Here is a 70,691-nt window from a genome sequence, read left to right on the forward strand (position 1 = left end):
GCCGTGCAATAGCGCTGTCTGCAGTGTCCTGAGAGAGTGGCGCCAACCTCAGGGCAGACTGCTGGGAACCAGGGCACAAATCCAAACTGGCTGAGAATTCTAGACCTAGATTTCACCAACCAAACATGCAGGGTAACCTCCCCCGGCATCCTAACAGCCTAGCCATGCAGTCCCCTTGGGTTCTCCGATCTGTCTCGCAACCCAGGTGAGCCTGCCTTTGAGAGACAGATGGTCTCTCCCACTCAGAATCACAACAGTATTCAGGTTACTCCCAAGTCCCACAGGTCCAGGCACCCCAGGTGAACTGCACCTTAGACATCACACCAAAGACCGCGCACGTAGCCAGTCTTATTATATGACAATTTATTAAAAAGGAAATAAGATTTATTTACAAGGCTAAAGAGGGTAAACATACATACACAACGAAGCTACAAAGTTTCAAAAGGTAACAGAAGCATCTATAGCAGACATGGGGACTTTGGCATGACCTGCCACCTGGTCTGTCTGTGTCACACCTACCCCCTCCCTGCCCTTTTCAAACCCACTGGGCTCCAGGAAGGGAGAGAACAGACATTTCTCCTCTTACTCCTACGTTCCAGGCCCAAGGTGTCCCACGAGGAGTGTAACAGGGGTCCTACTCCCTTGGCAGGTGCAGTGCTCTTAAAAAATGGAAAATTAAAACTAGTTTAAAATGTTCATTCTTTCATCCAAAGCAATATCTGGCAACAAAAACCAGGAACTGGTGTGTAAACCTGCAAACTTCAAAATCAATTGGGTTTTCAAAACACCCCAAAAACTGACCCATAAAAAAATCTTGTTAAAGAGTTTCTTGGGGCGGGAAGGGAATGGAGAACATCCCCCCTCAGCTCTATTCCAGACCATAAAATGGGAATGATGAATATTTTTAAAAGATTCCATAGATAATTTTCTAGAATAAAAAGCTTTTGTGGGGGAATGTCAGGGCAGCGAAAGCTGAGGCTGGTGCCTTGGCTCAGTTCGGCAGAGCTCCTGGTCCAGCTGAGGTAGGTTGGAAAGGCTGGATTTGAGCCGTTCCACTGGCGGAAAAAGAGACGGCGCGGGGGGGGGGGGGGGACAAGATGTGCAAATAGCATCTCTGGGTTTCACCTGAGTCCACAGTGCTCTGCCCAGTGATGCGCAGAGCATTGCCCGATATCCCGGAATTGCTCAGATGTGATCTTGTCAAGAGATCAGTCCAGCATTTCCAGGACTAATTCCACAGTACTCTCCTTACGAGCCCCCTTCCACAGCAGCCTCCTGTGCCTGTGTAAATGCATCGGGTTTGGTGCAGATCCAGGGTCTCTCACTGGTGCATCGCCAGCTGCTGACCCCATTCACATCGTTCAGATACGCGCAGTCTCCTCCTCCTCCTATTGGAAACCTGCAAGAGAGAAGCCAGGGAGCTGGTGTCAGGTAGGAGTTGGACATTTCCCATCAGTCACAGGCAGGGAAAGACGCTCTTGCACAGTGCAGGGAGCTGCTGCACTCCCAGCACCTCAGGATTCCCCTTCCTGCACCTGCCACAGGCCCCAGCTAGAAAGGGGGCAGTGGGGCAGCAAGGCCAGGAAAGGCTCTAAGATAACAGACCTCCATGGAGCATTTATGCCGGGTGGGTATTAACCCAGATCCTACTCTCCTCCCCCGCACACCCAGCTGGGTCTGGATGGGCCCCTGCAGGCCCAACCCACCCAAACTGCCCTGGGTGCAGGTTCCAGGTGACTCTCAGCGTGGCGAGGAGCAGGAGTAATGCTGCACAGAAGAGCTGGGTCCAGGGCTCCCTGGACAGTTTACATCAGCTCTCAGGCCAGAGGCCTGCCAGGACAGGCTGTATTGCAGGGGGCGGCTGGAGTGAAATGCCAGCAGCACAAACCCAGCGGCCATGGGGTGACCCCAGCCACTCACACAGAGCTTCCCATGAGAGCTGGAGGCCAGCGCTTCCCACCTGGGAACAGGGTGGGATCCAGGTCCACAGGCAAATCCTTCCCCATGGTCCCATCCTGGCTACTCACAGTAGACATATGCTAGGCTAGGAGAAGGCCCAGCACTATTCTTTGGGCAGGCCGGGATCTCCCTGCCCTCAGGCCACCAGCCTCTGGCTCGGGGTGAGATCTGTCCCAGAGAAGGGAGAACCCAGCTCACAGCCACCTGAGCAGATGGCTGTGGGTGGCTCCCCCACCAGCATCACCCCAGACGAGCTCTGAGGAGATGGCAATGATGCACCCAGAGCCTTCTGCTGGGGCGGGCGCCCACAGGGTGGCAGATTTCAGGGTTAACGCCCCACTGAGATGCCTGTTTACCCAGTTCCGGTAAATTGGCATCACATTAGCCATCACTGATGGTGTCTAAAAATCGCATCTCTGCATCCCATCCAGAGGGGACATGTTCCCAGACAATATGGGGATAATTAAACCCCCCATTATTATTCGGTTTTCTGCTTTTGTAGCCTCTCTAATCTCTGAATTTCACAGTCCCCGTCCTGGTCAGTCGTATATTCCTGCTGCTAGATTCTTATTCTTCAAGTGTGGAATTTCTATTCTTAGAGATGCTAGGATACAGTTGCATTTGTTTAAGATTTTTACTCTACTTTACTCTATGCTTTCCTGGACATGTAGTGCCATTCCCCCGCCAGCGTGACCTACTCTGCCGTTCTTTCAGTGCTGATGCTCCAGGGTCAAACCCTGCTATCGGCTCAGCTGGGGTTTGGTTATTTGATCCCACCCACATCCCACTGAAATCCCTCTTGGGATGTCGTCTGGGCCATCTCTACTGTACCCCACTTCTCATGGCAGCCCCAGGCACTCAGCATTTGTGACTATAAGGCATCTTTAACGCAGATGGCCCCACTAAAGCCAGACAGATCTGAAAGCTTTGGCCAGTCTCCCAGCAGACAACACTTGCTTCCACCCATCACTAATATGCAGAGTACATAGCACTGACTGGTGAGTCGGCTGAACTCGGTATCTCAGACACCAGGGACCCAAAGCCCAGGCATTTCACAGAGGACTTACAGGTTGTTGAATTTGGTGCCATTGGCCCATTTCCAGAGCTGCCCAGGGTCCCTCCGGAGGCCAATGCAGTGGTCAAATCTGCCTTTATAGCGCAGCAGGAAAGCCTAAAAACAGCAGAGGGAGAAGTGGGGTCAGAGCACAGGCTCTGTGCACCAGAGACTCACAGGGATACACTGACGGGCTCTGTTTTCAGGGAACGGCTGAGGATTTTCACCTCCCTCTTGCCCAGCTCTGGGTAATTCAGTATTAACTTTCCCATCCCAAACCCAGCTCCCCTCACACCAATCCGCCCAGGGCTGGAGCAGCTCTTGGGTGCTGCTGGGTCTAAGCTGCCCCCACACCTCTCTATAGAAGGCCACATTCTGTGTCAAAGCCTCGCCTTACAGAACAGCTGAGCTCCCCTCCCCATCACAGGGGAAGGGGAAGGAAAGAGCCCAGCTGAGCTCAATAAGGGATGCTGGGAAGGGCCAGGGATGAGAGAAGAGCCACCAAATCCTCAGCCAGAAGGGGCCAGGGCTAAGAGGAGCCCCCCCCCCATCCTCATCTGGCTACCCAAGAGCACTGGCTCTTCAAGTCAATCTGGGATCTCAGTACCCCTTTGGCCCCATGCCACCCAGAAGACACTCAAGCCAGCCTAGCCCGAGAGAGGGGCGGTCTCCTTTTGAGAGGGCTGACAGTGAGTGATCCCTGCAGTCAGACACGGACACTAGAGGTGCCCTGGGACAGCCAGCCAGGCCTGGCATTCAGCAACTGGAAGCTCATTTACTCAGAGCTGCTCTTCGAGCCCAGGTTCTCCTGCAGCAGCTGCTGAGCCAAGACCAGAACGTTGCAATTCGAGCATCTCGCACCATTTCCTGCTCACTGTTGATCTCAGCCAGGGAGGCGCTGAGCGCAGAGCAGTGGGTCAGGCTGCAGGTCCAGTTCCTTTCGGCCTCAGAGAAATAGTAGCATTTCCCTCGGTATCCGATTCAGCCGTCTGGGCATGTGGGGCCAGCAGGGAGGCCCAGATCAGCTGACAGAAGCTGAGGTCTCCACACTGAGAATGAGACAGTGACACGTGGTGTGAGCGAGACCCGCCACCCGCCAACGAGGAGAACAGGGGGAGATCAGCCCCTGCGCCCCAGGCTTCTGAGACACCTCGAACCAGGGTGGGTACTGAAAGGCCGTGAGGGAGCCAGGAGGACGCTGGGAATCCAGCCCCAGAGGGGGGTTATCTGACTCTGCTCTCACTCTCTTGGGTTCACATTCAACAGGGATGCAGCTGACAAACTGCTCATGCCATAAAGCCCAGGACAGAGAGCTGGGCCCAAGCTCAGCGTTACAACACGGGGTGGGCAGAGAGCTGCAGAGGGAGGGGACAGTTACCAGGGGGCCAGCAGGGGGGCAATAATTAATGGGTAGGAGATTAACTTCAACATGATTTGCCAGGTCTAGTACCCCAAGGAGTTCTGCTAGCCTGGACTGCTGCCCCCTGCCCTGCTCTGCGCTTTGCTTCCCTGGAGAGGCAGGTTGAGATGAAGACGGGAACAAACTCCCTTCCCTTCAGGAGACCGAACGCCCGCTGCCCGGCCTGTCCAGCGCAGCCAGCCAGGTTCACAGTCACCATAAGCAGCTGCCATCTGCGCTTGCACACGCTGTCTGTGCAGGCGGGGACGTCAATAGCGTGACGAGACCCTGCCCTGCCGAGGTCACCAATGGGTGGGTTTCACGCTGCGTTAAGGGAGGTGTCCGTACTGCGTTCCACGGCTCCTTTCAGTGACACGCCAGCACCTGCCCAGCACTGGGAAGACCCGGGGATGCAGGAAGGCCAGGCTGGCACCTCAGGGCGACACGCTGCAGGCAGAGGGCCCAGCTCATTGCTGCCCTGCACCGTCAATCACCCCCACTCTGCACAGGTATCAGTGACCGTGCCTGGGGCCCGGCAACAGTGACTTGGACCCAGAGTGCTCAGAGATGGGCTGCGGGGAGCTAATGTCAGTCCCGACACAGAGAGTGCCCAGGTGCAGGGGTCTGGGAGGGAGCAGGAGGAGGGTCTTGGAGGAACACCCCCCAGGAATCCTCTGTCCCAGGGGCAGAAGCCAGACAGGCCAGGAGGAGAGACTGAGTGTGGTGGCTCCAGGGGGAATGGGATGTGCAGAGAGGGGGAAGGGAAGGGCGAGAACTCACCTGCCAGGAGAATGATAAGAACTAAGAACATAATTGCGAGGGCGACTGCGAGCACAATTGTACATGTCTTGTAGTTACATTTCCTGCAGTTAGGATGAGGATCTGAAACAGAAAGACTTGTCAGGCAGGGCTGCGAGGACACGTCTCCCCGACAGCCCCAGGGCTGGAGCTGCCTTAGAACAGTGGTTCTCACCCACCAGTTCATGTACCCTTGGGGGTAAGCAGAGGTCTTCCACGGGGCACATCAACTCATTGAGAGATTTGCCTCGGGTTACAACAAGCTACATAAAAAGCACTAAGTCAGTACAAGCTAAAATTTCCTACAGACAATGACTCGTTTATACTGCTCGATAGACTATACACAGAAAGGTACAGCGTTTATAGTCCAATTGATCTATTTCATAATTAAATACGCAACAATGAGAGAGTCAGCAATTTTTCAGGAATAGTGGCTGTGACATTGTTTGTATTTTTATGTCCCATTTTGGAAGCAAGTTGTTTTTAAGTGAGATGAAACTTAGGAGAGTGCAAGACAAATCAGCCTCCTGACAGGGGGACAGTCCTCTGGAAAGGCTGAGAGCCACTGGACTCGAACATGCACCTTTCTGTTGATTGCTCCTTCCCTCAGATGCTGAACAGCCCCTCCTTCCCCTCAGCCCAGTGCCCTCCCCTGGGCACTCCCAGCCAGGCTGCCAGGAGGCCTGGTGAGCTCAGGGGCACAGAGATAAGGACCCGCATGTCCTGGTGGCAGTTGCTCCAACTGCCCCCCCCACCATCCCCACCCCCATTCTGCCCCCTGCCGAGCGCTGGCTGGGCCCACACTGCCGAGTGCCCCTGTCCCCGCACACTGGGGTCTCACACTGGCCAGACACAGCAGAAGGAGGGAGAACGAACCAGGCAGAGATGGGCCAGGGCTGTCACAGGGGGTCTGACACACCCAGCCGAGGAGGGCCCTGCACAGCCCCACGACCTCTGCTGTGTGCGCCAGACAGCAGCTGTGAGCCAGGGATCGGTGCCCTGAGAGCCCCTGGGGGTGATCCAGTCCCTGCTACCCACAGACGGGGCGTTGCTGGGCACTGGCTGCTGCCACTGAGAGCCTGGCCCCATGTGGGGAAGCCTCAGTCTCTCTCCAGCCTGTTCCCAGGCAGCGATACCACATTACCTGGCTCTCCTCCAGTCTCCAGGTCTCCATTGCCCTCAGCAGGCCACTCCTGCAGTGGCTCTTCGCTCCCAGCAGGTCCAGCTGCTGGCCCCATCGTCTCTCTCAGTGACACTCGGGCTGCACACGCTGCTGGAGGCGCTGGGCTGGGGTTGGCTCCTCTCTATGACTGTGTCCAATTCAGCAGCAACGAAGCGGAGCTGGGGCGGGGGTCCTGGCCCTGCTTCCCCCCACACCCTGCTCTGGACTCTCCAGCCGATCTGAAAGTCGAGACGGACCCAGCAGGACAGGTCAGTGGGGCGGGGGGGGAGGGGCGCGATTTGTGGTTTCTCGTTCCCTGCCCAGCAGCCCAACCCCCAGCCAGAGGCTGTGCCATGATGATTGAACCCCCTTAAACGCCATGGCCCCTCCATCCCCCAGGGCTTCAGAGACCTGATCTGCTGAGGACCCCACCCGCCAGGCACCACCCACGCGTGACAGGCACCCAGCTGGGGTTGACAGGAGGGAAAAACCCTCCCTCCCCACACATACCTCCCGCAATCGAGAGCAAGTCGAGAATCCTAACAGGAGTGGGGAGTTGGCGGGCGGGGGGAGAGAACCAGGATGTAATGAGTAAAATCAAGGCAATTAAATCACCAAGTCCAACGCCTCAATTTAAATAATCAATTTTAATCAACTTATTGATTCACACTTCAGTAATTTTCTAAGGCCAAGTGCCCACTCAGTGGGTGACAGAACCATTAAAACTTCATGTCCAAAACTTCCCCCACAGGGGGGGAGGAGGGGCGGGGAAATTGTGTGAGTGGCCCTTTCCTTCCCCCTTTTTCATTGGGAACGCAGGGAAGGGGAGGATGCCCGTGGGAAGCCCAGCCTGGGGCCCCCAAGTTTGGGGGTACAGGGAGCAACAGTGCGCTGATGCCCCCCCTCCGGCTTGGGGCCATGGGAGGGGAAGGGCCCAGGTAGCTCCATGCTGCACACAGGTGCCCCATCCCCAGCGAGCAGACCGAGGCGTGGGGAGAGCCACCAGACACCTAAGAGAGGCCCTGCCACCAGAGGAGAAGGAAGGGGGAAAAAAGAGAGCCCCCCCCCCACCAGCCCAGAGAGGAGAAGAAGGGAAGGGAGAGGAGGCACCTCCCCCCCCCCCGAGCACGGACAGGGGGAGGGGATGGGGGGGTGCGCCCTGTCACGGAGTGTGGGGGAGTCCAGGCCCTGCACCCCTCTTCATGGGATTCACTGAGACTCTCAGCCAGCCAGTAAAACAGAAGGTTTATTGGACAACAGGAACACAGTCCAAAACAGAGCTTGTGGGGACACCCAGGACCCCTCTGTCAAGTCCTTCTGGGGGAGCAGGGAGCTTGGACCCCAGCCCCAGGGTTCCCTGTGTTCCTCCACCCAGCCCCAAACTGAACTAAACCCCCCCAGCCGGCTCCCTCCTGCAGCCTCTGTCCACATTCCCCAGCAGAGGTGTCACCTCCCCCTCCCCCTCCTGGCTGAGGGGACAGGCTCTCAGGTCTCCCATCCCCAGGGCACATTCCCAGGTCAACACTCCCCCCTCCCTGCTGCCTCACATCCTCACAGGCCTCCCCCCGGAGCCCAGATGGGGGGGGGGGTGCACCGCCTCCCCCCCCCGGAGCCCAGACAGGGGGAAACTTCCCCAGAGTCCTGCCTGGCTTCATGGGGAGCAGTTCCAGAGCATCGCCCAGGGACTCCGGGACACCCCCCCAGCCCGGAGAGACGGGGGGGTTCCAGCCCCTGCCCCCCCTGTGTCCGGGCGCTCCCCCCACGAGCCCGGCGCGGGTGGCATGTTTCTCACCGGCTCAGCAGCGACCGTCACCGTCCGGAGCCTCCCCAGCCTCTGCGACTGCCCCCCCCCGGCCCCCCCCGGCTGCGCTTTAAACCTCGCACTGACTCCGCCCCCGCCCCGCCCAGTCCTGCCATAAAACATTTGAACATTTTGACCCCTGACTTCACTTGCTGACCCGCTTCCGCCCTCAGCAAAGGCTCGAGGGGGAGGGTCCTCCGGCCTGTCCGGAACCCAGCGCCCCGCCCGCCGGCTGGCTCGGACAGTCCAAAATGACGTGCCTGGTTCTCAGCCCTGGTCTACACTAGGACTTTAGATCGAATTTAGCAGCGTTAAATCGATTTAAACCTGCACCCGTCCACACAATGAAGCCCTTTATTTCGACTTAAAGGGCTCTTAAAATCGATTTCCTTACTCCACCCCTGACAAGTGGATTAGCGCTTAAATCGACGTTGCCGGCTCGAATTTGGGGTACTGTGGACACAATTCGATGGTATTGGCCTCCGGGAGCTATCCCAGAGTGCTCCATTCTGACCGCTCTGGACAGCGCTCTCAACTCAGATGCACTGGCCAGGTAGACAGGAAAAGAACCGCGAACTTTTGAATCTCATTTCCTGTTTGGCCAGCGTGGCAAGCTGCAGGTGACCATGCAGAGCTCATCAGCAGAGGTGACCATGATGGAGTCCCAGAATCGCAAAAGAGCTCCAGCATGGACTGAACGGGAGGTACGGGATCTGATCGCTGTTTGGGGAGAGGAATCCGTGCTATCAGAACTCCGTTCCAGTTTTCGAAATGCCAAAACCTTTCTGAAAATCTCCCAGGGCATGAAGGACAGAGGCCATAACAGGGACCCGAAGCAGTGCCGCGTGAAACTGAAGGAGCTGAGGCAAGCCTACCAGAAAACCAGAGAGGCGAACGGCCGCTCTGGGTCAGAGCCCCAAACATGCCGCTTCTATGATGAGCTGCATGCCATTTTAGGGGGTTCAGCCACCACTACCCCAGCCGTGTTGTTTGACTCCTTCAATGGAGATGGAGGCAATACAGAAGTAGGTTTTGGGGACGAAGAAGATGATGATGAGGAGGTTGTAGATAGCTCACAGCAAGCAAGCGGAGAAACCGGTTTTCCCGACAGCCAGGAACTGTTTCTCACCCTAGACCTGGAGCCAGTACCCCCCGAACCCACCCAAGGCTGCCTCCTGGACTCAGCAGGCGGAGAAGGGACCTCTGGTGAGTGTACCTTTTAAAATGCTATACATGGTTTAAAAGCAAGCATGTGAAAGGATTACTTTGCCCTGGCATTTGCGGTTCTGCCTTTGCAAAAGGTTTCTGGGGAGGGCAGCCTTATTTCGTCCTTCATGGTAGGACACTTTACCACTCCAGGCCAGCAACACGTACTGGGGAATCACTGTAGAACAAAGCATTGCAGTGTATGTTTGCTGGCATTCAACCAAAATCCGTTCACGCGGTGGGAGGAGGCAAAATGCGACCTTGTAACGAAAGCACATGTGCTATGTATGTAATGTTAACTTTCAAGGTTTACCCTGAAAGAGTGTAGCCACTGTTTTATAAAATGTGTCTTTTTAAATACCGCTGTCCCTTTTTTTTTCTCCACCAGCTGCATGTGTTTCAATGATCACAGGATCTTCTCCTTCCCAGAGGCTAGTGAAGCTTAGAAAGAAAAAAAAACGCACTCGCGATGAAATGTTCTCCGAGCTCATGCTGTCCTCCCACACTGACAGAGCACAGACGAATGTGTGGAGGCAAATAATGTCAGAGTGCAGGAAAGCACAAAATGACCGGGAGGAGAGGTGGAGGGCTGAAGAGAGTAAGTGGCGGGCTGAAGAGAGTAAGTGGCGGGCTGAAGACAGGGCTGAAGCTCAAATGTGGCGGCAGCGTGATGAGAGGAGGCAGGATTCAATGCTGAGGCTGCTGCAGGACCAAACCAGTATGCTCCAGTGTATGGTTGAGCTGCAGCAAAGGCAGCTGGAGCACAGACTGCCACTGCAGCCCCTCTGTAACCAACCGCCCTCCTCCCCAAGTTCCATAGCCTCCACACCCAGACGCCCAAGAACACGGTGGGGAGGCCTCCGGCCAACCAGCCATTCCCCCACAGAGGATTGCCCAAAAAAAAGAAGGCTGTCATTCAATAAATTTTAAAGTTGTAAACTTTTAAAGTGCTGTGCTTAAAGTGCTGTGTGGCATTTTCCTTCCCTCCTCCACCACCCCTCCTGGGATACCTTGGTAGTCATCCCCCTATTTGTGTGATGAATGAATAACGAATGCATGACTGTGAAGCAGCAATGACTTTATTGGCTCTGCAAGCAATGATTAAAGGGAGGAGGGGAGGGTGGTTAGCTTACAGGGAAGTAGAGTGAACCAAGGGGCGGGGGGGTTCATCAAGGAGAAACAAACAGAACTTTCACACTGTAGCCTGGCCAGTCATGAAACTGTTTTTCAAAGCTTCTCTGATGCGTACCGCGCCCTCCTGTGCTCTTCTAACCGCCCTGGTGTCTGGCTGCGCGTAACCAGCAGCCAGGCGATTTGCCTCAACCTCCCACCCCGCCATAAACGTCTCCCCCTTACTCTCACAGATATTGTGGAGCACACAGCAAGCAGTAATAACAGTGGGAATATTGGTTTCGCTGAGGTCTAAGCGAGTCAATAAACTGCGCCAGCGCGCCTTTAAACGTCCAAATGCACATTCTACCACCATTCTGCACTTGCTCAGCCTGTAGTTGAACAGCTCCTGACCACTGTCCAGGCTGCCTGTGTACGGCTTCATGAGCCATGGCATTAAGGGGTAGGCTGGGTCCCCAAGGATACATATAGGCATTTCAACATCCCCAACAGTTATTTTCTGGTCTGGGAATAAAGTCCCTTCCTGCAGCTTTTGAAACAGACCAGAGTTCCTGAAGATGCGAGCATCATGCACCTTTCCCGGCCATCCCACGTTGATGTTGGTGAAACGTCCCTTGTGATCCACCAGAGCTTGCAGCACTATTGAAAAGTACCCCTTGCGGTTTATGTACTCGGCGGCTTGGTGCTCCGGTGCCAAGATAGGGATATGGGTTCCATCTATGGCCCCACCACAGTTAGGGAATCCCATTGCAGCAAAGCCATCCACTATGACCTGCACATTTGATATCAGCAGATCTTTGATTGCGTGGGCAACTTGCATCACAGCAACCCCAACAGTAGATTTGCCCACTCCAAATTGATTCCCAACTAACCGGTAGCTGTCTGGCTCTGGTGCTGCATATACTGCTGGATAACGCGTGTGGTGTTTAATGTGCTCCTAATTGCCAAAGTGAGCTGAGCGGCCTCCATGCTTGCCTTGGTATGGTGTCTGCACAGAAAAAAGGCGCGGAACGATTGTCTGCCGTTGTTCTGACGGAGGGAGGGGCGACTGACAACATGGCTTACAGGGTTGGCTTCAGGGAGCTAAAATCAACAAAGAGGGTGGCTTTACATCAAGGAGTATTTCAGGCAGGACTGCACGGAGGGTTCCAATAAGAAATGGTGCACCTAAGTTATCGTTGTTATTGGAACAAGGAGGTTAGCCTGGCCTCTGATTGATACATGGCTAGATTTACCTCGCTGCACCTTCTCTGTGAGTGACTGCAGTGTGACCTAGAGGAATGAGTCCCCTAGACAGGGGAGGAGGCAAATGAGTACAAAACAAATCTGGTCTATTTCTTGTTTTGACCCACTCCATCTATCTTTTACATCTTTGGCTGGCAGCAGACGGTGCAGAAGGACTGCATGCCATCCACATCTCATGGCTGCTCGGCAGAAGATGGTACAGTACGCCTGCTAGCCATCCCCATCTCTTGCCTGCCTGGCAGAAGATGGTGCAATACGACTGCTAGCAATCCTCATCTCTTGCCTGCCTGGCAGAAGATGGTACAGTACGACTGCTAGCAGTCCGTATCGCCTGCCTGCTCACCATAAGACGGTTCAATAGGACTGACTGCAGGACTAAAGAGAATGACCTGGTCAAGTCACTCCAAATTTAGTCCCTGCGCCCATGTCTGCCCAGGCGCTCCCAGCCGACGCGGCCAGGAGCACCTCGGACACGATGAGGACGACTACCAGTCGTATTGCACCGTCTGCTGCCAGAAGGCAAGGGGTTACTGCTACTGTGCAGCAAAGCCGTACCGCGTCTGCCAGCACCCAGGAGACATAGGGTGACGGTTACCTGAGCGGGCTCCATGCTTGCTGTGGTATGGCGTCTGCACAGGTAACTCAGGAAAAAAGGCGCGAAATGATTGTCTGCCCTTGCTTTCACGGGGGGAGGGAGGGAACGGGAGGCTGACGATATGTACCCAGAACCACCCGCGACAATGTTTTAGCCCCATCAGGCATTGGGATCTCAACCCAGAATTCCAATGGGCAGCGGAGACTGCGGGAACTGTGGGATAGCTACCCACAGTGCAACGCTCCGGAAGTCGACGCTTGCCTCGGTACTGTGGAAGCGCTCCGCCGAGTTAATGCACTTAATGCACTTAGAGCATTTTCTGTGGGGACACACACACTCGAATTTATAAAACCGATTTCTAAAAAACCGACTTCTATAAATTCGACCTTATTCCGTAGTGTAGACATACCCTCAGACTTGTCCCTGCTGCTGGGGATCAGCTCTCACAGCGGGGCGGCCCCCCGGCTTTCTACGGGAGAAGCCCCCCCGGCCCCCCCCCAGCTGCCTGCTGCCAGGTTCCCGGTCCCTTCCCTCCAAGCAGCTGGGAGTGGCCGCTCCCGGAGGCAGAAGACCCCGGGCTGGCCGGACCGAGTCAGACGCGGGACGGTTGTGCCCGAGGGGAGAGCGATAGTAATCCTGAACTTCAGCGAGGAGGAGCCAAGATGGCAATAAACAGGGTCCCACGTCATCGGGGTTGTAGTTGGGTTTGTAACCCCCCCCCCCCCGCGCCTGCTCCTCCACCCCCAGACAGATTTATTCCCTCTCCCTGGGGGCAGAACTTTATCTCCATGTGCCCAGCTCTTCTCTCCTGCCCACAGACCCCCCATCTCCACTGGTCTCACTGCAGAGCAGGTCGGTTCCTTGCTGGTTTGCCTCCCCCTCCGACTGTGGGCTGCTAAAGTGATCTCGGTTGGGCTGACAGCAAAGGGGGGGGGCTCAGGCAGTGTGGGGGGGGGTTGGATCTTAGTCCCAAGAGCTCCAATTTCCAGCTAGGGAAAGTTCCGCCGGGCAGGTGGGTGCTGACCCCCCTCTGCCCGCGCCCCGCTCCACCCCCGCCCCCTTTCCAACCCCTTCCCCAAAGTCCCCGCCTCAACTCCGCCCCCTCCCTGCCCCTATTCCGACTCCTTCCCCAAATCCCTGCCCTGGCACCTGAGCGCCCCATAATCCCGCTCCTCCCCCTCCCTCCCAGCGCTTGCTACAGCGGTTTGGGGAGGGCAGAAAAGGGGCCGCTGGGAGGGGGAGGAGTGGAGGCGGTTGGGTGAGGGGGCGGGGCGCTTGGCTGCGGGTGGGTGCAGAGCACCCACTAATTTTTCCCCAACGGTGCTCCAGCCACGGAGCACCCATGGGTGGGCCCAAACCTGCCCCCCCAAATCAAGAGATTAGCTTAAAAATCAGCAAGGTATTAAACAAGGATGCAGCCTGTTTCTCCCCTGCCTGGTTTTACAGCCTGTGGGCACATTTTCAGGCCTTTCTCCATGACGCTGAGGGCTACAAACTTCCTTTAATTTTTAAACCAAAGCTGAGATTCTCCCCCACTCACTTGTCTCTAGGAGCTGGGACTCCACATAAAACATCAAATATCCTCCGAGTTAGTGCTCTGGTCTGCAGGTCACCTGAGGATCAGCCCCCCCCAGCACCTCCCCTCTGCCTGTGATCAGCTGTTCAGCGGTGTGCAGAAGGTGCTGAGGGGGGAGGACGGGGCAAGCCTGGGGAGGGCGGGGTTGGGAAGAGGCGGGGCCTGGGGCAGAGCAGGGGTCAAGCCCCCCCCGGAAATCAGTGCCTCGGTTAAAGAGACATTCACGTCCAGCTCTGGCAGAAGCAGGGTGGCTTTGGGGGCATGACCATATGACTCAAAGGGTTGCCAGCTATTATCTCTGGCACCAATAGCCCAAAGTTACTAGCCCAATCTATTGATGGAAACAGGGTGTTTTTTAAGCAACACTTTGGTCTATTTAACTGCACCCAGGCTGTTCTGGTTGCCAGCGCTTGTCCCTCGCTCATTTCCAGCAGGGAGCAAGGGGACTGGACTAGGAACTGTGCTACAGAGAAAGGAGAGGGGAGTGTAATTGTTTGAATTAAGCGTCAAAGCCCAAGCAGATGGTGGAGAGACAGGTGGGCAAAGGACAGAGCCGAATAAATAAGGTGACAGAACAAATAAAAGTGTATTTTTACACCTCAAAATAAAGAAATACATTCGTCTTAAAAGCATCTGGTTCAAAACCCTGGGTTTTCTACAACACAATCCCTTGCTTTCCAGTGTCATAAATCATCAGAAGAATAGAAACATCTGATATGTAGCAATACTGCACAGACGTACAAATCACAGTGCATTCAGATCCCTATGCCAGGTTTTAATGCCCCTGCTAGGATATATCTTTTAAAACAACGAAGACTGTTACCAGTGTGGCCTCTAGTAGAGCTGGTCAAAATACAAAAAGCCATTTTCATGCACAGTGGCAAAGTTGTTTTCATTTCAATGTGTTTGAAACAAACCCATTTTTCTTCATTTTTGTTCGAATGTTTAATCCAAAACAGTTATTTATTTTGTTTGCCAAAATCCACTTTTTCAGCAAACCAGTATTTTTGCTCTGCGTTTTGGAAATTATCAAAAAGTATTAAAATATTTATTTTTGGCAAACAAACTAAAAGGTCGACAACTGTGCATGAAAAATCTCACTGTTGGAAAAAAAAGCTTTTTATTGAAAAAACCATTGAAACATTTCGACCAGCTCTCATCTCCAGTGTTTCAAGAACAAGAATCCACCATTCAAACAGCTTTGCACAGTCAGGAGTGTTTACAGAGATATGCCCACTGTTGCACCCCCATTCCAGCTATTGTAACACCCTCCCTCTAGGGTTCAGCTGGGTAAGCAGATGGCACGGGCAGTGCTGGTTGGAAAAAGTGGGTCCCCCCACCATGGCAAACTGATAAAAATGTGTGTGGGGGGGAAAATAATTTTCACTGAAATTTTCTACAGAAAGTTACACTTTTAGGCAAAAAGTTGAAAACCAAAATATTTCAGTTCAATGTAATGCTGCCATGAGGCCACATGGTACCCTGGTAGGATTACATTGAACTGAAATATTTCATGACATGAAACAACATATAACATGGTGCATTTTTCTCAGGAGGCTTGGTGGTTTCTTGATCTGACTGCATCTCCTACAGTGCACCACAGTCTCTCCTCAAGGTGAGGGGAGCCAGCTGTATCGTGGGTGTCTCTGACTATGGTGCATCATGGGAGATGTAGTCCAGCCAACCAGAATGAGGAGAGTCCCCCCCCAGAGCAGAATGGGGACATGAGACACCTGGACCACAGCTCCCTTGCAGCATCCCAGCAGGCTCTACAGATTGAAATGTTTTTGGTTTTGTGCAAATATTTTGTTTTTCAGACATTGGGGGTGGTGGTAAAAAAAACAACAAAAAGAACTTTCCGCAGAAAACAGCCAATTTGTGAAAAATCTGAAGTCAGTCACATTCTGCCCCATTAAGTAACTCTGGGAGGCAAAGGGGATTTAAAATGGGTGTAAACAGCCCTTGAAAATTCCGCTGCACAAGGCATCTCCCTGGCTGTTGTGAAGGCTCGGCATGTGCTCTGCTCCTGGGCCTATGGGGAGCAGAATGTTACAGCAGCCTCAAGGCTGCTCTGACTCACACCAGGTCAGCACAAAGCCTGCCGGTCGTTCGTCTGCTCTCGGATCACGCTGTCTGGATTGAAGAGATTTGATGCACCTTACCCTACTGTACCCGTATCGTGTCCGAATCCCAGAGCTGTCGACACAGTGACATCACTGGAAACGGAACATTCATTAATCCCCAAATCTGCTCAAAGCTTGTAAGTGCAAAGGAGAACGTAATAATAAAATATATTTTAAAAAATCCCTGAGAGGTTTAGGTCTGTAAACAGTGCCCCTCCTATAGGGGCACATCCTATGGTCCATATGCACATCCAGCACTATACAGATCAGATTCAGAGCGATGTTCTAATCCACGTCCATCTCCTCGTCCTCTTGTTCTCCCATCTCTTCCTCTTCCATCTCCCCCACATCGCTGCTCTTGGGGTCATCCTGGGGCTCTGTCGGGAGCAGGGGACTGGCTCTTTGGCCATCCGCTGCTCTGTAGTGACCCCTAACAGCATCTCCCAATGGCAGCTGCAATGTGATGTTCACAGCAAGGCACGAAGCATGGTTGAAATCTACAATCCAAGCAGAGAGCCCCATGGCTGGGTTAAAGGGCCGAGTGCAGGGAAGTTTGTGCTGCCCATGCAGGCAGACGGATGAAGGCAAAAAGATTGAACAAGGAACCAAATTGGACAACCATGTCAGGCTATGAGCTGTCTCAGTGTAGACAAACACCTCATTGCCCCTCAAGCCCAACCTGCAGCTCCCGGCTATCCCAGGCCTTGGCTCCCTCCACCATAGATTTGTCAATACTCCTCAATCCCACCTCACCCCCCTGCGGTTATGGCCCTAGGTTACCCCGGACAACTCTTGATTCTCGTCACTCCTTCTGTGGCAGATACAGGATACACAGTGGGGCGGTAAGCGGGTTCCTTTGACACTCACTTGGAGTGATCTCTATGGAGATGGAGTTCATCTGTGAGGCTCCATCACAGCCATTATGCCAATTTTATAGAAATTGCACCCGTCCTAAAGTCTCATAAATGCTTATCAAATTTCTTGCACTGCACAGGCCACAGGGGAAGTATTTTACTCAATATTTTAAGCCATCAAAAAAGTGGGGGAGGTGTGGGGTTTGGGGTTTTTGTTTTTTTTTTTTCTGCCCCACTAGCCAGGTATCTCCATTCCCCAGGCAGCGATTTTCAGAGCTACCTAAGGGATCTGCATGCCCAGTTCATCATGAGCCATGAAATCCTCTTGAAAATGAACTTCCCAGTGCCCCCTGGCTGGGGGTCGTCTGCTGGGGCTGATCAGTGACCTCTGGAACTGGAAAGCAGGTGCCTCTAACAGAACTGATTAAGGGAGAGATACCCAGTTGGTCCCAGCAAAGGATTTGCCCCCCGCACTGCAGAGGAAGGCTAAACACCCCCTAGCTCCCTGCCAATCTGATTTGGAGGAAAATTCCTTCCCAACCCCACATATGGCAATAACTGAGACCCTGAGCATGTGACCCAGCATTAGACCCAGCCACCCAAGCTCCTGAGAGAACGAAAGCTTGGTTCCACTCCAGAGAACTGGCCCACCCCATCCAGTGTCCCACCTCCAGCCAGGGCTAACTCTGATGCTTCAGAGGATGGAAACAAACAACAAACACCGCCCCCAACCCAGAATACATGGGGCGGGGGGGGGAGAGAAGTCCCTTCCTGACCCCTGCAGGTGACCAGCTGAAGCCCTGAAGCATGAGACTTGGGACTATAAGACATATGCCAGAAAAGACCCCAGAGTTGGCCAGTCCAACCCCCACCATCACAAGCAACCCTGTCATGCAAATCACACTCAAATGTGTCCAAAGCTATCTTAAAACTAATAAAGTTGTTTGCTCCACAACTCCTTTTGGAAGCTGATCCAGAACCTCCCTCCTTGGATGGTTAGAAACCTTCTAATCTCCAGCCTAAACTTCTTCTTGGCCACTTGATCCTCATTTGTTCTTGTGCCTACATTGTCCTTTATGTAGAACAGCTCTTCACCCTCCCTGGTGTCTACCCCCTGAAGTATTTATGGAGAGCCATCAGATCCCCTCTCAGCCTTCCTTTTGCTAGACTAAACCAGCCCAGCTCTCCCTTTCTCCTCTCATAGGACAGACCCTCCATTCCGGATGAGGGCCCCCCAGTGCCATATACAATGTCATTAATGCTTCTCTATCTCTACTGGAAAGGCCTCAGCTGATACATCCTAGAGTCACATTTGCCTTCTTCATGGGTCACATCACATTGGTGGCTCCATCATCCTGTAATCGACCAACTCATGAAGGTCTCGCCCTTCCTCTGTCTCCTCCAACTGATGAGCCCCCAGCATACAACAGAAATTCTTATGATTAGACCCTAAGTGCAGGATCTTGCACCCGGTACTATTAAATTTCATCTTTTTTCTGTTACTCCAGTCTACAAGGTCATCCAGATCTTCCTGTGTAAGATTCCGACCCTCCTCTGTACTGACCACGTTTCCCAGCTTTTTATTAAGTTTTAAGTAAGTTTAAGTAAGTTTTGTTATCACTCTCCTACTTTTCGTGTTAACACCATTAGTAAAGAGATTAATGAAGATGGATCCCAAAACCGATCCTTGAAGAACTCCATTAGGAACCTCCCTCTGGTCCCATAGTTCATCTTTCAGCCTTCTCCCCTTCAGTTGGTTCCTCACCCACCTTACAATTCTTGTGCTGATCCCCACCTTCCTTAATTTAGCTTATTTCCCATGTGGTACCATACCAAATGCTTTACTGAAGTCCAAATATATTAGATCTGCTGCATTTCCCTTGTCTAAACAATCAGTTCTCGTCTCAAAGACGGAACTCGGGTTAGTCTGGCCCCATCTACCTTTGGTTACATCCCCCTTGCCATTTACCTCCATGAATTTCATCATCCTTCCCTCACAGCGTGTTCTACAGCCCCTTGCCTACTACTCAGCTAGGCTTCGATGAATGGGTCTGGAGTTGCTTGGATCACTTTTTCCCTCTTGCTTTACTAGCATCGGACACTAGATGGGGAGGAAGAGCCTCACCAGCTCTATAAAACCAGCTGGGGGAAGGCTGGGAGCAACAGGTATCAGAATAAGCCAGACCCGGGCTTCTCAAACTTTTGTTTTTGCTGGCCCCACTTTGAAAGTATTTCAGGCTATGACAACCCCCGACCCCCAAACAGTCATAGCAAGTTACTGTACGGACTCATAGAAACATACGCATGGTATTGCCACCCTCACTTCTGGGCTGCTACGGGCGGGGCACTGCCCTCAGAGCTGGGCAGCTGGAGAGGGGCAGCTGTTGTAGCCCTCTTCCCCTCCTGCCCCCCTCCCCTGAGAATATCTTTGTGATCTCTTGACCCCCCCCTCCCCCCACCATAGCCTTGCAACCCCCTTTTGGGTCAGGACTCCCAGTTGGACAAATGCCGAGCTAGACAATCTCAAACCATGAACTAGTTCCCAGGCAACCCCTGCGAGATGCTCGCTCTACCTTCGGTTCCTGACCCCTCCAGGGGCCGAGTGCATCTCCCCCATCCTCAGGCAGAGCTCAGAGCAGAGTCAGCAGCAGCAGCCCCTCCCCGGCAAGAGCTCCAAGCGAAGGCAGGGGCCTGGCAGAGAGAGGAGAGGGGCACAGGCAGGTCAGCGGAGGGGTGGAAGGTGAATCCCACCCCAGGAGATTTAACAGAGAGAGGAAAGCGGGGCTGTGAGAGCGCAGAACAGAGACACCCCCCAGCAAATCCCCTCACCCCAGACACCGAGATCCCGACCTGGGAGAGGGGTTCACTCCCCAACACTTACTCACGACAGCTGCAGCAAGGGGTCCCTGTGGGGCGGGAGGAGCTTCCACCCCGCTCCGGCTGGCTGGATCTGGAGAGAGAGAGAGAACAGGGAGAGGAGAGTGCGGTGAGGAGTTGGTGCCCAGGGGTCCCCCTGCTCCGCTCCTAGCTCTGGACCCCCCTTGCAGGGGTATATGTGGGTGTGTTCAGGGAAGGGCCGGGGGCTCTGCTCCACCAGGGCTGAGAGCGTCAGAGCAAAGCGACTGTAAAACCGCTGAGTATTTTCAATGTTGCCTCATCCTGAATGTCACTGATCCCCCAGTTTATAATGTGTCTCCCCGGCCACTTCTCTTGCTAATTTGAACTTCAGGGAACACATCAAATCTCTCTCCTGTCCCCCACAGCTGATGGGTATGGGCCACTGCCAGGGCCCTCTACACTGGGGTTAACATCTGGATCCTGGCCAAGCTGGTTCTAGTCCATGTGGCCAACCCCCAGTGACCAAAAATCACAAGTCAGAGCCCCCAAAACCATCAGATTGGTTTAAACAAGAGGAGATTTTGAAAACAATTTTGGGTTCTGTTCTTGATCTCCTGGTGGTGCAGCCTTTAGGGCTTACCTTTTCAAGCTTTTCTCCCCATCCAGGAGGGCTAGAACAAGAAAAACTTCTGACAAAAATGGCCAACCCTGCCAAAATCTTCAGAAAAAAATTAGTTCAGAATAATTGAAAACAGAACAATTTTTGGTTTTTGAATTTTCCAAGAAGACCATGAATGTTTTCTATTAAAGCCGACACTTTCCACAAAAACTTGCCTTTAATCAAACACCCAATTTTTCCTAAAAAAAAAAATAAAAAAAAAGTCAATGGAACCATTTCAGTCAACTTGTTACAGCTGCTCTGAAATCCCCCATCCCTCCCACCCCAGTTCCCACAACCTCCCCCCCAACTCCAGACCCTGCACCCATTGCACACACAGCTGCGCCCCCTGCCTGGCCATAAGGCCCCTTCCCTGTCCCCCAAAGAGCAGCTGCAGAAGATCCCAATGGGGGGATCCACACAGGGACCAGCCAGCTGCACCTGCTGCTGCTCAGCCCTGCAGGGTCCGTGTTTAGCCTCTCCCCGTCCCCGTCCCGGGCAGAGAAGTGCGGTACCTGGGGCTGTGCCAGGCCCATCCTGCCATGAAGATGCCCTGTGGGCTGCGGTGCCCCGGCAGAGGGAGAAGCTGCTGGATCCATCTGGGCTCCAGGTGAGCGCAGGGTTGGGATCAGGCCCCTCTGGGGTGGCTGGGCAGCTGGTTTGCAGGGCTGGTCACCTCCTGGCCCCATGCAGATTGTCTGAACGTGGCAAGCTTCTCTCTAAGGGGAGCTCGGACAGTTCCTCCCAGACCTGTCAGTCACGACATTGCCTCCATTGTTTAGAACCGGTTGTGGGGTCCCCGTATCAGGATTCCCCCCTTATATCCCCTCACCACGCCCTGGAGGGACCAGATGGAGGGATCTCACTTCAGTCCTTGGCCCTGGCCTGCTGGGATCCCTCAGGCACGTGGTGACATTCACTCGTGTTCATCCACTCCCCACTTACAGGATTGTGACCAGTGGTGTCTCTCCCAAGCACCCCTGTCCCAATGCCACCCCAATGGGCTCCGGAGCTGTTGCCCCTCCATTCCCCACCCAGTTCTCTGGCTTCATACCCTCGCCCATGCTCCTGGTGTCACGCCCCACAATCTGATTGGCTGAGAATTCATTCCCAGTGCTTCCAGCCCAGGGTCCTTGTCCCTCCCTTCCCCCTAGCCAGCCTGGGACAGGGGCAGCAGCTACCCCTGCAGCCCCACCAGCCGGAGCAAAACGGAGAACACGAGAGGCAAAAGCGCGTGCGTCTCCTTTTAGGGTTGTGCCTCCAGCCCAAGAACCAAATGGATTATCCAGTGGTTCTCCAACTTTTGTCCTGGTGACCCCTTCCACACTGCAAGCCTCTGAGTGCGACCCCCCCCCGTTATACATTAAAAACCACTTTAATATATTTAACACCGTTATAATGGCTGGGGATGAAGCAGGGTTTGGGGGTGGAGGCTGACAGCTCGTGACCCCCACATAATAACCTCACGACCCCCAGTTTGAGGACCCCTGGACTACACTGAGCATGCACAGAAAGAGAGCCAGAGGGTTGAAAGGCCGCTGGGATGGACAAGACTTGTGGGGCTCCGAGAGACTGTCCCCCCCGCCACCCCGCAGCAGTGTGAATTCAGCTCCAACCAGGGGCAGGAATCTGAAATCAGTGAAACAGCAGAGACTTCATGCAGGCAGAGGTCCGGCTTGCCAGGCAGGGACAGCTCCTTCCCTTCCAGAACGTGGGCATCAGCAAAACTCAAGCATCAGAAACCTGGGAATTACAGAGTTACGGTCCATGCCCAGGCAACCTCAACTCTGCTCCCTGGAGCAGGCAATAGGCACTGGGATTATCGGCATGTACAGCAGCTGCACTCTCTGTGGGACCTGTAGCTGTACTGAAGGGTGGGGCAGGTCGAGAGAGGTGATAGGCGTTAGTTTGAGGAGTGTCCGAGCTGTGACTGGGCTACGAGGAAACCAGGGGTTGCCCCCACCCCATCAAAGCGCAGGAAGCTTTGTACCTTGAGGATCCAGTCTGCCTCATTTTGTTGCAAACTTGTGTATGTTGTCTCAGTAGTAAGGCACTGGGGGGTCTTGCCACGGGGATTGGCAGCAGTGAGGTGGGATGCCAGAGCAGGCTGTGGGTTGAATGGTGGGTAAGGGAAAGTCTACGGTTAGATGGTATCCAGTGAGTGAGTGGGAAGTGGTTGGTACATTTCACATGTGCAGTATTGTGCAGGGATTGTGCTTAGTGTTTGAGCACTGGGCAAGCGGAGGCAGCTCCTGCCCATGACAGTGAAAAGGCCGAGTGTGAGCGTATGATGGACCTGTTGGGACATCACTCAGAGGGCGGAGTTACGGCTACCTGGGCACGTACCTGTATTTCCTGGCTTTTAGGTGGCTGAGATTTGCTGAACTCGATATTCTGGAACTGCTCCATTCATGGCCGTGGATATTCTCATCCCCACTGCTGGAGAGCCTGGGATATGCACCAAGCGTGCCCGGACTCAGCTCCTCACCCTGGTGTCAGCGGTGTGTTCTTGGTGCATGCTCCCAGTATGCCTGTTCTCCGCTCCACACCCACAGTGGTAGGGCTTCCCCACATACTGGCTCACAGGGGGTGCAGGAAGAGGTGCTCAGACACCCCCAGAGGGGCAGGGACCCACAGAGCCCAGCTCACATGAGGGGGTCGAGGATCATTGGGAGGGAGGGGGCACACGACCCTCCCTCAAAAGCAATGGCCCCCCAGAACCATGCTCACATGAGGATGGAGGGCACAGAGGGTGGGGTCAGAACTACAGAGTTGGCCAGGGCCCTCCCCCCTCCCCCAGATCCTGCCACTCGCACAAGGGACAGGCACACATGGGAAGTTTTAGGGAAACAGGCTCAGACTCCTCAAGGACAGGCCAAGGCCTTCCAGCTCCCAGATCCCATGGGGGTGTCAGCCATATATGGGCTGGGAGGTGCCAGATCATGGCCCACACACCCCTGCTCCTATTCTCCCCCAGTCCCCATCCCTCTCCCCCACTCCTCCCTTCTCAGTGCCCCACCCCACCTAGCCCCCAACCTCAACCCCTCTCTGCCCCTATTCCCAGCCACTCTTCCGTCCTTCTCACCCTCCGCTCCCAGCAAGCATTTGCATGTGGAATTCATTGTCATTTCAAAGACAGGGTTAGCACCTTCTGAGTATTCTGCTGTATTTGGATTAAGTTTCCCCAAAATAAATTATAATAATAATAAAAACCCTTGGAGAGAGGCAGATTAGAGCAAGATGCCTCCTTTTTGTAAGATACAGATTTCCTACCAAGGCTTGGATTTGAACTCCTAAGAGCATAAGACCTCCCACACTGGGTCAGCCCAAAGGTCCATCCAGCCCGGTGTCCTGTCTTCCGACAGTGGCCAGGGCCAGGTGCCCCAGAGGGAATGAATAGAACAGGGAATCATCAAGTGATCCATCCCCTCTTGCCCATTCCCAGCGTCTGGCAGAGGCTAGGGACACCATCCCTGCCCATCTTGGCTCATAGCCATGGATGGACCTGTTCTGCATGAATTCATGGTGCCCGCTGCGGTTCAATGGCTGGACCATTCCCCCTGGGGTCATAACTAGCTTTCAAGCTCCTTCCCCTCTCTCCCTGCACGGGCACAGCGTGATCTGCTTGGCGTGTGAGTCTCACACCGGCTCAGCAGCCGGCCAACCTAGAATCAAAGTGGTTCATAACGTGGTCATTTGATCTCCCCGAAAGGGCTGGGGGATGCCCTGCACTCTGCTGGGAGAACTCTCAGCCGCCTAAAAACAGAACAGGAGGACTTGTGGCACCTTAGAGACGAACACATTTATCTGAGCATAAGCTTTCAGGAGCTACAGCTCACTGCATCGGATGCATTTAAAACCCTGGTGCAGTGATCTCAGCCCTGGCTGTAAGGAAAGCAGGTCAACTTTAGCTTGTTGGGGGCTTTGTTTGGGGGAGGAGGGGATCTCAGAAATCCCTTGTCCAAATGGCCCTGTGGGCCCCCCCCCCGAGGCACACAAACTGTCAAGGCTCCAAGTCAGCGGGTGGATTTCAGAGCAGGCAGGAGATCGGTGCTTCAGGCAGAGAGCTGGCACTTTGCTAGAATAAAATCTCTTTAGCTGCCCTCCACTAAGATCCCGTCCTTCAGCGCCTCGTCCCCAGGGCTCGCTTGGGACCCCAAGTGAGGGTCAGCCCCAGACCCCCCACATGGCGGGCTGAGACACACGACGCTGCCGGGATGGCAGTTCAGAGAGGGTGTTAGGACACTTTGGCCCATCAGTTAAAAGACAAAGAAACAAAGTCTGTCCTGGGGACCAACAGAGACGTCTTCCCTCACGACAAGGAAAAACCACTTCCCCTTCCACCCCAAAACAATCCGCGCTCGTGATTTGCTGCCCAGCAGCGGAGTTCTTGTCTCGGGAGGCAACTTCAGCTCCTGCAGGTTACCCGCCTATTTTGCCCCCCTTAACCCTCCTTCCATCTGGTCAGTGCACAGCCCCCTCCCCCATAGACCCCGCCCAACCCCCTCCCCAATACCCCCACCCGATCAGAGCACAGCCCCCTCCCCAATAGACCCCGCCCGCCCCCTCCGCCATCTGGTCAGCGCACAGCCCCCTCCCCAATAGACCCCGGGTTCCCCAGTGTGATCGATGCACCCACCCAGCTCTTCTCTTCCCCCCCAACCCGGCACCTCCCTGCTCGCCCCCTCCCCGTTCCATGCACAACACCAGCCCCTCCTCACCTGCTGGCAGAGACCCCCAGCCCCTGATCGCTCCGCGGGCAGTCGGAGCCCGGCTCGCAGCTCGCCCAGGCTCGTGTCCCCTGGAGCCAGAGCCCCCCCGGGGAGCGGGCTCAGAGCGACCCCGGCGGGCAGGCAGAGGGAGCAGCGAAGGGACGGGCTGCCCCGCCGGGAGCCGCCAGGCTCGGGGAGAGGGTCCCACGGCTGCAGCCCCGCTCAGCTGGGCAGGTCAGCAACACCGAAGGGAAACGCACCCAGCTGTCTGCCCCCGGGGAGCGGGCGAAGAGCAGAGGCTCCAGCCGGTCAGGATCCCGCAGCGCTCCCCGCTCTTGTGTCACCGCCTCCCGGGCTTATGGCTATCCCTACCCCCCCAAAGCAGGTCCGCGTCCCTGGGTGGGCTCGAACCACCAACCTTTCGGTTAACAGCCGAATGTGCCACAGAGACTGGGCAGCCAGGCCCCAGGCAGGGAGCAAGCGGCCATAGCCAGCTCCTGGGGAGAGCCTGGCTGGGGAGGGGTGGCAGCCCAGTCCCCCCCACACTCGGCTTTCCGGGGCAGTGGAAGTACCTAAAAGTGTGTGTGTTGGGGGGGGAACCACTGGTGCCCGAACCTTGGGCCCCGCCCCCTGCACCACCCTTTCCCCTGAGGCCCCGCCCCCTCGCTCCTCCCCCCCACCTTACAATGTGGAAGTGGGAAGACAGGCGCTGGGAGGGGTGTGTGTCTGTCTGTCTGTCTCCTTCTCTCCCCAGCTTGCGGAGAGGCTCTGACCCGCCCCATCCCTTCCTCTCCCTCCCCCCAAGTTGCCTTTTGCCCCCTCCCCCAATACTAAAACAGACAAGTTCTTATAATAAAAAAAGGGACTAGGGGCCCCCCCTTGAGCTGCTGGGGGCCCCAAGTAATTGCTTAGGCTGAGTCTCTCTGTTTATACCCAGGGCTCTGAGTGTAGGTAGCCCAGCCTGGCACATGTGCCTCAGTCTCCCCGTACCCTGCACCACCACCTCCAGCTGTCAAAACTGAACTCACCTGGGCCCGGGCCCCCCTGCCGCCCTGCCCCGGAACGGTACACCCTTCTCTGCCCCGGCCCTGCTGGCTCCCCCTGGGGACGACACTACTCTTCCTGGTTCCACGCTGGCTGGGCCATGGAGCTGCCCCCACAAGAGTACCCCCACCCCAAGATCAGGAAAGACTGTGACCAGTGAGGATCTCTGGGTGCTGACCCCGCTGAGCTGAGCCCTGGCCGGTGCAGCTTGCCCGGCACTGTGCGGATCCCCCGATGGGTCTCCGGGGGCACAAAGGAGCCAGGCAGGGGGCACAGCAGTGTGTGCAACGGGGGTGGGCTGAGGCTGCAGCTGGACTTGGGGAGAAATGTGGGGAGGGGGGTTCCCTGGTACATTTAACAAGAGGTTAACATGTGTCCAACTTTTTTTGAGGGAAAATTTTGCTCTGGGCGAAGGATTTGGGCTGTAGTTACGTAACCCCTCTTCCAGGTGGTGTCGGCAGCAACAAGGGCGCGGTTTAGTTTCCAGGGGTTCCCCTTAACAACTCAAAACAGAACTGGCTCAAGCCCCCAGCCAGTAATCTGAGAAAACTAAACACCCCCGGGGGCACATCTACGAGGCAACACTTTCCCCCTCACCAGCACGGAGTCTGTGTAGTAGAACAAAAATACCCTGACTTCTATTAAAAGTTCTCACCTCTGCCTGAAGGGGAGAGTTAACCACAAAGGAAAGGAGCACAGGAGACGTGCACGGCAAAGCAGAGCACGGAGAGGAGCAAAGGAATCCTTTGCAAAGGGATTTCCTGTCTTGCACCCACCCAACCATCACAAAAGTTCTCTTGCTCGACCCTGTTCCATTGGGGTTGGGCTTCCCTCCCCTCCAGGTTAGGTGACCCAGAGCTGGGAGGCAGAAGCAGAGTTTAATCCACATTACACCAGGAGGCCGCGGGACTCAGATACACCTCCAACACACAGTTCCTCGTCTGCTTCCTTCTGACTTCTAGGGAGTTGCACTTTCTCTAAACCAGCTGAACCGGGGTTCTCACAAATTTTTGGCAGCCTCAGCATGCGGCTCTGACAATACTTAACTAACTGTAGGAAAAACAAACAAATAAATTACATGTGCATATTTACATAGGGATTTTTTGCAGACTCAATAATAAATATAAGGTACAGTTGTGTCCTATCTTTACTGGACCTAAACACAGAACAAACCAGTGCTTTGCGCAGTCTTGTCTTTTTTGTTGTTCTTTTGCTTTTTTGGTCAAAGGTGATAATAGTAACAACAAAATCTGAGCCGTTGCTGTTGTCTTTTCAGCTTGGTTTTTGCATCATTTAACAGCTTGCGCCTCTGAAACTCACCGTGGTAATTTGGTTCAACTTCCCTTGCATGAGTGCTGTAGGGACGTTGCACGACATACATTTCAATTTGATGAATTTCTCTCGCACACTGCAACTTGCTCAGAAACGGAATCGGGTGGCTTCAGAAACACAGGAAACTGCCTTTCCCCCTGGTGCTGAAGTGTTCCTTTTTCTTTCTATGTTTTGTTTTTCTTCGCAGAAGGTCCCAGAGGACCGACCTGCTGTCACATTCAAGGTCATGTTCTGGCACTAGATTATTTGAAATATTTTCTGATACCAAGTCACATTTTTAACTCTTTCACCTCCCCCGCCCCCATGAACAATCGCAACCTACCCAAACACCACGCAGTGAGATGGCCCATAGCCACTTACAGAGCTACAGTAACATGAGATGTAAACACAGTGCTTAGAGGTCTATAAAATCATGAGTGGTGCGGAGAAAGTGACTAAGGAAAAGCTATTTACTTGTTCCCATAACACAAGAACTAGGGGCCATGAAACGAAATTAATGGGCACCAGATTTAAAACAAATAAAAGGAAGTTCTTCTTTACACAGGGCACAGTCAACCTGTGGAACTCCTTGCCTGAGGAGGTTGTGAAGGCTAGGACTATAACAGGGTTTAAAAGAGAACTGGATAAATTCATGGAGGTTAAGTCCATGAATGGCTATTAGCCAGGATGGGTAAGGAATGGTGCCCCTAGCCTCTGTTTGTCAGAGGGTGGAGATGGATGGCAGGAGAGAGATCACTTGATCATTGCCTGTTAGGTTCACTCCCTCTGGGGCACCTGGTGTTGGCCGCTGTCGGCAGACAGGATACTGGGCTGGATGGACCTTTGCTCTGACCCAGTCTGGCCCTTCTTATGTTCTTAGCCAAAGAATACACTTTGCAACTTCAAAGAAAACCACACCGATGTAGCTCAGCTCTGCCGGCATGGTACTATGTAAAAGGGAGCGCGCATTAGGATTTATAGCATTTAGAAGGCACCTTTAATACCTAACATCTCAGCGATTGTTGGGGCACTTTGGAGGCTCTTGTGGCTGCAAAACAATCAGCTGGTGGCTGCATTTGAGAAATGCTGTTCTGGAGTCTAAACGAACAAGGCCTTCCCTTCTCTCATTTCCCCAGCGTGTGGCTGAGACTCCTTCTCATGAGATCACTCCCTCTCAGCTGCAGAGAAAAGCTTGACAATGTGACCCTGAGTTTAAAGGTTCAAAAGCAGAAGGCACATATGAAGAATCCATAGTTTAAACGAGACACACTTATTGCTTGAGGGCCCTGCTGCCTGATTTTGAGATCCTGGCCAGGCTGACGAATGGGGACTTGGCTCGTTCAAGTAGGTGTGAGTTGGATCAGTGTCACTTCTAGGAGTCTCATTTCGAGCCCCCTTCCAGTGCAGTCTCTTTTCCCATCACATACACCTCAGGTTTGCGACAGATCCACCGTCTTTCCATGTAGCACCGTGAGCTGCTGACCCCTTTCTCCTCGTTCAGATACGCGCAGTCACCTCCTCCTCTTATCTGAAACCTGCAACACAGAAGCCAGGGAGCTGCAGTCAGGCAGAGGCCGGGCATTTCACACCAGTCCCAGCCAGGGGAGCCGTTCTCCACAGTGCAGGCCTGAGTGCGGAGCAGCTACTCTCCCAGCCCCTCAGGAGCAGAGCTCAGGACAGCGGGGGCTTTGCAGAACCACTGACTGTTCGTGACCCTCTATGCTGAGCAGCCCACAGGGGTGCTGGAGAATGGAAAGTCCCCAGCAGGATGGAGAGAATTTGTTAGACTGATTGTCAAAAGGGACCGGTCCTCTAACAAGAGGGGCAGACCATCACCAGAATCAGACGACCGAGCAGGAAAAGCGGGGGGCAGGAGGAATCTCGCCTCCTTGAAAAACAGGGAGCAGAACCAAGATGAACCTGAAAGAGGAAATTGCATTCAGGGGTTTCCTTTTCCATTGATCTATAACTCTTGAGCTTTCCATTGGGAATGGGGGAAAAAGAGAGTGTTGAAGAAGTTCCTTTGTGAAAGCATGTGTGCCTTGTTTGTAACCCTCCCGTGACCCTCCCAGAGTTCATCTGGAGTGGAGGGTGGAGCTCTAGGGACAACATGCCTCTCGGGAGGTTTGGGAGGGTTCAGACCTGGTTTTGGGTCCTACAGCAGCTGATCTGCAGGGTCCCACATCCTAAGGAGGGAACCAGACAGGGAGTCTGTACCCCAGGAGAGGGCCACAGAGGCCCGAACTCGGGACAGTGTCTGGTGGCTATTCAGACCCAGTGAGGCTGGAAGCAGGTGGGATCCAAAGGTTGGGTCCAATACAGCAGAATGGGGACTGTCCATTGGGGAGCCCTGACCCAGCGCCATAACAGCCTGAGTTTTCAAAGTACTGAAGTAACCCAGACCAGGGAAGTGGGGGGTCTCCACCCCCCTCTAATGGCTGGCCTGCATAAGAGCTTTATCAATCGGGGGGGGGGGGGGGGTTCAGTTAAAGAAGTGGATTCTTTCGCTCCTATGGCAGAGGCTCATGCTTCTAGTGCTGAATTCCGGGGTTCAAACCCTGCTCCGGGCTCAAGGTTTTGTGATCACACTTGGAGCCCACTGAAACCCATCGCGGGGTGTTGGCTGGGCAGCCATCACTACTGTACCCCGTTCCAGTGGGAGCCCCAGGCGTCCAGCACCTGTGAACCGCAGGCTCCTTTAACATCGGTGCCTTGCTGCGGATTCAGAGGCCTCACCAGCCAAGTCACTCAAACCTGCCGGCTGAAATCCCCAGCGGGACCTGCACCTGCCATGCACTGCTCGGCATGCTGCCCTCTCTAGCAGCCACTGTTAACCTGAGCTCCCTGCTGCCTCCTTTCCACAGGGGGGGTCAGACACCCCAGGGACCTTGCTGAAGAGGGCTGGGGGAGAACAGCGAGTGTCCCAGCTGAAATCCCAGCGCGCTGCGAGGGCACCTCTGGCTATGGCGGGCTCTGTCTCCGGCCCAGCTCCGTGCTGCGGGGAGGAGCCGAGAGTTCAGGGACACGCCGGCTCCCATCGGTCTCCGATACACGCAGGACGCGAACGGACCAGGGTCGTGTCTGGTTGTTTCACCAGCACTGAGTGGTGGATCTACCTGAGCTCAAACAGCTCAGACACCAGAATCCCAAGCCCAGGGGATTAGTCCAGAGGGGCGAGAGAGACTCACAGGTGGTTGAATTCGGTGCCGTTGGCCCATGTCCAGGGCTGACCCGGCTCCCTCCAGAGGCCGATCCAGTCATAGACACCCTTATGGCGCAGCAGGAACGCCTTAAAGAAAGCTGAGGGACAGGAGGTATCAGACCCAGCTCCCGTGCTTCCCCACCCCCACCCCCCAGGGCTCTGTGCTGCAGAGAATCCCAGTCGCATATTGAAGGGCGCTCAGTTTATTTTCGGGGGGGGGGGGGATTTTCCCCTCCCTCTTGCAAAGCACAAGATCACCCGGGCAGTCTTAACCCTCCCACCGCACACAGCAGCCCCGCCCCAGTGCTCCCAGTCACCCACACCCCAAGTCCCCCTGGGCTGGGGGCAGCTGCTGGGTCTGAACTCTCTGCAGAGACGTCTCTTCTCACAGAGCAGCCCCCACTCACCACAACAGGGTAGGAGGAGGGAGCGAGTCAAGCTGAAGTGGGAGGGGTCAATGTGACAGGTTCCCACCCCCACCCCACCCCCCACATCCTCACCTGGCTGCTCCTTTCCCTTCCCCCAAACAGGAGCACTGGCTGGGTTCTCAGTCCCACTCCCGCAGCCAGTAGATGCCTGAGCCAGCCCTGCCCTAGAGAGGGGCTGTCTCCCTATTTGGGGAGGGGGAAGCTGAGAATGGCCAATCCTCGTGATCACACACAGACAGTAGGGCCCTGGGCCCAGCCAGGGCTGGCGTTCAGCCGCTGGAAGTTCATTCACTCTGGCCTCCCAGCACGGGAGGGGGCAGAGCCCAGGTCCTACTGTAGCAGCCGCCGCTGAGCCAAGGCCAGTGTCTGGCAATTCGAGAGTCTCTCACCATTTCCTGCTCACTGTCGATCCCAGCCAGGGAGGCACCCGGTGCAGAGCAGGGCTCTGGCTGTCGGTCCAGCTCCCTTCCCTCTCTGAGAAATAGTAGCATTTCCCTCGGTATCCCATCCAGCCGTCTGGGCAAGCAGGGCCAGCAGGGGGACACAGATCAGCTGATGAAAGCTTAGACGCCAGCACTGAGAATGAGAAAGTCACATGGAGGGTAAGAGTTGCACCTAGAATTGGGCATTTGACTGGAACCTCAAATGTGTCATAAAAAAAACCAATGGTCAAATATTTTAAAATACCAATTTATCAGAACAGTAACAAAAAAAGAGCAAGACGTCATTTTTCAGAGGAACAGCCATGTTAGTCTGTATTCGCAAAAAGAAAAGGAGTACTTGTGGCACCTTAGAGACTAACCAATTTATTTGAGCATGAGCTTTCGTGAGCCACAGCTCACTTCATCAGATGTGTACCGTGGAAACTGCAGCAGACTTTATATACACACAGAGAATATGAAACAATACCTCCTCCCACCCCACTGTCCTGCTGGTAATAGCTTATCTAAAGTGATCAGCAGGTGGGCCATTTCCAGCACAAATCCAGGTTTACGTCATTGTCTCCAGTAGGTTTAGCTTAAGGTAGATACTTATGCCTAATTTTAAAAAAAATATTGAACTGAGTTATTTTAACTCAGATTAAAAAGTGAAACACTGAAACCAAGTTCTGAAAAACACAAGTGAGGCTCCAAGACGCAATCAAAAATCATGCTGCCTCCTACCCCCAGGGCTCTTGCTGGAGTATTTGACACTATTTGACTGAGGTCAAACAGGCAGTCAATTGACCGGCCTGCCAAGCCTACTGGGACCCCCAGCTGGGGCTGGTCCACGGCAATCAGACGCAGGGGGACGGAGGCGTTTGTCACAGTAAATTTGCCTGGCAAGAAGGATTCCAGGGACACTCCCAGCCTGGGAGGGACTGACACAGCTCAGAGCATTTCACCCCAGGCACAAGATCAACAGCTGGACGTTCAACCTTGCAACAAACAACAGGTGAACAACTGAGAAGAAGGTGGGAACTTTCACTCCGGGACATGAAAGCCACAAGGGGGCGACAGACACCACAGCCACGGGAAGTGACCTGTTGCACTGTGGGCCAGGAATGATGGAACTTAATTCACCTCTGTATCCGAGCAATCTGCACCCGTATAATCACAGTGATGCAGTGACATCAGGGCAAACACCTCCTGGAGATGCGCTGGAGCAGTGCGGCTCGCTCTGGTAACCTCCTGCAGCGAACTGCACCAAGGCAAGCTCCTTTGTGCACCAGTGCGGTGCGTCTCCTTTAGCGGTTTGCCCCAATTCAACTGCACGGATGTCATGACATCGGCACAGAGGATTCCTAATGCAGACAGACCTGGATTCAATCCCCTCTGCCAGCAATCCCACCCCTGACAGTCTCCAGCACCCCCTGCCCCAGACAACGGGGGGATACAGCAGGGTTCATGTTCACGGCAAACAGATGCCCTCTGCACGAGCACACGCCGTCTGTGCAGCCCGGGGGAGTGAATGGTGCTAAGGGACCCTTCATGGCCAAGCTCAGTGATTGGTGGGTTTCCACACTGCGCTGGTGGAGGGGTCTAGACTGAGCTCTACGGCTCCTTTCAATAACACGGCAGCACCTGCCGCCCGGCCACAGGCGTGACCTGAAGATCCAGGAAGGCCAGGCTGGTAACCTCAGAGCAACACAGGGAAGGCAAAGGGCTCAGAGTTGCACTGCACCCTGTCCCACTGGACACCCTGGTCAGGGACTGCTTCATGGCGCATGGCAAAGGTGACTTGGACCCAAAGTGCTCAGAGATGGGCTGGGGGGGGCTAATGTCAGTCAGATCGTCCCGACACAGAGAGTGCCCAGGTGCAGGGGTCTGGGAGGGAGCAGAAGGAGGGTCGTGGAGGAACATCCCCCAGGAATCCTCTGTCCCAGGGGCAGAAGCCAGACAGGCCGGGAGGAGAGAGCGACCGTGGTAGGTCACGGGAGAATGGGATGCACGGAGATCGTAACTGGAGGAGAAGGGAGCAGGGCGGAAGCTGGGAACTCACCTGCCAGAGCAATGATGGCAGCGATCAAAGCAGACGATACAACTATCAGTGCAACCACAACTCCACAGGTTGGGCTTTTCTTGCAGTTCCAAGGAGGTTCTGAAACAGAAAGACCCGTCAGGCAGGGCTGGGAGGACACGTCTCACTGACAGCACCAGGGCTGGAGCTGCCCTGGAACATGCACCGTTCTTGTCTAGTTTTTGTAAAGCTCTCCAACACCACTTTCTACAAACCATTACCCTCTGATCCCACTGAGGGTTTCCAAAAGTTAGTGCCTGTCTCATCCCCCTCAACTTGCAAGGTCTCGTGCCAGCAAAGGGAAGCTGCTCCCAGATCTGGAGCTGCATTCGCATGACCTGAGGACTGTCCTGCACCATGGTCACCATGGGCAGGTAGGTCATCAACCTCCATCTCTGTCCCAGCTGCAGGATGGCCTTTGGTTCCTGCTCCCTCAGACACCTGGAGATGCTTAAATAGGGGTGGGGTTGGCAGAACAGGAGAATACCCCATGAGGTTAAGAAACGGCAGTGAGAACCTTTTCCCGCCCTGGGAGATTACGGTGTCCCTCTGTGGGGACTCCCTTCCTGGCAGATGCTAGTGAGCTATTGAAAGAGCTCAGCCTGTTTAGATTGTAAAAAAGATCGGGAGGTGACATCATTGAAGTGTTGAAGTGACTTCATGGAGAGAAAATATCAGGTATTAAAGGGCTCATTAATCTAGCAGAGAAAAGCATAACAAGACCCAGTGGCTGGAAACTCAAAAGAGACCAATTCATATGAGAAAGAGGGCACACATATTCAACCGTGAGGATGAATCACCAAAGGAACAAACTAGAAAGGGAAGTGGTGGGAATTCCCCACCTCTTGATGTCTTCCAATGAAGACTAGATGGCTTTCTGGAACGTGTGTAGTCAAAAACTAGCTCCTATGCTCTACAGAAGGCATGTGATATGCAGGGGGTCAGAAGACATGCTCTAATTGTCTCTTCTGTCCATAAAATTTGCTAATTTATGAAAAACTGAGCGTAGCATGGGGAGAAGCCTCTGATGTTTTACTGTGTTTGGCTTGAGCCCACAATGAACACTCATTGCGTGGGGTGATCCAGGGGAAGCAGCTCAAACATCCAGTGTGGCTGGACAGGGGTAGGACATCAGCACTGCAGGAGAGGGGTGGGTGTGGCAGTGACATCACAAGGGCCTTTGGCAGGACCTCAGCCTATTGGACAAAGGTGGTGGGGAGGCGATGATCTCACAGAGAGATCTTGACATCAGCCAGGCAGGACAGGGGTGCAGGACAGGGGCAACCTCGGAGATCCCTGTGGCTTTGCTTCAGCACGTCTCCTTCTCGAGGTCTCTCCTGGAGGACTGAGAGAGCATTCACTTGCACGTACGTGAGCGCAAGGAGGACCCTCTTCGGAGTTTTCTCCTTTTCTTTTTGTGGTTTTGCTCGAAAACAGACGTCCCTGTAGAGAAGGTAAGAGCCTCGGAGAGGTTTGGAACCTGTTCAGTCTGATCCATCAGGTGCCGGCTGATTTTTAGGAAAGGAAAACATTAGATTGTGGGGGCAGTATTTTATTTCCGACCTAGGACTTTGTCCCTTAGAATTACTGAGGACATTGGGGTTTCTCCTTTTTGTTTTCCCTTTTCCTCTGTCCCTCCTACCTTTCTCTTCTTGCTTCCTTTGTCCTTTTCCTCTGCTCTCCTCCCACCACCAGGAGCTCTGTGTGTGGAGCGGGGCCGGGAGGGGGTTGTGGGAGGCCCTCACAGAGAGGTGAGACTGGACTAGTGCTCCGAGAGTGATCCCCTCGGTGGTGGCCAGGGCCATTCTTTGGGCTATTTGATGAGAACCCTTACCCTCCCACCCCTCAAAGTCTCAACCCTGATTGGCTGAGGAGGGGGCTATTGACAGGGAGGAAACTCTGGTCTTTGTTGTTCTCTTTTATGACCAAGCAAATAAGTCACAACCAGTTATCTGTTTGACCAATGTTGATGCTGCTCTCCATTCATTGTCTCGGAGCAGTTCATGATCCTCTCGAACATTCCAATTCTTCTGAAATACTTGCTGAATAATTCCGATGAACAATTGTTGGTCTGTAGCTCATTTGAGAGCAACTCTGCGACTGACTGGCTGCATCAGCTAAGACAAGTCCCCGCTCCTTTCTCAGCCTTCGTTTCTCCTTCTGTCAAGTACGAATAACAATCCTCTCCCACCTACCTCACCATGGGTGGATGCTGGGGATCCACTGAAGAGTGTCACTCGGAGCAGTGCAGACTAGGGGGTGTCCTATCACACTGAGCCATAGCAGATTATGACCTAATATTCGATTGGATTTGTATTTTATTGTTTTGAAATTGTGAAGAGCAGCAACTACTTAGCTCAGACTGAAGCATCTCATCTAATTTTCGAGAGCATAGTGTCTCCCCTTTGTGTACGATGAGACAGTTTAATGCGCTGTGACGGACAGGAGATGCTCTTGTTTTGCAAACAAATACTTTTGCAAAGAATTTTCATCCTACTTGTTACGATTTCAAGAAACAAAGTGATTTCGTCTGAATGGATTTTCTGACAGAAAACGGTTTCCATGCAAATTTTTCACACCTTATTTCCTGGACTTTATCACTGCCTCCGGGGGGGTTGTTGTCTGTTAGAACAGGAGTCAGGACTGTTGTCTTCTCTTTTTGGCTCCCTCACCGCTTTGCTGTGTGACACCTTGGGTAGGTCCAATGGGAACAGGGTCAATTCTCTAACTCCAGGCAGCAGTGAGCCTGGGTGAGATGAGGGATGTTAAGGCCGTCTGCAAAGGAGAAAGGGATGTTTCCAGGTGCTGAATGTCAAGAACTCTAAACTTTGCTAAAATGGCTAGTCCAGAGAAACAAGAACTAGTTGGGGCCAAACTTTAACCATTGTCTTTTTTAAAGCCCATTCAGGGATGTGAGTCCCAGAGAGCCTAGAGAGGGGGAGCAACTTGCCCAAAGTCCCACAGATCAATAGGCAGCAATGGAAGCAGGAGTGACCCTCCCTCTCAAAGGCAGGGGGACCAGCCATTAGGGCCTGGTTGCAATTGCCAGCTGTGGGAGGGAGTTTGCGGCAGTGGTTAGTGAAGGGGTCCATCCATGGCTCTGACACCCAGTGTGACCCTGAGCTGGTAGCTGAGTCCCGTTTGCCGTCAGTTGGGTTGGGGTCCCGTCGCTACAGCCCAGCGGGGTTGGGAGGCTCCAGGAAGGTGTGTAAAGTGCTGGGATGTCAGGATCCCGGAGGCGCTGTCACCTCCGCCCTAGGGCCGTGTTCTGCACCCCCCTGCTGCTGGCTGAGTTTCTCCGTCCCTTGGCAATAAGACAGACTCTTGTTTTCACAGCCAGTCGATCGCCCTCGTGTCATCACCCTGCCTGCTGGCTGGGCAGGGTAACTCCTGAGGTCACCACCCTCTCCAGCCTGCCTTGGGCTTGGGGAGTGAGGAGGAGGGCGAGGGACGTCTGCTGACCCTGAACATCCGCCATCCATCATACCATCACTGAGAGCAAGTGAGTGGCATTCGGGTTCCTCGGTTTCTTCCCCTGTCTGTGTGGGGAGAGGCAGAAACAGGGGAAGAGAATATCTCCAAAAGGGGAATTTCATTTGCAAACAGCCCCCAAGAGACCCTCACTCTTAGGCCAGGCAGAGGCTTCTCCAGAGCCGTCTCCAGTGTGTTTGGAAAGGTTCCAGCAATGGGGCTCCCAGCCCTTCCCTTGTGGGACACTGGCTGAGAGTCTCTGAGCTGGGCCAGACCCTGTGAGCTGCTGAGCCTGGAAATCAATGGGGAACGAGGAGGGCTCTGGTCTTCCTGTGCCTAGGGTCTTTGTGACTTTGATGTGGAGAATGGTTTCGCAGGAGAAGTCCGGGCTCCTGGGTTCTGTTCCTTCTCTAGACTGGGCGGGAGAGTGGCCTGGGACGACAGGAGGAGGCTGCTTGTCCAGAGGAACCGATGGTCTTTGGGACTGACCCCATTGCTGGAAAAGGATGAGACTTCCTGGCTATTGCAGCAGCAGGGATTACGAGGGGGAACGTTGGGAGCAGATCATGCAATGAACTCCTGCCCGTGTGTGTAGATGGCACTCCCTGCACTCCTGTGGGGGCAGAGGGGGAGGCTGTGGTTGGAGCAGGGAGGAGGAGGGACGGAAAAGGCCCAGGAGTGAAAGGCTGCCTTGAGCCCAGACTCACCCCTGCTCCCCGCTCGGTTCCAGGATGGCCAGGCTCCTGCGGATGTTGCGGAGGAAGGCTCTGCAGGTGGCCCCAGAGCCTGAGGGAAGCAGCTGCCGTCTTCCCAAGGGGCAGAGCAAGCCCTGCGTCCCCGCTGGCGGGGAAGCAGCTCCCGTCCAGGCCAGACGGCGGAAGTGCCCGGCCTTCTGGAAAAGGACCCCGGCTCCTGGCGCAGGCGCCGAGCTGGGAGAGGCCCCGATCAGGCCCCAGTGGAGCTGGCCCAGGCTGCGGTTTGGCAGACAGGACCCAGCCCAGGAGGGGCGCCGGACAGGGTGGCTCTGGGGCTTGTTGTGTGGGCAGCAGCGGCCCCAGGAGCCCAGCCCTCGTTACCATCAGGAGGCCTCGCCCTGCCCGGTCTCTGAGGACCTTCCAGCCCCTGCCGGCCAGGAGGTGGAAGGTCCCTGTCCCAGCACCGGCAGCTCAGCCTGGGACAGCGGCAGCACCTGGGCCTCTGGCAGCAGCCAGGCCGATGGAGGCCACTGCTTTGTTCCAGGTGAGGAGCCAGGCTGGGCTGAGGGAGGGCTGAGGACGGGATGTGAACACCCTGGGCCCAGACACTCTCCCAGTGATATGGGGGGGGTGTCCCCAGCCCAGGTGTCTGCCTGAGCCCACTGAGAGCAGCAGCCGTCACACAGCTGCCCCTTCCGCACGGGGACCTGGGGGTGGGGGCGTGAAGAGCTGCTGCCACGTTGGTCCTTGCTGCTCCGGGGCCGGGGGAATCGGCACCTCCCCTGGAGTCCTGGGCAGGGGAGGGGGGCTCTGCTCTGGGCTTCGGCAGCTGTTGGGGGCTGAAGGCATCCCTGAGAGGGAGGTTTGGGGCCCCATCTGCCCTGGGTGCCTGAGGTGGGAAGGGGGGTCTTGAATCCTGCTCTGCCCACCACGCCCCTGTCCTTCCCTCCCTGGTGCAGGGACCCCCCTGGATTCGGAGCAGGAGGAAGGGGTGCACATGGCCAAAGATGAAGCTGCTCTCAAGGTCATCCGAGAGCAGCTCCAGTGCAGAGATAAGGTACAAATGTTCCCCACCTGGGCTGGAACCAAGATTGCCCTGTCCCTTCCCAGCATCCCCACCCCCTGCCGAGGGTCTTGTCCCTCCTGATCCACCACCCCTAATGGGGCCCTTTTACATCCATTATGTGGGACCCCCAAGATGGGGGTGTTTATCCCACAACAGCCGAGGTCGTCTCCCCCGACAGGCACTGTCCCAGTTCCTGATCCTGCTTGTGTAGGAGTGTTGGGGGATTTGGACAATAGGCGGGTCCCCACAATCCCCCATTGAGGAGCTGGTGTGGGTGGGGCAGGAAGGTCCCTCGCTAACAGGTTCTCTCTCTATACCCTACTCCTGGTGGGTACAGGATGAGGGGCAGCAGCTCCTGTTCCTTCAGGCCATCTACCCCGCATGTCTGGCTGCACGGGAGAGAGGGGAGGACACGCTGGAGCCGCGCTGCTGCAAGGCGGCTGTGGTGAAGAGGATCGTGGTGAGTGAGACACGCCATACGGCAGCTGGAGGGAGGGGGGGAATTGTGGGGCTGGAGGGCAGCTGAGAGTGGGGGACAAGGAATCACATGGTCCCAGCTCGGTCGTCGGGATGGGGCTGAATGGGGACAGTTTTAACAGGGAGGAGGAGAGAAGGGGATTGGGAGTGAGCTGGGCAGGAATCGGGGAAGGGGGACAAGTCGGATGGGCAGGAAGGAATCGGGGGAGTGGGAGGTGGTGGGGAATCCTGCTGGCCATGTGGGGCAGTGGCTGTGTCATCTCCTCACTGGGAGGTGTCAGTCGGGCCTGAATCTCACACACTCCTTTGTCTCCTTTGCGTCTCACAGGAGCTCATCGAGGAGCTTCCCGATGACTCGTCACCCAGCGCCGTCTTCGCCCACACCCTGGCTGCAGTGGGCTACCTCTGGTACCGAGACAGCCCCACCCCCACACCCCGCCGGCTCCCCTCACCCCAGTGCTGCTCAGGCCAAAGGCTGGGAGTCACCGTCACTGTCCCTCCCAGGTCACCTCCCAAAAGTGGCGCCTCTGGCAGAGACGGTGGGGTGGGAAGGGTCACTCTCTCCTGGCAGGGCTCTTCTTTTCACTCCCATAACATGACAGGGGCCTTGGGGAGGGGCTCACTCCCGGGCTTAGATACAGGAGGGGCAGCAGGCTACAGGGAACAGGAGCTATTCCTGTCCTGCCACTGTGTGTCTGGGACGCCTTGGCCTTGTCATTCCCAAGCTCAGTGCCTCAGTTTCCATTCTCGCCAGCCTGTGCCTCTATCCCTGTGGGTTGGTGTCTGTGTTGGCGACAGTCCCACCCCCGGTACTGCACAGTCTAATACCAGCTCTTCTCTCTTGCCAGCACCATGAAACCTGCCCTGGAGCCAGCCCTAGAGACCCACCTCTTGCGAGCTGCCCTTCACTCCGTCTTCACCCTGGGCACGGAGAAGGACATCACCGACATCCAGGTACCTCCTCCTCCTGCATCCTCTTACTTTTCCAGAGTGGTCCTTCGTCCCTGCTCCCTTGATTCGCTGGAGCTCCAGATTTAGGGGTGGGGTAGCAGAGATGGAACAAGCTGCAGGTTTGGATCCTTGCCTCCAGCAGGGAACAGATTGCCCCTCCCTGGGGGATTTCTTTCTTTCTTTCTTTCTTTCTTTCTTTCTTTCTTTCTTTCTTTCTTTCTTTCTTAAGCTGTGTTTTACCCAGAAGCCCAGCTTCCATCCATAGCAACTTGGCTGTTTCATACTCTTCTGCCTACAAGGCCCTCTGCAGAGACCTGCTAAGCTCATGGATCAAAGGTCCAGGGGTCATCAATTCTTGCGAATTGCCTGCAGTGGGATGTGAAGGAGAGAGGCCAGGAGATGTGTTTGGGAGTCTCCCCAGTGCTTCCCAGAGACCCCTCTTCCCATCCTGTGGCAGGTGTAGGCCCAGGTTCCCTAACTCTGACCCATGCTTTGCAGGCTCTGCACAAAGTCATCCCAGAGGTCCTGGATGCCATGCTGGGGAACCTGCTGGCAGAGTCCCCAGACACAGACAGGCTCCACTTCATCTTGGAGGTGAGCCCCGTTTCACCTGAACTCTTTGGAGGACTGGTAAGGAGAGAGTGGAAGATCCATTTTCTACTGTGTCCTCCTAGCTGGGTCCCCAGTGGGCCGTCCTTGGTTGGGGAGGTCAGTGCAAGCAGTATCAGGTCCTTCCTTCTTGAGGGACAGAGGAAGGAGCTGGGACTTCAAGCCAGAGCTCTGTCTGGTTCTGCTGAGCACTAACCACACGGTTCCTGGCTGTCTTGGGGATTGAGAGTCTGAAAACCCCTTTCCCCCACCCCTCCAACACACAGAGCCCATGAGATTCGGGAGATGGTTCTCAGAGCAGAGGCACATGCTCCTTCCTAGAGAAACAGGAGGAGCCCAGGGAATCAGCCCTTCCCTCTGATCTGCTCTGAAATTCCTGGGGGGATTGTGTTCTCAGTCACTCCCTACATCCCCGCAAGGATTTGCGTAGCAGGGAAGGGCCGAGGGATCAGTCTCCTTTCTGGTGAACTGTTCAGGAATCAGGAGTTCTGGGAGGAGGGGACCAGCCCCGACCCCGAACATTGTCCCAATCTAGAGAGACGCTGACAAGTTGTGACCTGCAGGGTACAAGCTGTGTCCTGGGGGAAAGAATCCCCTTCTAAAGCTCTGCCATCAAGGCCTCAGATATTCCCCCCTGTGCAGAATGTCTCAGGCCCCTGGGGCATCCTCTGCCTCTCCGTGCGCTTCCCACAGCGAGTCCGCTCAGGCGGTGCTCCTGGGGAAGCCAGAGGGTCCTGCACCCCAACTTCGCAGTCAGACGTGACTCTCAGCCAGCCAGTAAAACAGAAGGTTTATTAGACGACAGGAACATGGTCTAAAACAGAGCTTGCAGGTGCAGAGAACGGGACCCCTCAGCTGGGTCCATTTTGGGGGGCAGTGAGCCAGACAACCACGTCTGCACTTCACTCCATGTCCCAGCCAGCCCCAAACTGAAAAACCCCTCCAGCCCCTCCTCCTCTGGGCTTTGTTCCTTTCCCGGGCCAGGAGGTCACCTGATTCCTTTGTTCTCCAACCCTTCAGCTCTCACCTAGCAGGGGGGGAAGGGCCCAGGCCATCAGTTGCCAGGAAACAGGGTGTCGGCCATTCTCTGTGTCCAGACTCCTGCACACACATGCCCTCTAGGGCACTGCAATGATCATACACCCTTACCCCACCACCTAGATACTTAAGAACTGCATAGGGGAAACTGAGGCACCCCCACACTATTCAGAGGAAACATTAAGAACAGGCCCACTTCGTCACACCATTGTACCGCCAGGACTTGGAGGCTGGCTCTGGCCAATCTGCTCGAGCCTCGTGTCCTCTTGGTTTTAGGTCTTTGGAAAATTCTTCTCCATTGGTCAGAAGAGATCCTTCCTGCAGACAGCAGTGCTGGCCATCCACGACCCTCTGTTGCGTGTCAGCCAGGCTGGGCTGGTGCTCGTCTACTCCCTCCTGGGGGAAGCCCAGCGACTGATGGGGGTCACGGTAAGCAACTGCAATCGACTCAGGAGCTTGGGGTGGGGGCCAGGGCCTCATTCCCATCCTACCGCCATTCGCTGGCCCGTTCACCAGGGCTGCCATCCTGTGGCTTTAGCTTTTGTCACTGGGGTGACTTGGGGAAAGGTCTCAACCTCTCCCCATCCCACTTCACTGCTGCCAGAATCCCTTCTGCCACCCGCCACCCTGCTAGAGCCCCCTCCCTGCCGTACCTGGGTGGGGATGGAGGTAGGGGTGGAGGAGAGGGTTCTAGGAACTTGAGCGGTGTCCCCAGGTGGGTTGGAGGTGGAACAGCTGTCAGGGGCATGGATGGGAAGGTGGCAGGAGCCCACCCGACAAGGAGGGGGGTTGGGACTGGAGGTCACTAGAGAGGACAGCAAGCCTTCATCCTGGGCGTCCGGAGGGTGAATCCACCACTCAGACATGAGCAGTTGCTGGGTGGAAATGATGGTGCTGGTTCCAGGTGCCCTTAATTCTCCCTGATTCCTGGGGAGTGTCTCCGTCTCTGACATGTTCTCGTTCCCCTGCAGCACGAGGATGTCACAGCCAAGGTCATGGGCCAGCTTCACATCATCAGGCACTTGCACCAGATGCCCGAGGCGCTGCAAGGGCTGTGGCTCATCTGATGCTCTTAAAGGTTCCCCTCCCTGTTCATCAAGTCCCGCTCCCTGCTGCAGGTACTGCTCTGTCTCACTGTAAATGCGGGGCTAGTGGAAGCGGATATGGAGGCCCCTGGCACTCACAGAAATTCTCTGCCCTCTCTGTGGAGCTGGTCCTTCCTTCGGCCCCACAAATTCCTTCATCTAGGGCAGGAGCTCTTTCCCTCCCACCCATACCCCTCCCCTCTTTCCTTGATCTCTCCCCCATCCCATTCCCCGTGCTCCCAGGCAGAGATCTTCCTGCCCCATATGGCGCAGAAGGACCTTTGTGTCAGGGCTACAGACTGTCTGCCCAACTGAAGCTCAGGAAGCTCCACATTTGAGGAGGTGAGGATGGGACAGAGGCTCAGGGCTAGCTTCATCTCCTGCCCTTTATTCTTCTTTGGGCTCTCAGAGTCTGACATGAAGAGGAGCCTCCTCCCCCCGTGTCTTCTAGGCCCTGGGGTGTGTGACAGCCTCCCAGATGGCTGCAGTCAGAAGCTGAACCACCTCAGGGAGCAGTGGGGGCAGGTCCCTTGTCCGAGGAAACCAAGCAGTGGTAGTTCTCACAGAGGCTGAGAGGGAAGACCCCGTTCCCTCATGGAGGTAAGAGCCATTGACTTCTTTGGGCATCTGGGTTTCTTGGGGGAGAAATGGGATCCCTGCTGCATAGCCTGGCTGGGAGCTTCCCCCATCCCTGGGACAGAGACATCTCCATCAATGTGCCACCCTTGTTTTTTTCCTAGCAGGAGGCTCCCCAGAGAACTCCTCAAACCTGTTCTCCTGGGAGCGTTTCTGGGAGGAGGCTCCCATCCCTCAGTCTCCAACTCAATCATGCAGTCTCTTTCACCTAACATCTCCGCTCTCCAGCTCCACTTCCCGCAGCAGGACAAACGGACCTTCAGCTCCTAGAGAACAGACTCTGACCTCCTTCTGATCAGCAATGGGGTTTCACCATCCCCTCAGCAAAGCTGTCAGCCAGGCTGGACCGGATTTGGAGTCCAGGGTAGGACTGGGTTCTCTCACCGTCCCTAAGGAAGGGGACACAGAAGACCATAGAAACCCAAGAAGGGCAGGCCGAGCCGAAATCAGGCTGAGGCAGAACTCCCCACGAGGGTGGAAGACCTTGTTTCTGTTCAAGACATTTTTGGTCTTTGTTTGGAAGGAGCACGACCCAGGAAGGAGTGGAGTAAAGGCCAGTCACCTGGTTGGAGGGCTGAGTTCCCAGCCAACAAACTGCAAGAGTGAGTATCAGCGGGGTTGCTAGCCCAGCTATAAAGCGGTGACACGAGGCCTGGCCGGCATCTAGCGGTGAGTGAACTCTGGTACGCACCTGCTTCCATTCTGGAAACAGCCTGGTATTGGAGAGTGGGTGGGGAGAGCAGGGCGGTGGGAGGGGTCCCTGAGGCTGGGGTGGGGAGGAAGCTGTGGGGCTGGCAGGGGAAGGACACGGCCCAGCTTGTGGGAGGGATCCTGCTGGCTGTGTCTGGAGCCCTGTGTAGCCTCTTCTGTGGGAAGTTCCCATGGATCAGTGGGGCCTGAATCTCTCCTGCTCCTTTGGGCTTCACAGGAGATGTCTAGTGAACTGCCCTTGGACTCTGGGCCCAGCACCGCTCAGAAATTTTTCGCTACCTTCAGAGAGACAGGGCACAGCTCAGCCTGTTGGGTAGGCTGGAGACTCACACTTCACTCGAACACACAATGCTGAGGTGCTTTGGGAAGCACAGTAACAAAGAAGAGATTTAAGTGAAACTAAGCTGAGAAAGAGACAAATTTCAAACAGACAAACAAAACACAACACACTTTGTAGTGACTTAAACTGAACCTTAACAAGTCACAATCTTTGCCTTAGCAGTTTCCAGACTAACATCTCAGCTTTCCTAACAGACCTTCTTTGATGTCCCTGTAGGGTACAAAACCACTCTGTCGAATACGCTGTTTTGATTGCTTCGTCTTCTGGTTTCAGACCCTCTGTTCTCCTTCTGGGCTGCCTGGACCCTGACTATAACATCTCTCTGGCCCAGCCTCTTACACAGATGTGTGTTGCAGCCAGCCCAGCACAGGGAGCAGTGGGGACAGATGATCTCATCCTGTCAGACCAAGCAACAGGGGTCCCAGTGAGGCTTAGATGGAAGATCCCAGGCATGTCCTGGAGGTAAGAACCGTCCACTCTTCTGGGCACTTGGGGTTGTTGCAACGAAGAGGGGGCTCCTGTTCCATAGCCTATTTGTCCTCATGACTGTGTTTTTTTATTCTCAGGGGATGCGTCCGGGACCCTGGAGACTGTTTCGTGCAGGAGGTTTGAGCGGGGAGAGATCAGTCACTGTCATGACCCATGGGTCATTAACCCGGGTCTGCAGGGTTCCTGGGAGCAGCCACCCTCCAGCACGCCACCTGGAAGCCTACAAAAAACTGCTTACCTAGGACTGATGAAGTCCAGACCCAGTTTGAGGCTCTGTTGGCAGAGTCCCAGAGCAGCTAATCGGCCCCCAGGACCTCCTTAAACCAGCAGCAGGAAGAAGAAGCTGTCTATACACCCGAGCTCCCACCCGCCCCCTCTGGACCGTGTGTTAGCTGTCCTGCTCCCACTCCCCAGGCTTGATTTCCTGGCATCCGGACTCGGGGTGACTCATCTGACTTGAGGTGCTGAACACAATTTGGTCTTTTGCTTCTGCTCTTCCAGTGTCCTGACCCAGCTGACTCTCGACTCCTGTCTCATGAGTGTGGACTCTGCCTCTGACCACTATATCTGGCTGCCCATGACTCGGCCATGACACTGACTTTTCTACAATTCCTCCAGTGCCCTTTTCTGCTCTCCAGCTCTGCTCTCCCAGCAAGACACACTGATCCCTTGGCTCCCTGAGTCCTGCTTGCCTGCTAGTCAAGGGCTCAGGGGGAGAGCTTGTCTTGCCCTCTCCCCCACCACAGCTGCTTTTCCTCTGGGACTCTCCCTAGCGCAGAGGAGAATCAGTCCTGGCAGCAATTCAGGAAGTCACAGAAGGGACGGTCTGCTCAGCTCCCTCTGCAATGCCACTGCCCGAGACCATTACGAGTGGGTGCCCAGTGACTGCGCCGGCAGCTCCTTGAGAGACTCCTGGGGCAGGGTAGTTGTGTTTCCCGGTGACCGCGGGAAGCCATGCAAAGAGTGCGGCATTGAGGAGACTCTCCTGCTGTCCCAAAGGGTTTCTGTTCTCCTGCACGATCAGACCGTGGGGCCGGCTGGCAGAATGGGGAAGAGCTGGTTGGTGATGAGTTGGAGGATTCACCATAGAGTTGGCAGCAGCTGCAAATCCTGGAGTCCCTGTGGTCAGGTTACCATGCGTCCTGATTTTCCTGGACATGTCCAGCTTTTGGGGTTTTAAATCGCCCTCCGGGAGGAATTTGTAAAACTCTCCAAAGGGCCGGGATTTCCCTCCCAATGCAGCACTCTGGGGGCAGGGGGTGGGGAGCTGCGCGCTCTGCGGGGGAGCGCGGCACTGTGTCTGGCTCCGCACCCCAAACACACTGCTCTGAGCAGCAGGGTAAGGGGGCCGGGGGGCTGGAGAAGGGCATGGGGTCCCAAGGGGCAGTCAGGGGACAGGGAGCAGGAGGTGTTGGATGGGTCAGGGGTTCTGGGGGGAGCCTGTCAGGGGGTGGGCATATGGAGAGGGGTCGGGGATACAAAACAATGAGCAGGAGGGTTAGATGGGTCGGGGGTTCTGCGGGGGCAGTCAGGGGACAGGGAGTGGTTGGATAGGTGTGGGAGACCTAGGGGTCTGTCAGGGGGCAGGGGTGCGGATAGGGGGCGGGGCAGTCAGGGGACAGGTAGGGGGTGGAGTTCTAGGGGGCAGTTAGGGTGGGGGGGTCTAAGGAGGGGGCAGTTGGAGACAGGGAGAAGGAAGGCTTAGATAGAGGGCGGGGTCCTGGGGGGGGGCGATCAGGGGACAAGGAGCTGCGGGGGTTGGATGGGTTGGCAGTTCTGTGGGGGCAGTCAGGGGGCAGGAAGTGGGAGGGAGTAGATAGGGGGCAGGGCTACAACTCCCCCCACCCCCCGGAGTGTCCTCTTTTTTGAAAGTTCAAATATGGTAACCCTGCCCTATGGGCCAAGCCTCCACTCCTGAGAGTTCAGGCGAACCTCCCCCTGTTCTCAGGGAGTCTTTGGCTTTGGCGGCTGGGCCTGCCTGCCGAGACAGAGGACTCAGTGTTTCCATCAGGCTGCTCAGTTGCAAATGCAGCCACCCAAAGGCGTGAAGAATGGAAGCGAAAGAGCAAAGCTGGACCCTCTGCTGAGCTCCTGCAATCAAGTGAGCCCAGCCTGGGAGAGAGGAGGGAAAGCTCCAAGGTGTCTGCAGGAATCCAGGGAAGGAGAAATAAATAGTTCATGATGAATCCTACGGGCTTTGTCTTGTGTGGTGAAGGGTTTAAAATGGGTCTAGTTACTATCACATTAAACTTGACAATGGCTGTGTCTGATTGAAGGGCAGGTCTGGAAAGGTCAGAGGTCACTTGAGGAGCTTCAAGTCTCCGATTCTGTCCCTATTGCCTGTTTTGACCAGCTGAGCTCACCCCAACACATCCCTCAGGTGTTTGCAGTGATGAGCTCTTTCCCCCTTTTTCTGGATGAGCCGCCGACATGGGGACAGGATACATGTGGCCAAGGAAATGGAGAGGCGTGGGGGTCTCTTGCAGAGGCATGCAGAGAACTTGCAGAGTTGCCTGTTAATGCAGCTCCTACAGGGGAGCACGGTAGGGTACTGTGCACTCAGGGGCACCATTTCAAATTTTGGTGGTGGCTGGGAGGATAATTTCACCATGATTCAAAGGGCTACTTTGGCACCTGAAAACTCTAGTGTTTTGGCAGATAACTTAGCAAAGAGCTGACAGGAACACTTGCCAGACTGCTTTCTGGGGAAGACAGCTTTAAGAATGGATCCAGGAAATGGTTCTGCATCTCTGAGCTGTTTGGACACTTTCAGGGAACATTTCCGATGCAAGACAGAGATCCCCAAAGTTATCCTGGGAAACCCTGAGAGACTTATGGAAAACTAGCAGATACCTCATCTCTGCTGTCACTTTGCACTGATAAACTTGGACTGTCCGAACCTGTTCATGTATTTTACCTGCTTTCACCTCTCAATAACTTTCACAAATAAAAGAAAGAAAATTAAATAAATGACGTAGTTACACTGATATAGGGCTGTAGCGCAAACCCGACCTCAGAGTTGTCCCATTGAAATGGAAGTATTCACAGCAGTAATTAAAGTGAAACATGCACGTAAGTGTTTCCAGGGCCAAGATTAAGGCCACAGCTTATGAGAGGAGCAGACGCAAGAAGAGAAGAGCTGTGCAAAAACTGAAATACCACTTGGAACGTGGCCCAAACAATGCATCATGAAAAATAAACTCATCTTGTTATACAGTAATAGAGCTGGTTCAAAACGATTTTACACTGACAATGCAACCTTTGAACTAAAAATGCCACTTTGGATTACATTGATCATTTGAAAAGAGTTCCCTTTTTAAAAAAAACATTTTGGATTTCCCTGCCCACTTGAGAGAGAACGTGGAGGTTTTCCCACCAAAACTAAACAAAACTTTGATCATTAAAAACATTTGCAAATAAGTTTGAAGAATATGGGGCGGGGGGGAATTGGTTTCTTCTTTAATTTTCATGACCCTCCCCACCCCTGCTATTTTTGACCAGTTCTAATTATGAATAAATGTCTGTCTGTCCATGAATGATAAATATGTCTGCTACTGAAACATTTACAAACAATGGCTCTCATCAGGAGCACTGAGGTCACATTACGCAGAAAAACACCCAGGCCTGCAGGGTTCACATTCTCAAAGACATGAACCGCCCCAGGACGGGAATGTAACACACAACACAGCGTGACTGGCCCGTTTTGTTGTTGCTGGCAAATTGTGCTTTTTTGAGGTGGGGGGGGGGGGAGTTATATTTGAAAGGAGTTCTTCATCCTCTCCCACTCTCATCCAGGGGTGCTGGAACAGGGGAGACCAGGGCCCACCAGTTTTTCCTGGCCATAAGTGTGAGCGACTGGATGAGGGGGGAGAGAAGGGAGCGGGAGGGGGGCGGTGTTTTGGGGGCAAGGGGCAGTGTGAAGTGGGAGCTCAGGGAGAAAGGTGGCATGAGGGTGGGCCTCGGAAAGGGAAGTTTTGAGGGGGCCGGACTTCGAGGAGAAGGGGTGGCACAGGGGCTGGGCCACAGTTTGGGTGCCAGCAGCCCTCCGACACTTTTAGGAAGCTTTTGCCCATCTTGCCCTCATCTCAAATAAATTTGTTACAGTAAGAAAACTTTGAGCAACAAGGAGACTCAGAGACCCACAATATAACCACTAAAATCCCCACCCCAAGAGCTGGGCAAACAGAATTTTTTGGTCGCTGACAATTCCAAAAAAAGAGATGGAAAAAAACTGGTTTCAGGTTGAAAAAAACTAATTATTTTCCAAATTTTTGATGAACCAAAAAGCTTTAAAAAACAAAAAAAAAAAACAAAACACAGGAACATTTCAAGGGTTGTAACTTTTTGAATTTTTAAAATAAAACTGAAGGACATTTTTTAACAAAAAATTGTTTCAAACTGAAAAATAAAAATGGATTGTTTGGAAAGTGTCTAAACTAAATGCTTCGACTTTTTAAGAACTCGGGGGAGGGTCTGGACGTGAACAATTCAGCAGACCGGATATGAATTCGCAAACTGCTGAATCTAAAATAGGTTTAGATGAAAAGTTTCGCCTAGTCTAGTCCCCACCGTTGAGGGGCATCGTAAGAGGGATCAGCTCTTCTAGCTGGTTCCCCAGCCCAAGTCTGTCTCCATTTAATGGGTCCCTCCCCCCACTCCGGTTTAGGGTTGCCAATTTTAATTGGACATATTCCTGAAGATTTTATCACATGACAATTAATCTTTAATTACTGCAGACTCCCGGTCACCCCGGAGGATTGGCAATGCTACTCCAGTTTCCTGGGCCACACCCGTGTCCCCACCAAATGGATCCCTTCCTCTGGGTTCCTGGGTCAAGCGTCTGTCCTCCATGAGCAGGTCTCCTTCCTCATTCTCCAGGGCTGGGTCTCGATTCCTGTTTCTGGTTCCCTGGGCCTGGTCCCCATCCCTGTCACGCACTGCGGGGAGCTCAGATTCCTGTGAATCCTGCGGACTTCCAGGCTGCTGGGAGGGATGAGTCAGCAGCTTCCTGAAGACGAGTCATGAGTAGGCAAACACTTTCCCGCTACCTTTCCAAAACCCACATTCGTATAGTGAGACTAGCACCCCCACCACTGCCACCACTCCACGCCCCAGGAGACGATTCCAGGATGCTGGCTCTGAAACAAAAGAGAGAGAGAAAGGCCCCATGACTAAGGGAGTCCGTTAAATCATCCCACTGCTGCCATGAGGCTCCCAGAAGATGAAGACGAGATGCTCCTGCCCGCCCCCTCCCTTCACAGCTGAGTCTCCCACCCAGTGGAATTCTCCAAGGAACTTCGCACTCCAAGAGACAGAGGTGCCTGAAGTGGCCATTAGCCTCTTAAGTCCCTTTGGGTATCCAGCCCCAATCAGGACAAGTCCTCAGCTCCCTGCAGCTCTTCCGTTACCCAGGTCGCACGGTGCAGGTTTCCTCTCACCCATCAGACTTCGTTTTTAAAGGAAAGCTGAGATGCAGGAGATCAAGGTGGCGCTTCCAATGAACAAGTACCAGGTCACCCACCCCATGGGATTCAGCCTCGTATGGTCCTTGCTCCAGATCCCCAACTCTGTGGGTCTCAAGCAGGGGTACATGTATGCCTGGGGCACACAGAGCTCTTCCGAGGAGTAGGTCAACTCATCTAGATATTGGCCTAGTTTTACAACGGGCTACATAAAAAGCACTAGTGAAGTCAGTGCAAACTAAAATTTCAGACAGACACTGACTTGTTTATACTGTTCTGTACGCCACACACGGACATGCAAGTACAATACTTATTTCCAATGGGTTTATTTTATAATTATTTGGTACAAATGAGAGTCAGCAATTTTTCAGCAATAGTGGCTGTGGCAACATTTGTATTTTCATGTCGGATTTTCTAAGCAAGTCGTTTTTAAGTCAGGAGAAACTTGGGGTACGCAAGACAAATCAGACTCCTGAAAGGGGTGCAGTGGTCTGGAAAGGTTGAGAGCCACTGCCCTAACTCACTCACAGCCTGGGACGTCTTCTCGACTGACGCTCCGCAGGGAAGTTAGAGATGAAGGACAACACCAGAGCCCAGCTTCCCATTACGGGGAGGGGGAGGAAAGACTCACCCCTGGGCCTTTCCTTTTTACAGGGACCCACAGTGACACGGACTCTTTCTCACTCTGCAGCTTCTCAGGCTCTGCTGATGGGAACAGCTGCGGGTGGATAAAAGGCAGCCAGGTTCTGTCTGAGACGTGTGCCGCGGAGCTCAAATGGATCTGCCAGAAAGAAGCGGCCCTGATATAAACAGTGCAACTGAGGATCCACATTTGTGTAGCTGTAATGTGAAGTACCCCCTGTTTAGTCTCCTGGGTAGGGCCCTACCAAATTCACCCATCCAGTTTGGTAAATGTCATGGTCATGAGATTTTTAAAAGTCCTTTAAATTTCACAGTTTTAGCTATTTCAATCTGAAATATCACCCTGTTGTAACTGTGTGGATCCCATCCCAGAAGAGGGTCATGGGGGGGTCTCAGGGCTATTGGGGGAGGGGTGTCACGGTATTGTGACCCTGACTTCGGCACTGATCCTGGCAGTGGTGCTACCTTCAGAGCTGGGCTCCCGGCCAGCAGCCACAGAGCTTTCTGCTGCTGGGGGAGGTTCCTGGCGGTGGCTCTGATCTGGCCCTGGGAGCAGTCCATGCAGGGGACGAGGTCCAGTTCCTCCCCAGCCCAGCCCGAACTTGCAGCTAGAGCCTGGCACACGGTAGGAGCCACTGCCCGGGACGCTCCCAGCCCTGCCCCTCCCCCGTTCCAGGGTCCAGCACTCAGAGGTTAAAAGGGCCTGGAGCTGGCGGGTGGCGGGGTTCCCTCCTGACCACCGCGCTCGGGGCAGTTGCCTGCATCACCCACCCATAAGGTTGCCCCCCCCCCCCCCCAGCAGCTGCTGCTCTCTGGCCGACCAGCTCTGAAGGCAGCGTAGACGTAAGGGGGGCAGTACTGGGACATATTCCCCCCCCTTCCCCCCCCAGCCAGATTTCACAGTCTGTGATGCATTTTTCATGGTCATGAATTTGGTAAAGCCCTACTCACGGGGCGGGACTGGGGCTTTAGGCAGAGCAGAACTCTGGGCGGGGCTGGGACTCAGGTGCCCCGCGCAGTCACAGTTCCTCTCCTCAGTCCTCCTCACTGGGCTGGGGCCTTGGGGTGTAATTTTTAACTGCCCCAAACCTGCAGTAAGTTAATACCCTGCAATGCTTCCCAGGGTACCCAGGGCTGGGAGGCACCTCGCCACCACCTGCCCTTTGCCTGAGGGAGCCTTCTCTGTGCCTGCCAGGGGTCAGCTCCCCAACTCCACTGGCCACATGCACTCGCTGCTGGGCCTGCCGTCACTGCAGGGTAGCAATAGGCCCACTCTGCCCTCAAGCCCTCTGAGCATCTGTCTGGAGCGTCCAGTCCCTGGTCCCCTGGGCACTGGCAGGATTCACAGATTCACTATTTCCAAAGGAACAGTAACATCCTCGGCCCCAGCTTACCAGGTCCAGCTCAGATCACTGCTCCACTTAACACACAGCACTGTCCTAGGCTCACAGTGAAATCACACCTCAGTTCAACAAAGCCAAGAGTCGAGTGAAAGTGTTGGAAACAAATGGTTACATATAACAAAGTCACAACATACGTTCTAGAGCCGCGACCGAACTAACAAGGTATTCTCCTGTCTAACCAAGTACAGCTCACCCGAAATCCTTGCAGCACTTCACAGCCAGGCAGGCTCGGACCCTTCTTTCATGAGACATGCATACTGTCAGTTTGTCTCCAAGGGGAAGGATCCAGTATGTCTCTGCACATGGAGAGAGATCAGACCGATCCTTTGTCTTTATGCTTAAACACGACAGATGGGCACACACACAGCCCCCTGCTGTAAGTTTCTTCCTGTAGATTTCCCTTTTTTGTGGATTTTGCACTCTAATTTTGCACCTGGCTCAGTGCGCAAAGAGACATCCTACGGCAGGCTCACAATACACAGATGGCCAGACAGGGAGGGAACCTCAGTTGCCTCCCGTCTGAAAGGAGCATCTGGGGTACATCACCTCCCGTGACCTGCCTTAACTCCAGGACCTTAAAGGCATCATTGTCAGTCTCGAGACACAGCTCCTTATATAGTATCTGTACAGAGGTCTTGCTCCGATTTTGGTGACCACTGGGCTACTGGCCCTTGATACAGACCTCACATGCCCCCTTTGGTGAACTATTCTGTAGACCACTGGTTCTCAACCAGGGGTACATGTACTCCTGGCGATATGCAGAGGTCTTCTAGGGGATACATCAACTCATCCAGATATTTACCTAGTTTTAAAACAGGCTACACAAAAAGCACGAGCGAAGTCAGTAGAAACTAAAATTTCAGATAGTGACTTGTTTACACTGCTCTATATCCTATACACTGAAATGGAAGTACAATATTTATATTTCCATTGATTTATTTTATTATATGGTAACAATGAGAACGTCAGCCATTTTTCAGTAATAAAGACATGATTCAGAGTAGCAGCTGTGTTAGTCTGTATTCGCAAAAAGAAAAGGAGGACTTGTGGCACTTTAGAGACTAACCAAATATTATTTGAACATAAGCTTTTGTGGGCTACAGCTCACTTCATAGGATGCATAAAAGTGGAAAATGCAGTGAGGATATTTTTATACACACAGATCATGAAAAAATGGGGGTTTATCACTTCAAAAGGTTTTCTCTGCTCCCACCCCCCACCTCTGTTCCTCAGACGTTCTTGTTAAACCCTGGATTTGTGCTGGAAATGGCCCACCTTGATTATCATACACAATGTAAGGAGAGTGATCACTTTAGATAAGCTATCGCCAGCAGGAGAGTGGGGTTGGGGGAGAGAAAACCTTTTGAAGTGATAAACACCCATTTTTTCATGATCTATGTGTATAAAAACATCCTCACTGCATTTTCCACTTTTATGCATCCGATGAAGTGAGCTGTAGCCTATGAAAGCTTATGCTCAAATAAATTGGTTAGTCTCTAAGGTGCCAAAAGTCCTCCTTTTCTTTTCTCAGTAATAATGTCTGTAATGCTTCTGTATTTTTTATGTCTGATTTTGTAAGAGAGTAGTTTTTAACTGGAATTTCACTTTTTAAGTAAGGTGACAAATCAGACTCCTGAAAGAGGTACAGTCATCTGGAAAGGTTTAAAATGACTGATGTAAAGATCAGACCCAGCAGATTCCTGTAAAACCTTCTGTGCTGCCTGCCACTTGGCACCAAGGGGTCCCTGGGTCACATACGTCTTTCCCCCAAACTCCATCTCTGGGCAGGCTCAGCTCCTCTCTCCTGCAAGGAGGGAACTGGAGCCAAGGCCGTGCAATAGCGCTGTCCGCAGTGTCCTGAGAGAGTGGCGTACTGAGAGAGAAGTACTATAGTACTTCTCCTATTTAAACAGAAGGGCAGGGGAAATATTTAGATTTTTATATAAATGCTCGCAGCAAATAACTTCGTGGCTAATAACACAGTAAAAGCATCCTGACTGGTTAACAATGAAATCAGTGTTTTAATATCATGTGCTACAAAGAGCGGCAGGAGACACATTAAAGAGTCACTTGCAGCTCGTGAGCCGCAGTCTGTGTATCACTGGTCCATTATAAACTCTGTCCTTTAGGGCTAACCCAGGCTAAGCAGCTGGGGAACTCTTGCTTATGCCTAGAAAACCCTGCCCCCCAGCATCAACAAGCTAGATTCAGTTCCTTCTTGTATCCCACCTCCTCCCTTGTGCTCTGAGCTGCTGGAGATCAGCACTTCACACTCCTAAATGCCTCAATTCACTCTCCTGTCTGGTGATTTACACAGTCACAGAGGCTCCCAAAACAAACGCTCCAATATTACCTTACAATGTGGGATACAGAGGTCAGAAGAAATGAGATTAATGCTGCAGCAGCTCACAAGCATTCAATAAAGGCTGAACGCAGTCTTATAATGCTAATACCTATTTTAACACACAGGTGAGCCAGCCTGATCTGTGCGGGAATGTCAGGGCAGCGAAAGCTGAGGCTGGTGCCTTGGCTCAGTTAGGCAGAGCTCCTGGTGCAGCTGAGGAGGGGTAGGAAATGCTGGATTTGAGCCGTTCCACTGGCGGAAAAAGAGACGGCGCGGGGGGGGGGGGGGGGGGACAAGATGTGCAAATAGCATCTCTGGGTTTCACCTGAGTCCACAGTGCTCTGCCCAGTGATGCGCAGAGCATTGCCCGATATCCCGGAATTGCTCAGATGTGATGGTCACAAGAAATCACACTCCGGCTTTTCCAGGGCTAGATTCCATAATACTCTTGTTACCAGCCCCCGTCCACGGCAGCCTCCTGTGCCTGTGTAAATGCATCGGGTTTGGTGCAGATCCAGGGTCTCTCACTGGTGCATCGCAAGCTGCTGACCGCACTCAGATCGTTCAGATACGCGCAGTCTCCTCCTCCTCTTATCACAAACCTGCAAGACAGAAGCCAGGGAGCTGGTGTCAGGTAGGAGTTGGACATTTCCCATCAGTCACAGGCAGGGAGAGACGCTCTCGCACAGTGCAGGGAGCTGCTGCACTCACAGCCCCTCACGATTCCCCTTCCTGCACCTGCCACAGGCCCCAGCTAGAAAGGGGGCAGTGGGGCAGCAAGGCCAGGAAAGGTTCGAAGATCAACTGACCTCCATGGAGCATTTATGCCAGGTGGGTATTAACCCAGTTCCTACTCTCTCCCCCGCTCCCCCCCACCCCGGCCCAGCTGGGTCTGGATGGGCCCCTGCAGGCCCAACCCACCCAAACTGCCCTGGGCGCAGGTTCCAGGTGACTCTCAGCGTGGCGAGGAGCAGCAGTAACGCCACACAGAAGAGCTGGGTCCAGGGCTCCCTGGACAGTTTACATCAGCTCTCAGGCCAGAGGCCTGTCAGGACAGGCTGTATTGCAGGGGGCGGCTGGAGTGAAATGCCAGCAGCACAAACCCAGCAGCCATGGGGTGACCCCAGCCACTCACACAGAGCTTCCCGTCAGAGCTGGAGGCCAGCGCTTCCCACCTGGGAACAGGGTGGGATCCAGGCCCACAGGCAAATCCTCCCCCATGGTCCCATCCTGGCTACTCACAGCTGTCATGTGCTGGGCTGGGAGGAGGTCCAGCACTATTCTTTGGGCAGGCCGGGATCTCCCTGCCCTCAGGCCACCAGCCTCTGGCTCGGGGTGAGATCTGTCCCAGAGAAGGGAGAACCCAGCTCACAGCCACCTGAGCAGATGGCTGTGGGTGGCTCCCCCACCGGCATCACCCCAGACGAGCTCTCTGAGGAGATGGCAATGATGCACCCAGAGCCTTCTGCTGGGGCGGGCGCCCACAGGGTGGCAGATTTCAGGGTTAACGCCCCACTGAGATGCCTGTTTACCCAGTTCCGGTAAATTGGCGTCACATTAGCTATCCTCCAGTCATCGGGTACAGAAGCGGATTTAAATGATAGGTTACAGACTACAGTGAGTAGTCCTGCAATTTCACATTTGAGTTCCTGGTCCTGGTGACTTGTTACTGTTTAGTTTCTCAATTTGTTCCAAAACCTCCTCTAATGACACCTCCATCTGGGACAGTTCCTCAGATTTGTCACCTAAAAAGGACGGCTCAGCTTTGGGAATCTCCCTCACACGCTCAGCCACGAAGACTGCTGCAAAGAATTCATTTAGTTTCTCTGCAAGGGCATGGTGCCAGCTGCAGTGTGGACAGACCCCAAACAGGCCGGCTAACAGACGGGCTCATGATGCAATCACAAAGACAGACTGCTGCCGACACCAGGGCATCCTTGCTGGAATATGTGAAAATATCTGGCTGGGATCAAACAACAGGTCATCAACTGATTTGTTTTCTAAGCCTCCTCTGGGCACATTTTCCAGCTTCCCATCAATCGCAAAGGGCTCTTTTAAAAATACGATTCAGCTGTAAGTACATAAGACTGGCAACACTGGGTCAGACCAATGGTCCATCTAGCCCAGTGTCCTGTCCTCCGATACTGGCCAGCGATAGGTGCTTCCGAGGGAATGAACAGAACAGAGTCAGTATCGAGTGATCCATCCCATTCATACCCAGCTTCTGGCAGTCAGATGTTTATGGACACTCAGAGCATGGGCACAGGGGAGGGATAGCTCAGTGGTTTGAGCCTTGGCCTGCTAAACCCAGGGTTGTGAGTTCAATCCTTGAGGGGGCCATTTAGGGATTGGGGCAAAAATTTGGGGATTGGTCCTGCTTTGAGCAGGAGGTTGGACTAGATGACCTCCTGAGGTCCCTTCCAACCCTGATATTCTATTCTATGATTTGTGGTTTCTCGTTCCCTGCTCAGCAGCCCAACCCCCTGCCAGAGGCGGTGCCATGATGATAAAACCCCCTTAAACGCCATCAGCCCCTCCACCCCCCAGGGCTTCAGAGACCTGATCTGTGACGGACCCCACCCACCGGGCACCACCCACCTGTGACAGGCACCCAGCTGGGGTTGACAGGAGGAAAAAACCCTCCCTCCCCACACATACCTCCTGCAATCAAGAGCAAGTCGAGAATCCTAACAGGAGTGGGGAGTTGGTGTGCGGGGGGAGAGAAACAGGATGGACTGAATAAAATCAAGGCAATTAAATCACCAAGTCCAACACCACAATTGAAATGATCAATTTTAATCAACTTTTCCATTTATACTTCAGTAATTTTCTAAGGCCAAGTGCCCACTCAGTGGGCGATAGAACCATTAAAACTTCATGTCCAAAACTTCCCCCACTGGGGGGGAGGGGGGGCAAATTGTGCGAGTGGCCCTTTCCTTCCCCCTTTTTCATTGGGAACACAGGCAGGGGGAAGATTCCCATGGCAGCTGGGGTTAAGTCCCAAGTGTTCTGCCTTTGTTTCCCAAGTGATAGTCCCAGTGGATAGTCCAGTGGAAAAGGTCTCAGAGCGAATCTCAATTTTCCCTGGCAGAGCATTCTTCTGCAGAGTCCAGCCCCATCACTACATGCTCACAGAAATACCAAGTCCCCCGTCTCCAGACAGACAGAACACACACTAGCCTGCTGGCTCATATGAGGACACCCACCTCACTTTAGTGTAACGCACTGACAGGATTTGATAGCATCACCAAAAATAAGTTTATTAAGAAAGAACAGAGATTTAAATTGTGCTAAACATGGACAATAGAGAAGAAAATTGCTACAAATAAAACAAAATAAAGCATGCTTTATAGTGGCTGGAACTGAACAAGTCACAAACAAGGCTTCAGGCAATTTCTCTCCAAAAAGCTGTACTTAGAGTCCTCAACCCATGTGGCTGGGGGATCCACCTTTCACAAGAGCATGGGCCTCTTTGTCCCTTAAGTGTTGAACAATGAAGCTGTCACCTTTTCTCTATTTTAAAGTACAGAAAACATTCAAAATCTATTCTTTGAAAACTAACCAAGGTAAAGTTCCTCTGCCCTGCTGCTGCGTCTTTAGGCTACGGGCGCCAAGACCCTTCTTTGTCCTCTGGTCACTTTGCTTTTCTGATTGGCTTGATCACTTTGTTTACCTTTAGATGTGAATGTACTTTTATTAGCCTTTGCTTGTAATCAGGTGATGTTATTTTCTCATCCACCTGTTAGCTTGATCCAGGCAGGCAGGTAAATCCACCTTCCTTTGTCTGGGGCAGGCTTGTTTATCAACTACCTCCACAACAACATATTTCCAGCACACACAAAACTCTTCATACAGAACATGTACATTCAGCAAGCAATGACCAGCATGTCACCAGTTTTTATAAAGCACCTTAGAAGACAATGTTTGGATAAACATTTGACAACAGTGCGTTGGGTGTGGTGAATTTGTCAGACCTGCTAGGATTTACTGTGACATGACATAGTGTGCAACATGACTCACAGATTGGGCATCCCGACTTGAACGTAGGGGGTGGGGGCAAAGAGGGGAGCTGAGCAAGTGCCCATGTACTCACAGACTGCACCACGAGGCAGCCAGATGAGGAGGCAGATTGAGGTTCCACCACCTTCTTCCCTCCAGCATTTCCTACCTTTGGGAGTTGTGGCCCTGGGCACCAGCACTGAAAGCAGGGAGCCAGGCAGGTCTTAGGAAAGGCCAACCCCCAGGCAGATGGCCTGGAGATGGACTGGGACTGAGGATCCAGAGTGGGGGAGAGTCTCCACTGAAGAAGCACTAAGGAGCAGCAGCTTGAGTAGGAGCCATCCTGTTGTCTGATCCCAGCTTCTGGCGGTCAGAGATTTAAGGACACCAAGAGCATGGGGTTGAGTCCCTGACCAACTTGGTTCATAGCCAATGATGGACCTGTCCTCCATGAACTTGTCTAATTCTTATTATTTGAACCAATTATGCTTTTGGCCTTAACAATCTCCCCTGGCAATGACTTCCAAAGATTGACTGTGCAGTGTGTGAAAGAAGTATTTCCTTATGTTAGTTTTAAACCTGCTGCCTATTAATTTCACTGGGTAACGCCTGGTTTGTTTGTTAGATTAAGGGGTAAATAACCCTTCCTTAGTAATTTTCTCCATACAAGTCATAGTTTTATAGACCTCTATCATATCTCCCCTCAGTTGTCTCTTTTCTAAAATGAACAGTCCCAGTCTTATGGAAGCTGTTCCATACCCCTAATTATTTTGGTTTCCCCTTCTCTGTATTCGTTCCAATTCTTTTCTTTTTCTTGTCTTTTTTTTTTTTTTTTGAGATGACGGTGACCAGAACTGCATGCAGTATTCAAGGTTTGGGCATACCATTGATTTATATAGTGGAATTATCTATCCCTTTCCTAATGGTGCCTAATATTCTGTTAAATTTTGTGACTTGCACTACACTTTGAGCAGAAATTTTCAGAGAACTAGCCACAAGGACTCCAAGATCTCTTTCTTGAGTGGTAACAGCTAATTTAGATCCCATTGTTTTGAATATTTTTTGTATTTTTGTATGTTTTCCCCAAAACCACCTCTATTGACCCCTCAATCTGGGACAGGTCCTCAGATTTGTCATGTAAAAAGAATGGCTGATGTGTGGGAATCTCCCACACCTTTGCAGTGTTGACCTGAATTTTATGGGCTAATGTGTTTACCGCTCAGCACTGATCTGATCAGAAGATACTTTAGGTTCTTGTCCTACTTCAGGCTACAGGGATAGAGAACACAGAGAGTTCAATATTGTGGGAGGACCTTCCGGGTGTGTGGCAAGGACACTTATACTGAGGACAATACCAACTTGTTAAGATCTTTATTAAAATAAAAGAAAGAAGTATAAATGCTACAAAACACAGAGTCACAAAGAAGTAATACAATTCTATGACCCCTGGTGGTAACATTTCTATTCTAAAAGACTACTAAAGCTAGCATATTCACACCCTTCCCTGAAGACCTGGTAGTAGGAGACAGAGGATCAGTCTTGTCTCTGGCATGTCCGAGGAACTAATGGTCCAGGCTTCCCAAATTGGTAGGGATTAGGTTCAAGTGTTGAGTGGCTAGGATATATTGTGAAACTGAGGTGATAGCTTGATAGAAGATAGGAAAATGTGACCTCTTTGTATGGTTGTTTGCCATCTTATAGGGTCCCGGTACTGCCCACTGTCAGAATCTAGGCCCAACCTACCATGCCTAAATCTTATTTCCTCAACCCCATAAATCTTCAGGTACACTTACTCTACAGGTTAACATGTTATGCCATATACTCATATGTATTAGTATCGATTATCTCATTCCCGAAACCATTACCCCTGGCCTAACTCATGACTTCCATGTTCTGCAGTGTGCCTTGCAGTTACCGGTCTGCTCCAGACTTAAGGTTAGCAGATTCAAGTTTTTTGTTCAGTTCCCCAAAGCTAAGGGGGGCAACTGGTATGCCATTTATCTATGCCAAAGTTTACAAACACTTATACTAACTTACTCTAGCTAATCGTACAGGATACAGGCCTGAAGGTTACTTGCATTACAGCCAACTATTATGAATAACCATGAATAACCCTTATGAATAGCATAAACTGGAATTCCACATAAACAAAACCCCAGAAAATACTATGATTAATTAATAATAGGATATGATAACAAAATAATATGAATCAAACCAAAAGAAAACATATTACGCAATATGGCAAGCTAGCAAACTGACCTTATGGGCTACAGCAATGAAAACCCATGCAAAGAATATATTTTGCTTCTCTGCAATGGCCTTGTCTTCTGAAAGTGTTCCTTTGGCACCTCGGTTACCTTGTGGCCTCACCGATTGTTTGGAAGTCTTCCTGCTTCTGATGTACTTAAAAAAAATTCTGCCAGGGAGGAGTGGGGAGCCCAGTCTCTCAGTCCTTCTCCCCCCCCCCCACCCCACCCCACTGCCTCTCTTAAGTTGATGGAAGCATTCCTGGTAAGGATGCGCATGACTGACAGAAGGAGAGTCGTGTGGATGTGAATAGTTTGACTTACGTTTGTAGTGCAGACATGCCCTCAGTCTCTGAGGACCTTGAACTGCTTTCACCAAATGCCCACGCATGCCACCACCCCACAAGACAGGTAATCATAGATTCTGCATTCAGAGCAATAATTTTTACTTCAGCAGGATTTTGTTGTTGTTGTTTGTTAGTTTGTTTGTTTTGCAGGGGGGTGCTTATTGGCCTACATTTAGAGAATTAATGATATGGATGGTGGGATGAATTGCACGCTCAGCAAGTTTGTGGATGACACTAAGATTGGGGGAGAGGTAGATATGCTGGAGAGTAGGGATAAAGTCCAGAGTGACCTAGACAAATTGGAGGATTGGGCCAAAAGAAATCTGATGAGGTTCAACATGGACAAGTGCAGAGTCCTGCACTTAGGACGAAGAATCCCATGCACCGCTACAGACTGGGGACCGACTGGCTAAGCGGCAGTTCTGCAGAAAAGGATCTGGGAATTACAGTGAACGAGAAGCTGGATATGAGTCAACAGTGTGCCCTTGTTGCCAAGAAGGCTAACGGTATATTGGGCTGCATTCGTAGGAGCATTGCCAGCAGATCAAGGGAAGTGATCACTCCCCTCTATTTGGCATTAGTGAGGCCACTTCTGGAGTATTGCGTCCAGTTTTGGGCCCCCCACTACAGAAAGGATGTGAAGAAATTGGAGGGCAACAAAAATGATAAGGGGGCTGGGGCACATGACTTATGAGGAGAGGCTGGGGGACCTGGGGTTATTTAGTCTGCAGAAAAGAAGAGTGAGGAGGAGGATTTGATAGCAGCCTTCAACTACCTGAAGGGGGGTTCCAAAGAGGATGGAGCTAGGCTGTTCTGAGTGGTGGCAGATGACAGAACAAGGAGCAATGTCTCAAGTTGCAGTGGGGGAGGTCTAGGTTGGATATTAGGAAAAACTATTCACTAGGAGGGTGGTGAAGCACTGGAATGGGATACCTAGGGACGTGGTGGAATCTCCATCCTTAGAGGTTTTTAAGGCCTGGCTTGACAAAGCCTTGTCTGGGATGATTTAGTTGGGGTTGGTCCTGCTTTAAGCAGGGGATTGGATTAGATGACCTCCTGAGGTCTCTTCCAACCCTAATCTTCTACGATTCTATGAATGTTTGTTAGGTATATCTGGCTCTCGTTTTCCATCTCTAAACTCCCTCGCAAAGCTCCCTGATTTGCTAGCTCCTCTGGTAGTTAGGAGCTGCCTTTTAAAATTTCTGAGTTAGTCCTGCCCCTTCATGAAGGCCTTCAAAAATCACAGCTGGGAAATTAAAGGGAAACAAGCCAATAGAACTTTTTGTCAGGCTTTAAAGCAGCTGAGAAGATCTTCAGTAACCAGAACATATGGGAAAATGTCCAAAAAATTGAAGCATAGTTCTTTTGAGGAACTAAAATGGCACAAATGTCCATGAACTAATGTATGAAATTAAAGAGTTACAGCTTCACTTTCAGTAACATTTTATAAGTCATCTCTCCCTCTCTCACACTCTCTCTTTCCTTCTCTCTTTACTTTCATTCTATCCATTTTTGCTCATAATCTTTTTTAGCTTTTGTTACCCACCCTGGTTTATTTCTGACTTCTCCATTCTCCTTTAGTCACTGTTAACTGATTATTTTTCTCTCATAGTCTCCATACTGTCCCCCAATTTTACCCCTTCCCCATTTGCTCCCCCTGGGTGTTTCCCCTCTCAAGAATGTTTTCCTTTCACTCTATCCATTTCTGTTTTTCACCCTTTTTCTAGGACTCTCCCTTTATTCTTGCTTCCTCTGCTCCCTCTGGTTAAACCCACTCTGTCCCTGCTTCTTCCAGTGTTCATTCCCTCTGAAGCACCTGGCATTGGCCACTGCCGTAAGACAGGATACTGGGCTAGATGGACCTTTGGTCTGACCCAGTCTGGCCATTCTTATGTTCTTAATTCTCAGAAAATCATGAGATTGACACACCGCTCGCCCCCCCCCCCCCAAAAAAGAGATTTTTAAAGAAGATTCTATAATGGTTTCTGGTCTGTCTCTTGGTTTTTAATTTTCCCCTGCCTATCCCCTATATCTGGGTGACAAATAGAGACATCCCATATCTACAGAGGAATGTGACTTTGGCCCCTGTTGCAGGAGCTGTCACTGGGGGGCCCCAATGAGATCTGATTAAAGAGTTTTGTACAAAATGCTCCCTGCTGGTGTAGAGGTTCCAGCTTCTCTCTAAACCCCAAATCCCAATTAATTAATTCTCTATCCCTGCTGCCACCACATCTGCCTGTCCCCCAGCCCAGCAATTACTTCTCCCACCAAAACCCTACATCCCTCCCTGCCCCGCAGTGACCCTCTGCTTCTCCTGCAGCTTCAATGGGTCTCCCTTTCTCTCCCCCCCCCCTCCCGCCTCCCAAAATCCCTGGTGCTGCAGAGATGGAGGGGGAGGAGATGGAATAAGGAACCAGAGGGTTGGGTACACGGGAGTCCTCCAGGGTCACAGAGACTAGCATGACTGTGGCTAGGGAAGCCCATTTTTTAATTCCCCCCATGTATTAGTGATACTGTCTGACTGAAGATCCCCAGAGTCCTCCTGGACCATAGAAGATAGCGACAAACAGTCTAAATAGCTCCTTGGGCAATGAGATTGGCTTCTCCATCTTGATTACTTGCTTCTTTCTGTGGTTTCACAGTCCAGACATGAGACCCCAAGGACCCTCCAGGGTCATAAAGACTGGAGTTTCCAAGGCTAGAGAGGCTGATTTCAGGGTCCTCAGTGCAATATTCCACCCCCTGTGTCTCAGGGACACAGACTGAGCTCGGATCCTGCCCCCACCCAGAGCCAGGGGTAGATTCTCTCCCCAAGGACAGAGGCTGGTGGGAAAGTGAAGATTGGGGCCTTGTTATCAGCATCGAAAAATGTCACTTGGCCCCATTCACAGTCCAGACAAACCTGGATCCTCCTGGGGACCTGGCTCAGGGGTAGTACGGTTGCAGGGGAGGTGAGAGCCTGGAACAGACCCAACCACTGCACAGCCCAGATCCCCACTTCAGGGTTAAAGCTGACTTCTCCCTTCCTCCTCATAGACTCTCTTGCCACTCCCACAGCCCAGAATCCTCTGTCCCCCACCTCCACATCCCAGCAATATATCCCTGAAGTGAATCCCTCAGAGCCAAGCACACAGGCCCAGGAGTCAAATCTCTCTGGATTGTTCGGCAGATGTTGCCTGGTGTCTCCCCATTTCACACTTTTCTGATCCTCAGACAGGATGAGTCGGGGATGAGCCGTGTCTGGATCCAGAATCACATTCACTATGGGAGAGAGAGAATCAGAGTCAGCCCTGGGGGAATCTGGGACCATTTCTCACACTCCCTAACATCCCTGCTTGGCAGTTCCTCAACCTGTGTAATGGGATCCACTTCTGTACTTTCTCATTTGAATATAGAGCCTGCAGCTCCCTGCTCCCCAGCTGGGGCTGGTTCATTCCCAGCAACAGAGACTTGGCAAGGAAGGTAGCAAAAGCTTGTAATTAGGAGAGTCCTGAGGAGGCAGGTACCAACTTTGAACCCCAGAGGGAGTCTCCTCCCATAAATGCATCCTCCACTGCCAGGCCTGGGAGCAGAGATGAAGACGCAGCACAGGGGAAGAGCCAATAGTTCAAGGCCAGTGAGCAGGAAGCAGGAGGTGGCAATGGGTGGGGCAGCCCCTTCCCAGCCCAGAGAGAAGGGAGGTCTGCAGGTGGCAGCACTAGAGAGACACCATCTCCCCAACCCACAAAGCAGCTGCAATGGCAGAGCCCAGCCCTGCCCAAAGGAGAAGAGCCATGGGGAACAGTCTGTCCCCCAGGTGAAATGGGGAAGGGTGTGACAACCAGGAGGCTCTCTCTCCTGACCACCTTGAAGGTAATATTGGAAAGACTTGTCAATGTCAATACAAATTCTCAGATCACAATTAAGGTGGCTTTAGGGCTGGGCAGTGCAAGTGTCTCTGGTTATTGCAGTGTGGGAAAGTTGCTTTCATGGACATTTTCTGTTAATGGAAGGAAAAACTCCCCCAAAGCTCACCCTGGATGTGTGATCCCAGAGATCCTCCCTTCCCTGCTCTAGCTCAGGTGGGGAAGAGTCTGGAGGGGAAAAGGGTCACAGAGATTAGAGCACAGCGTCTCTGATTTACAACACCAGCCTGGGGAGCTGCTTCTCTCTCCTGAATGCCTGAGAATAAGCAGAGATGCCCTGGCAGTTCGTACCCCTGGCTGCTGAGACTTTCTGTGGTGGCTGCTTTTTCCCTCCTTCCCAGCGGCATCTCCCTACTCTTCCACACCTTAGTGTGCAGGTGGTTGAAGCCCCCTTGGTGCATCAGAGGATAGCCCTGGATGGTACAACCAGACTCAGAACTAGAGTGACTGGATGGAGCCCACAGTGCTCAGCCAGTGCACGGGGCTGCCCACCCTACATGTCCCCTCTTTTGTGTTCCAGAAGGTCAGGACAATCTAGCCTCTTGCTTCTCTTGCTTTCCTCAACCAGGTCCCGTGAGAAGGTGTTTCCCATCCATCCCTCACAGCTGGCCCTCTGTAACTCATCATCGCCTCTTGCACCACAAGCCTCCCCAGCCACCTTTGACATGCCACCTGTATTGGCTGAAGGACATCCAGCTGGTCCATCTCTGTACCAGTCCCCGAGAACATCTGTACATGCTCGTGCTCCACACCATCCACTTCCTTGCCTTTGTGTTCCATCCTGACTCCAAATGGTGGGACCTACAGGAGAGAAAATGAGGAACTGTGGTGGGCCAGCCTGCACTCCACTTTTGTTCCACAGCCCACTGAGGATATTAGGTGGTGTGTCAGCTTGCAGCCCCTTTTCCAGCTCTTTTTGAACCTCTTACTAAAGTTCTGGCTGCAATATTCCCTGCACCTCCTGATGTATACACACCCCATTTGTGACTTCGGAAAGTGGCAAGACCACCTTATTAATCTCCTCCTGGTGATGGCCAAGATGGCCACACATCACTGCAGGAGGACAAATCTGGAGGGAGGGAGAAGTGCTCTGAGACTGTGGCATGTATATCCATTCCCTTTTAAAATCATGTCTCCAGGCACCATTCCCCTGGGCAGTGTTCACTGACTCCTTAGACACCTTTGAGGAGCGATGGATGCTCTCTGGGGTTCTCTGCTTGGTGTCCCCTTCTGGCTCCCTCATTTTTAATTTCTGACCTCTCTCCTTGTCCTGGTTTCTCTTTCATTGTCCCAAATACTCCATTGCTCCCTGGGCTTCATGGTTTCTCCCCCTTAGCTGAGGGGATGGGCCTTTAGCTTTGGGAAGGCGTAGATCCACCATGTCCCAGTACATGCAAATAGCATCTCCCTGCTTTTCCTGCTGGAGCTTCTCCTCTGAGGGTTAGAGAGGAAGGTGAGAACCTGAAGTTGCAGGGAGGGGAGTTAGAGGAGGAAGGTAATAGATATAAACCTGGGGGAAGCTCTATACTGAGCCTGTCCTTCTCTCCCTGGCCTGGGAGAAGAGAAGGGGATGGGTATTGGGGATGATCCACTCAGGCCAGAGAGTGGCCCCTTCTCCAGCCCAGAGAGCAGGGAGGATGTGGTAACATCACAGAGGGACCATATCTCTAACAGAGGAGAAAGAGAGCAACTCAAATGGGAGATCTCAGCCCAGCCCAGCTGAAGAGAAAGATGGGATGCTGGTGAAGAGCAATCGGAGCGAGCCCCTCACATAGGGGAAAGGAAAAAAAGGTGGCAACCCATCTGAATTTAATATTTAAAGGGCTTACGGACATGTATGGAAATGCCAGGGTCAGCATTAATGACATATCTGTGTTGGTGAGGGAGAGTGTATCTACACAGCAGTTTAAGCCTGGGTCTGAGCCTGGGCTCAAGCCAAACCCTCATTGCATCCACACTGCAAATATGCTAATCTAGGGCTCTGATCCAGAGTCCCAGGACCCTGCAGGTCTGGAGGGTCAGAGCCCATGTTAAACTGGAACCCAGGGTCCAAGCCCTATTGGTTTCCTATGTGCATGCATCCGTGGCTTGACTTGGGTGTGGAAGTCTTCTGGGTATATCCTATAGTTCCTGGAGGCGGAGGAGCAGTGCTACAGGCAGCCAGCACAGCATGCCAGACACAGCATTACTACCTAGCCGAGAGGTCCCCCTTCCTGCTCCTCCCACAGTGGTGGTGGAAGTTTCTCCTCCATGGTGGTGCACGGAGCTTGCCTGGAGCAGGGAGCAAAGTTAGGAGGTGGGTCATCCTTCCCTCAGCCATACTGAGCCGAGAGCTCTGTCACTTCTTCTCCCTGCAGGGCAGCTGCTATGGTCCCTGCTCTGCTCACTGGCCCTTACTCCAGGCCCTCCTGCCCTCTCTTGGGCTGCAGGTGCAGGGTCACCTGGGCAGCATGCACTATTAGGGTGGTCAGTGGGAGCCAGCACCAAAACTTCTCCGCAGCATCCCAGAGGTCTGGGGGTGTGGTGATGGCAGGGATAAGGGATTCCCCAGGGTTGCTGGAGCACACTGCATCCCAAGCCTTGGGGATGGATTTTGCCACTTTGCAGCAAGCAGCAGCCAGACTGGAATGTGTGTGTGTCTTCCCTCTGACACCTTCATTTTATGTCAAACTTCAAAACAAACTGAAAAAATCAAGCAAGCAAGCAAAAACTCCTCACCTTCATTGATCATCCTATTTGAAAAATTAAGAATTACAAAGTTTCACTGTAATAGTTTGACACCGTGGAGACTGATGTCCTCATTATCCTTAGGACAGGCACAGGGGCATGTTTTTTGCCAATGTGACCGAGCCTGGAGCTGGAGAACCCAGTTATCCGATTAGACAGTAATTCAGTATAATGCCCTCTCAAATGGAGACAGCCACCAAATGAGCTAATTATGCGGCGTATGTACTCATGTGCTCCTTACGGGCACCCGCGTCCCATCAATAGCACGGCCACAGTTAGGAAACAGGATTGGCAGTCGAGTTTCCCCCCAGTGCAGAAAATTCTTAACCTAGAGTTAAAATGCAATGTTGATGCTCAAGCCCAGGATTCCCTGACAAGAGGTCAGCTGACTCAAATCCCTTACGCTTACATTGCTATGTAGGCCTAGCCTCAGAGTGTTTGTTGGTCAGGGAGAGAGTTTCTGTTCGTCAGTGGGTGCAGGGACTCAACACTAAGGATGGTATCAGGATTGTTTGTGTGATTTCGGCTTGGGAGCTCTTAGTATTTCATGTTTCAGAGTAGCAGCCGTGTTAGTCTGTATACGCAAAAAGAAAAGGAGGACTTGTGGCACCTTAGAGACTAATCAATTTATTTGAGCATAAGCTTTCGTGAGCTACAGCTCACTTCATCCGATGAAGTGAGCTGTAGCTCACGAAAGCTTATGCTCAAATAGATGAAGTGAGCTGTAGCTCAGAAAGCTTATGCTCAAATAAATTGCTTAGTCTCTAAGCCACAAGTACTCCTTTTCTTTTAGTATTGCATGTTTTTGTTTTTATTTTTATTTTTAGGGGTGTGTGTCATGGTCAGTGTTGGTTTGGTTTGTACATTTATCTAGAAGTTCATGAAAATGTTTTCATGGGATTTTCCTCTTTATTTAATGATAATCTCCACCTGAAGTCTCACCTGGTCTGTGTGATCCTAAGGATTTCCCTCTTATTGTCTCCAATTCAGATGGCAGAATGTCTGGAGGGGGAAAGGATAAGATAGATGATATTTCATGCTGTCATATTTGTGACATCCTCACTCTTAATTGACATAATTGTATTTTAATTAAGAGAGAAAAACAGTTGAAGAGAGACAGAGACACACCCAGATTTTTAACAAAGGCTAATATGAATCATCCTATTTTCTCTTTCATTCAAGCGACTCAAATCAACAGAACCAATATCCATGAAGCCTCAGAACCACTCAAAGAGACACTATGTGGAAGACAGATTTTCTGTTCCCTCATCCTCCAAACCCAGCTGATTTCTCATTCTCCTTTTGCATTTTGTCATAAGCCAGGCCAGATCCTGCAAAGATTTTAGCATTAATGTAACTTTACAAACATTGGCCTCTTTCACATCAGTGGGATGCTGAGACTTTTCAGGATGAGGAGCCTGAATTGTGAGCTCTTTGGGTCTATTTACTCAGTATATGTACAGAGCTCAGCACAATGGGGCTTTCATTCTGCATAGACTGAAATACAAATAATATTAAAATTATTTCATAAATGCGGAAACTGAGTCAGGGAGAGAATTGGCTCAATGGGCCTCATTCACCCCTGCACTGGTAAAGGGATGGGGGAAACAGTTTGTGGTTCTCCTATTCAGTAGCTGCTGGGGTCAGTGCAGACATTGGCACAGGCTGCAGAAGTCCGGAGGTCCAGCCTGAGTTGCACCTCTGGTCCAGTGGCCCCTAGATGACTTCTCCCGGAGGCAGTGTCCCCTCCCGGAGGCAGTGTCCCCTCCAGTGGCCACACCCCATTATTTCTGCTCCACCCCTTCCTCCTCTGCCCAGCCCTCAACAACTCCACTCTATTCCCTGCTTTCCCGGGAACACTCCTTGAGCCTGCAGCTGCTGTGGAGGAGCTAGAGGCATAAGAGGCTCCTGTGCTGGGAGGATTCTCCTGGGTTTACACCTTCCCTACAGCCCCTTTGGCCCATACAAGCTGCCACACGGGGCCAGAGCACAATGGTGAGCTGGGTCCACATTTCAAAAGTGGCCTTAAATTGAGGGTTTACATTTTGGTGCCAACCTTTAGGCCTTGTCTACATAGTTTTGTCGGCAAAAGGCAGCTTTCGTTGACAAAACAGTGGAGGTGTACACACTACAATGCACCTCTTGGTGACAAAACTCTCCTGCTTTACTGACAAAATATAACCACCTCAATGGGAGGCATAGAGATTTTTGCAGCAAAGTTGGATCAACAAAGTGTCAGTGTAGACACTGTGTTTGTTACGTTGCTGTAACTGGCCTCCGGAAGGTATCTCACAATGCCCACCGTAACCGCTCTGCTCACTGTTTGGAAATCTGCTGCCATTCATCCAGCTATGTAGACATGTGTCCCTCCCCTTTCAAAGCCCCAGGAAGTCCCCCATACACAATTTGTCTCTCTTTCTCACATACACACTCCCCACACACACAGTCTCTCT

General features: G+C 52.9%; 1 protein-coding gene, 1 long non-coding RNA gene and 2 pseudogenes across 2 annotated transcripts in view; all 4 read right to left on the reverse strand.

Annotated features, from left to right (window-relative positions):
• Positions 1-348: 348 nt before the first annotated feature.
• On the reverse strand, positions 349-8,219 carry LOC142069084 (C-type lectin domain family 2 member D-like; annotated as a pseudogene).
• Positions 8,220-14,493: 6,274 nt separating this feature from the next.
• Positions 14,494-19,562, reverse strand: LOC142069085 (uncharacterized). The gene is made up of 2 exons (XR_012664948.1): positions 19,477-19,562; positions 14,494-16,546 (listed from the first exon to the last, which is right to left on the reverse strand). It is a non-coding gene; the product is annotated as an uncharacterized LOC142069085 (long non-coding RNA).
• An 8,901-nt stretch (positions 19,563-28,463) lies between these two features.
• On the reverse strand, positions 28,464-42,427 carry LOC125629180 (C-type lectin domain family 2 member D-like; annotated as a pseudogene).
• Positions 42,428-60,701: 18,274 nt separating this feature from the next.
• The window catches only part of LOC125629158 (zinc finger protein RFP-like), a 17,529-nt gene continuing 7,539 nt past the window's right edge, over positions 60,702-70,691 (reverse strand). Inside the window, exons 6-8 of the mRNA XM_075119429.1 lie at positions 69,181-69,240; positions 66,184-66,312; positions 60,702-64,867 (exon numbers count right to left, since the gene is read on the reverse strand). Of these exons, the coding sequence (XP_074975530.1) occupies positions 64,356-64,867; positions 66,184-66,312; positions 69,181-69,240 (701 nt within the window). The 3' untranslated portion in view covers positions 60,702-64,355. The remainder of the gene's footprint in view (positions 64,868-66,183; positions 66,313-69,180; positions 69,241-70,691) is intronic.

The sequence above is a fragment of the Caretta caretta genome, chromosome 14, assembly GCF_965140235.1.
Source record: "Caretta caretta isolate rCarCar2 chromosome 14, rCarCar1.hap1, whole genome shotgun sequence".
Classification (NCBI taxonomy): Eukaryota; Metazoa; Chordata; order Testudines; family Cheloniidae; genus Caretta; species Caretta caretta.